The following is a 71,245-nucleotide window of genomic DNA, read 5'->3' as shown; positions in this document are numbered from 1 at the left end:
AGCATGTATCAGTACTTCATTTTCTTTTTATGGCTGTGTATTAGTCAGCGTTCCCAAGAGAAACAGAACCTATAGGGTGTTTTGTGTGTGTGTGTGTGTGTGTGTGTGTGTGTGTGTGTGTTTCATACATATGAAAGGAGATTTATTATGAGGAGTTGGTTCACGTAATTGTTGAGGCTGAGAAGTCCCATGGTTTGCCATTTGCAAACTGGAGATCCAGGAAAGCTGTTGGTGCAATTCAGTCTGAGTGTGAAGGCCTGAGAATCAGAGAAGTTGATGGTGTAAATCTCAGTCTGAGGGCAGAAGATGACTGTGGAAATCAGTATAGAGGTTCCTCAAAAAATTAAAAGTAAAAATACCATAAAATCCAGTAATTCCACTACTGGGTATATACCCAAAGAAAACAAAAACACTAATTTAAAAAGATGTATGCACCCCTATGTTCATTGTAGCATTATTTACAATAGCCAAGATGTGGAAGCAACCTAAATGTCCATCAATAGATGAATGGATAAAAAAGATGTAATGCACACACACACACACACACACACACACACACACACAAGAATATTACTTAGCCATGAAAATAATGAGATCTTGCCATTTGTGACAACATGGATGGACCTAGAGGGTATTACACTAAGTGAAATAAGCCAGACAGAGAAAGATAATACCATATGATTTTACCTATATATGGAAGATAAAAAATAAAACAAATGAATAAACAAATAGAAACAGATTCATAAATACAGAGAGCAAACCGGTGGTTGCTAGAGATCAGGGGTGGGGGGATGGGCAAAATAGATGAAGGGATTTAAGCAGTACAAACTTCCAATTATATAATAAATAAGTCATGGAGATGAAAAAATACAACGTAGGAAATATAGTCAATAATTTTGTAATAATGTTGTATAGTGATGGATGGTAACTACACTTACCATGGCAAGTGTTACGTAATATATAGAATAGTTGAATCACTATTTTTTTAAAGTAGGCTCTATACCCAGTATGAGGCTTGAGCTCACGACCCTGAGATCAAGAGTCATACGCTCTGCTGACTGAGCCAGCCAGGTGCGCCTAGAATTGTTGAATCACTATGTTGTGCAACTAATATAACATTGTATGATGCTATAGTTCAGTAATAAAAATTTTAAAAAGGGGGTAAATTCTTCCTATCTCTGTCTTTTGTTGTATGCCTCAATGGATTAGACGCTGCTCATCCACACTAGGGAGGGTGATCTACTTTACTGAGTTGGCCAACTCAAAGGCTAATCTCATCTGGAAACAGCCTCACAGACACATCTAGAAATAATGTTTTAACTGGACATCTTGTGGCCAGTCAAATTGCCATCAGAGGCTGAATAATATTTCAATGTATGGATATATTTCAATGTATCCACTCATCAGTGAATGCACATTTTATTTATCCACTCATCAGTGAATGCACAATGTTTGATATTATAAATCAGGCTGCTATGGACATTGGTGTTCAGTTTTTGTGTGGACATATGTTTCAATTTCTGCAGTTGGGTGGAGTGTTCACATAATTCAGTTATATCCAATTGGTATATGGTGTTAGGTAAGTATTGACTCCCTTATTAATCTTCTGTCTAGTTGCTCTATCCAATTTGATAGTGGAATATCAAAGTCTCCAACTATTATTCTAGAACTGATACTATGGACTGAATGTGTCCTCCCCTCCATATCAATCTTTTGAAGACTTACCCCCACCCCCCCGCCTCCCCATTATGGCTGTATTTGAAGATGGGCCCTCTAAGAAAGTAATAAAGGTTAAAAGGGTGATAAGGGTAGGGCCCTGATCTGGTAGGATTAGTGTCATTTTAAGAAGACACTGGAGCGCTCCCTCTCTCTCTCTCTCTGGATGCACACAAAGAGGTCATGTGAACGTATAATGAGATGGCAGCTGCCTATGAGCCATGAGAGTAGGCTTCAAAATGAAACCTACTTTGCTGGCATCTTGATTTTGGACTCCCCAGCCTCCATTATTATGAGAAATAAATTTTTGCGGTTTAAGCCACCCAATCTGAAGTATTTTGTTATAGCAGCCTGAGCAGACTAATACAGCTATTTCTCCTTTTAATCCAGTCAGTTTTGCTTGATATATTTGGGGCCCTGTTGTTAGACACATATATGTTTATAATTGCCATACCTTCATGATGGATTGACTCTTATCAAAACGTAAAGTCCTTCTTTGTCCCTTGTAAGTTTTTGTCTTAAAGTCTATTTTGTATAATATTAATATAGCCATCCCAGATGTATTTCCTGAGTTGCTAATTTTAGCCATTCTGATGAGTGTGAGGTGGTATCTCATTGTGGTTTTGATTTGTATTTCCCAGATGATGAGTGATGTTGAGCATCTTTTCATGGGTCTGTTAGCCATCTCGATGTCTTCTTTGGAAAAGTGTCTATTCATGTCTTTTGCCCATTTCTTCACTGGATTGTTTGTGTTTTTGGGGTGTTGAGTTTGACACTTTATAGATTTTGTATACCAACCCTTTATCTGGTATGTCATTTGCAAATATCTTCTCCCATTCCATTGATTGCCTTTTAGTTTTGCTGATTGTTTCCTTTGCTGTGCAGAAGCTTTTTATCTTGATTAGGTCCCCAATAGTTCGTTTTTGTTTTTGTTTCCCTTGCCTCTGGAGACATGTTGAGTAAGAAGTTGCTGCAGCCGAGGTCAAAGAGGTTATTGCCTGTTTTCTCCTCTAGGATTTTGATGGCTTCCTGTCTTACATTTAGGTCTTTCATACATTTTGAGTTTATTTTTGTGTATGGCATAAGAAAGTGGTCTAGACTCTTTCTTCTGCATGTCACTGTCTGGTCCAGTTTTCCCAACACCATTTATGGAAGAGACTGTCTATTTTCCATGGGATATTCTTTCCTGCTTTGTCAAAGATTAGTTGGCCATATGTCCATTTTTGGGTTCTCTATTCTGTTCCATTGATCTATGTGTGTTTTTGTGCCAGTACCGTACTGTCTTGATGATTACAGCTTTGTAATACAACTTGAAGTCCGGAATTGTGATGCCTCCAGCTTTGATTTTCTTTTTTGACATTACTTTGGCTATTTGGGGTCTTTTGTGGTTCAATACAAATTTTAGAATTGTTTATTCGAGCTCTGTGAAGAATGCTGGTGTTATTTTGATAGGGATTGCTATAATGTGTCTTGATGTGGATGCCTTTGATTTTCCTGCTTAGAGTTCAGTAGATTCTAAGGTTTGTAGATTCATATCTTTCATCAAATTTAGAAAGTTTTTCAGCCAGTATTTCTTCAAATATTATCTCTGCTCCTTTCTCTCTCTCTCTCTCTCTCTCTCTCTCTGTCTTTCCCGTGGGACTTCCATTATGCATGTATTGATATGCTTGATGGGGTCCCACAGGTCTTAGACTGTTTGTCTCTCTTGATTCTCTTCTTTTTCTGCTCTTCTGACTGAATAATTTAATTGAACTATCTTCAAGTTCATTAATTCTTTTCTTCTGCCTTTTCAAATCTACTCGTGAATCTCTCTAGTGGGTTCTTCATCTCAATTACTGTATTTTTTCAGCCTCCAAATTTTTATTTGGTTCCTTTTTGTAATTCCTGTCTCTTTATTGGTATTATCTCTTTTGTGATACATCATTCTGGCTTCCTTTTTTTCTTTGCCTATGATTTTTGTTAGCTGTCTGAGCAAGTTTAAGACAATTGACTGAAAGTCTTTTTCTAATGGCTGGATTTTCTCAAGAATAGTTTTCATTAATTTCTTTCCTATGAATGGGGCATAGTTTCTTGTTTCTTTAGCTGTTTCATGGTATTTTTGGTTGAAAACTGGATAGTTTGAAGTGTATAATGTAGCAACTCTGGAAGTCACATTCTCACTCTCGCTGGAGTTTGCTGTTCCTGCTTGTTATGGATGTGGTATCTCATTGTTGTTTTAATTTGCAGTTCCCTAATGACATATGATGCTGAGTATTCTTTTCATATGCTTATTTGCCATCTGTGTATCCTCTGGTGGAGTAGCTGTTTAAATCTTTTGCCTGTTTTTAGGTTGGGTTGTTTGATTTTTATTGTTTTTTTTTAATTGTCTTTCAAAATTTCTTTGTATATTTTGGGGGCACCTGGGTGGTTCAGTTGATTAAGCGTCTGACTTTGGCTCAGGTCATGATCTCACGGTTCATGAGTTCGAGTCTTGCATCAGGCTCTGTGCTGACAGCTCAGAGTCTGGAGCCTAATTTGGATTCTGTGTCTCCCTCTCTCTCTTCCCCTCCCCTGCTTACATTCTGTCTCTCTCTCTCTAAAAAGTAAAGAAACATTAAAAAACATTAAAAAATTCTTTGTATATTTTGGATAGAAGTCTTTTATCAGATGGGTGTTTTGCAAATATTTCCTTCCAGTCTGTGGCTTATCTTTTTAGTTTCTTAACAATCTATTTGGCAGAATAGATTTTAAATTTGAGTGGAGTCCAAATTATCAATTTTTCATTCATGAGTGTGCTTTTGGTGTTCTGGTTTTGGTGAACAGGGATTCCAATCCACATCTGATTATTGAAAAAAACAGGTTTGAAGTGACCTGCTCCGGGTCAGTCAGTGCCTGTGCAAGAGCCAAAGTCCATCCATGTTTTCTCATTCAGGGCATTCTTCACAAAGGAGGTGGCAGGAGTGCTGTGTGTGTGTGTGTGTGTGCACGTGTGTGCACACATTTGATGTTGAGAAGCAAGCGGACTGTTGGATAAAAAGCAATTTGGTTGAACAAGGAGATACAACTTACCACTCAGAACAACAACAACAACAACAACAACAACAAATTAAAAAGCTGACAGTGTAAGACATTTGCCAGAATGGAGAGTAAATGAGATTTTTATACACTACTGGGGGAAAGTAAAATGGTACAGTCACTTTGGAAAATAGTTCGGAAATTTCTTATATAGTTAAACAGACATTTCCCCACATGACCCAGGAACCTCACTGTTAGGTATTTACCCAAGAGGAATTAATAATTACATTCAGACTAAGACCTATGCAAAAATCTTCATAGAAGCTTTATTCATAGGAGGAAAAAATTGGAGACAATCCAAAAATCAATCAAGAGATAAATGGATAAACACAGTGTGGTAGTTTTATACAATGGAATACTACTCAATAAAAATGAAAGAACTGCTTGGTTCATGCAACAACGTGGATAACTCTCAAAAACATTGTACTGAGTGAAAGAAGATAGACATAAAAGGATATGTACCATATGAGTCCATTTATAGGAAATTCCAAAACAGACAGACATAAACTGTGATTATAGGGAGTAGATCATTGGTTGACTGGGAGTGGGTGGGTTGATTGCAAAGAGGCATAAGGGAACTTTCTGGGATAATGGATGTGTTCAGTCTCTTATCAGTGTCAATATTGAACAGCACCTTGACCATATGGTTGTTATATGGGTATATATGTTTGTCAGAACTTAAACTCTTGCACTCAAAAAAACCTGTGCATTTTATCATATGCAATTACACTTCAATAAAGCAGATACAAAAAAGGTTGGCTGAAACAGTATTTCTGGCCTGTTTTTTAAGTATTAATTTTTATGCACCATGGGGTAGACCTGAAACTTTAAAAGTATATTTTAGCTTTTGTCGGTATCTCTTTATGTTCCATCGCCACCTCCAGTCTTTTGGGATTTTAATTTCTAAATAATTTTCCAGCAATTATGCATTTGTCTGACAAAGTTATAACAAATTGTAAAGTTTTTTTCCTTAGGTTCGAGTAAATCAACAGAAAGGAATTCGGTTGGAAATGAATGTTTACAGCCATTAGATCATGTCTTGATAAGGTCGTTGCACCCTGGGGAGATTTTGCAATTTCCATACGCATTTTGAAAGCATTTCTGTCTGCTTTTTAGGTTGTTCCATTAAAAAAATTTATTTTCAGTCATCCATGTCCATTTTACCTATTTAGCTCTGTTTTCACAAATTCCACAGAACATTTCTACTCTCTTAGAGAGGAAGACAGAATTGACAGCTCACGAAACAAAAAGAGCAGACATCATGAACCGAAAAGAGATTAGGACATTAAATTAACAAACACAAATCCAAGGTCTGAAAGAGGGCTATAAAAATGCAAAAATATTGCAACACGAATGCATAAGAAGTGGTTTCACGAAGTTCCCAACTACTGTCACTAGCTTGCTTTGTGACCTTGGGCAAGTTCAACAACCTCTTTCAGCTTCGTTTGCTGGCCCGAAGAGTTGGGCTAACAACGGAATTTACCTCGTGGATTATCACGGGGCTTACAAGAGATCCTTCATGGGAAAGCCTAGAGCCCATGGCCAGGAAGAATAGGCATTTCATCAAAATTTGCAGTTATTATTATTGTTATTACTTCCATGGTATCCAATTACATTGGGAAAAATAAGTGAGTGGACCTAGTGTTAACATTTTTTATTATTCCACCCAGGGTCATGCTGAGCGTGCAGCTGGCTGGCTGGTGGCTTAGAAGGTGACGTTGTTACTGGGCTGGTGGAGGAAAAGGAAAGGCAGCTGCGGCACCGAGCGGGCTCAGAGGCTTAATTCTGAGACTGCCTTACAGCTCACGTCCCCGAGTTCTGAATTTAGTCATTTTAGTCACTCAACAAACCCACTGACTCCTCAGTGTCCCATGAATGTAGGCCTGGCGTCTGGCTCACAGGCCAGCGGGGAGGTGACACCCAGAGTGGGTTGGCCTAAATGGCCTCTAAGCTCATGGCCAGCCTCCAGGTAGAAGAGGAGGTCCCAAAGCTGAAAGTGACTTGAAAGACAGCTGAGCAAAATCAGGTGGGAGCTGCCCCTGGGCCCCAGGCTGACCCACGCCTCCTGTGATCCGGGCAGCCTGTGGCACAAAGTGTTTTTGGGGCAGCTCTAACAGGGGAGCAGACGCTTTCACCTGGGAAGTCGTGGCATTGAGAGCTGGCAGTGACAGATGCGGAGCATTTGGACACCCAGGGAAGAAGGACTCGTAAGGTGGCAGAGTGCAGAGGCCGGAGAACAAGAGACGTATCTGGGAAACATCCGGTGCCGCTTCTTGTATTGCGGGACTTACCCCCTCCAGAAGGGCTTCCTGGAGGAGGAGGAAGTTGAGGGCTGACACCAGGATCTGGGTTCAAGGAAACCACACTTTACCGTCACTGGCACGGCAGGTGTTTCTCTCCTCAGCCCCGTCTTTTCTCCTTGGGCACGCTTACTGGAACCTGGTGCTTCCCATGACGCAAGTAACGAAAGACAGTCTTTAGAAACGTAACTAGAGGTGGGGAGGACGCATATATTCTTGGGGCAGAATTGGATATGAAAATGGGCAAGCACGTGAATTTCCCTGAGGAGAAAGTTCGGAATGATTCGTAGACACCGTGCCCAGAAGCCAGACCACCGTGAAGATCCTACCTTCTTTCCTGTACCCTCATGATGCCAAATTCCGGCCCTCCCTTCCCCATCCCCGTTCCATAGCGACTCAGAAAGAGCCTGAAGGGACCGGCTCTCCAGCAGGGAGGCTGGACACAACTGGACGGGGTCTTGGTGGCGAGGGGAGGGAGGTAAGAGATTAAAAGGCCGCGAAGCTGAGAAGAGAAGGAAGAGAGAGCCAGGGGAGAGCCCAGTGCTGCTCCTTTCTTGGTGACACCGTTCAGTCGTGCATGGACACTCGGGACATGATGAGCAGGCTGCAGGCTGGGACCCTGTTACCATCATGGCACCTGCACCGGGAACACCCAATCCAGTCAGGAAACAGGTCCCGGCTTGCAGGTGCTGGGGACACAGAGCGGAAAGCCCTGGGTGCCCCTGGTCCTCAGGAGCCCCCTTGCCTGCTAGGAGATAAGAATGCGGATTGATGGTTCAAACATAGCAGGAGCAGGGCAAAAATGGGCCGGGAGTGTCGCAGGGCTAACCTAGTTAACCCGGGGCTGGGCACGATGGAGCGGGGCCGTCACACTCTCTCCTCCTCAAGACCCTCCCCTCTTCCTTCACCTACTGTTCTGTGGGGTCCCCGCTCTGGTGCCTGGGAGCTCAGCCAACAGTGGCCTCAGTGTCCCCGCCCCCCGCAGCACCCAGGGCAGCAGAGGAGAGAGAAAGAAAGAGAGAGAGGGACCAAGGAGGAGGGGTGAGGCAAGGTCCTGGAGTGGGGGTGGGGAGCAGAGGGTGGAGGTTGAATTCCTACATTCTGAGGAGGCTTCGCTGGAGGAGCTGGAGAAGCCCAGGCTGCCCATTTTTCAGAGGGGAAAGCGGAGGCCCAGAGAGAGCAAGAGATTGCCCACCGTGTGTAATATGGGTTCCATGGAGGAAAAGGGAGCTTCCTGGGAGTGGGCGGGAGTCCAGGCTGGGACCATTGCCTGTGGGCCTGGTGACTCCACCGTCTCCTGAAGGGTAGGAGGAATGTGGTTTTGAGTCCCCCTGACTTACTCACCAGGCAAATTTGCAGATTTGCTGGCTGGGCCGGGGGTGGGGGTTGGGGGGCGTCGGGTAGGGTGGCGAGGGTTGTGGGGGTATGTGGGTGGGGGTTGGAGAGAGTGGGGAAGGGGGTGGTGGAGGGGGAGGGCAGGCCCTGTGGGAGGTGGGGAGGGGCTGGTCTGGGCTGAGAGGCCCCCAGGCTCCTCTCCAGGTCCTTTAAGTCTTAGAAACAGTCCAGAGGCAGAATGACTTGGCAGACATGTGTGTAAAGCCAGAGCCGGGACCCCCTGCTTTCTATCAGCAGAGCAATGGAAATGATGAACTTGTGAATTAGTGGGAAGGGTCTTCCTGGCTGGGTCATTATCTCACTTGGGGCCATCAATTCTCTGAGGGGTGGGATTTCCCAGATTCTGACACCGGCCCTCCGGAGACAAGAGGGCTCCTCCCAGGGGAGCCCCCTTTTCCAGACTTCGGGAGAAGTAGATATGGTGGGTGGCTGGGTGGGGGGGGGGGCACCCAACTAGGCCTCTGCCGATGGTGCCTCCGAAGGGGCCCTGCGTGAGTATGAGGTGAGGGGCTGGAATTTCTGAAATCCACAGCTGTGACTGTTGGGTGTGGTCATTCATTACCACCCTTCTGGGGTTCAGGACCTAGCAAGGGAGATCACGCAGGGTGAAGTCACAGTTAGAAGAATTTCAACTATGCGGCTTTGGAAAGAGGCAACATGAAAATGCTAAGGCGACGCCTGGGTCGCTCGCTCAGTCAGTTAAGCTTTGGCTCAGGCCACGATCTCACTGCTCCGGGTTCGAGGGTTTCAGCCCCTGCATCGAGCTCTGCGCTGACAGCACGGAGCTTGGTCGGGATTCTCTCTCTCCTTCTCTCTCTCTCTCTGCCCCTCCCCCACTTGCGCTTTCTCTCTCTCCCTCTCAAAAATAAGTAAACTTAAAAAAGTGCTAATAAATGTTTATGCACGAAGCTGGAAATAATGCAAAGCCGCTCAGTTACAACCGAGTGTCAGAATCACACAGTTTCCTGGAGTCGGAGAAGGTAAGTGAGTTGTTACCTGGGAACTGTAAACCAGCCACACGGCAACGTTGCTTTGGTTATTAAATAGAATCTACATGCACGCACTGTTCGCACGCACTCGCGTCTCTTCTAATTTCTGTGGGGGATTCTGGAGACAATTGTGCCGTTTCCCCAACATTCACGGTTATTATAACTTTAAATCTTTTATCTGTATCCTAAAGCCGTGCCAGCCAAGCGTTCTTTAAGCGGCGGTGCTGCTACACGCACCCGAAAATCAATAACGTTGGGAAAGGAAGTGAGATGGGGTAACAGGCTATGAAGAAGGGCCAAACCACCGGCGGGAAATGTGGGGCTGTTAATCTCGCAGAGAGGGCTCCGTGAAGTATTAGAGCTCATGCCAGGAAAATAAAAAGCAGCGTGAAAGCAAAAAGATGCCACGAGGGGGGCAGATTTATGCAACACCTCCTTTCTACTGCGCATTCCTTTCCGCGGTGCAATTAGTCTGGAAATACGCACGTTTTGGATTTTGCAAGGTCTTCAGGAGCACGCGCTTTTGCGCAAGGTAAGACCGCCCTGTTGCTTATCAGTGGGTGGTATAATGGGTGACAGTTACCCTAGGGTTTTCTGAGGCCGGTCGACTTTATCCTGTGGCCCTGGCTTTTGCCTCGGTGACTCCATCTTTGAAATGGAACAGTTGGACTGGTTTATCTGGCTCTATTAGACTTTGTAGAGAGAGGCACCCTCGTTATGTTTGTCCTGAAAGTGTCTCTTCCAAGATGGAGCTGACAATCAACATCATCTTTATGAATTGTGAGGCTGGCTGGAGACAAGATCGCTTTACTTCCACAGACAGGGGCCCCGGTGTCCGGGGGAAGGTTAGAAGGCCCACTGGTGAGCAGGAGAGAGCCAGGTGCGATGGCGACCCATCGCCACCAGAGGGCAGCACCAGCACACGGCTGAGACAGCCTCTCTCCATTGAGGTGCAGGCTCTCTACATTCCACTCTGGGCCGCCCCGCCAGGCCCAGGCTACCCAGAGGGGTGGCCATGCTGGGGGGGCTGGGAGGAGGGTTGGGGAACAGGACACCCCAGGTCCCTGCTCCTATGAGGTTTACATTCTCCTGGAGGAGACAAAATGAACTCTTAAGTCCTTTCTTTTTTTTTCCCCTGAAGATTTAGGTTTTTTTAAGGTAATCTCTACACCCGATGTGGGGCTTGAACCCACAACCCCGAGATCAAGAGTCGCACGCTCCACCGACTGAGCCAGCCAGGTGCCCCTTAAGCACATTAGTAAAGGAGACAGTTTTAAATAATCATACGTGGCAATATTTTGGTGCAGATAAAATAGTGATAGGGTGGGGTGCCATCAGGGGAGGCCTGTGTGGGGAAGTGACAGCTGACCTGAGACCTGGAAGGGTCCTGAGCGGCTCCCTCACAGAAGAGAAAACAGGACAGAGCACTTATTCGGGGTCACGGTACATTTTGTCAGCGTCTGACAAAACCTGAGAATTTACTTTCTATATCGCTGCCTTTCCTTGACCCTTCCTCTCCAACCCACCTCTCCGGGTGACAACAGGTTCTCCGCCACTCCCCATCCCTGACCATCATCTCCGCAGCGGGACCGGGAAGGGGTCATTGGCTATGAGCCGGAACAAGTCATTTCCTCCTCTGGGCCTCGGCTTTCTCAGTTATCAGATGCAGGGTCCCCCAAACCTCTAAGCTCCGAATTCTACAGAATCAGCTCACCAGCGACTCCTGAATTCGAGTTCCTGAGCGCCCTCTTGTGGAAAGCTTTGGAAGCACATGCTCAGTTGGAGAGGATGGTGGGAAAAGGGTCTCGGGCCAATTTCCAAGAGACGCCGCGCGCCCCCCCGCCCCCACCCCCCCACCCCCCCCCCCCCGGCTGAATAAGTTGGAAGAGCATTCTGCTCTTGATCTCGGGGTTATGAGTTCGAGCCCCACGTTGGATGTACAAAAAAAAAAAAAAAAACAAAACACCAGGAGGCTGGTCGATTCTAAGGCATCACTGAGCTTGCACGTGTCTGTGTCTTTCAAAGTGTGCTGTATTTGCATACGCATGCGTGCACGCACCCGCGCGTGTCTGTGTATGCGTGTACATGTTGGTGACGATGTGCATTTCAGCAGCTGGGTCACACAAGGATGATATGAAAAGCTCTCAGGCTTTCTCACAAAGTCCTAACCACTCTCCCCGCAGCCAGCTTCCTCCTCCCCTCTGTGCCCCCTGTACCAGCCGCTGACTTCTCCCCTTTTGGGATCTTGGTCTCCTCCCTCACTTCTCCCCTGCACTGTGTCAGCCGACTTCTTCGACGATTTTTCTCTTTTGTATCACTTGAGGCTCATTTGAATGTCATGAGCCGCATCATGGCTCAAGGAATAATTCCTTTCTGTTCTACCCACTCAGACCATTCGATTTGCACCCCTTGAGTGGGGTCGACCACCCACGGCCCTACTGCAGGGTAGCAGACGCCTGGGGACTTGAGCGCTGCGGAGTCCTGGAGGGTTCAGCAGAAAGCCAGGCACGGGTAGCTAAGGCGCAATGGCATGTTAACAAAACGCTCTGAATTCCCCACGCACGTGTGTGTCATCTTGTTTGACTTACTCGATGATCCTTCAAGCCCAGGCAAGGCGGGACTCGTCCCCATTTTAGAGATGAGGACACTGAGGCCCAGACAAGGAGATAATAAAAGTAGCCCCGGAGTAGCTCTCGAAGCAATAGGCAAGCTCTCTTCCCCAGTTCTCATGACACCCGACGACGCAGTTATTATCAATTCCCTTCTTTAGCTGACAGGGAAACTGAGGCTTTCACATTGGGTGGGTGCCTGACGCTGTACGTACGTGAGGCCCGTCAGAAGCCGAGGCAGGATCTGAACCGTGCCGGGAGGTTAAAGCCTGACGGCTCAAGCACAGTGGCCCCCTGTGAGGACTTCCCCACCGTCACTGGCTCCAACTCTTTCTGGGGCACACCGTCCCCTCCCACGTCTCTGGGGCTCCTTTCCTAAGAACGTTCTCCTCAGGGCCCCAGGTGGGGGCAGCCTCTGTCTGGCATCCTTGCTCCTCCCCGGAGTGCGGGTGGGAGAGGCGCCTTACCTGCACCACTTTCTGAAGCTGCTGGATGGGGGCTGAGCATTAATTATGCAATAACCTCTCTGTGGTGTGCCTAATTGCCTGATAACCATAATTGAATCTTATGGATTACACCAACATTATTGCAGGAGGCAGTTAATGCAGCTAATGGGAAGCTGTACCCGCATTGTGATATTTGCTTCTTATCTCCCTGCTGGCCCTATTGTGAGCCCTTTCGTGGGGGCTTGGGGAGTCCTGGGGGCGAAGAGGGTGAGAACTAACACAGATATCACATCCCCTTACTCCCGGAGGGCACTGTATTCTTTGCGGGGAAATGTCCACATGGCAGGTGAACTTGTCATTTTATAAATGAGAAGACGGTGTAGGAAGGTTGAGATTTTCCCCATTTCATTTTTTTTTTAAATTTTTACCTTTTTTGTTTTTTTGTTTTTTAATTTTTTTAACGTTTATTTATTTTTGAGACAGAGAGAGACAGAGCATGAACAGGGGAGGGTCAGAGAGAGGGAGACACAGAATCCGAAACAGGCTCCAGGCTCTGAGCCATCAGCCCAGAGCCCGACGCGGGGCTCGAACTCACGGACCGCGAGATCATGACCTGAGCCGAAGTCGGCCGCTCAACCGGCTGAGCCACCCAGGCGCCCCACCTTTTTTGTTTTTAACACTTACTAATTTTTGAAAGACAGAGAGAGAGCACGAGCAGGGGAGGGGCAGAGAGAGAGAGGGAGACACAGAATCCGAAGCGGGCTCCAGGCTCCGGGCCGTCAGCACAGAGCCCGACGCGGGGCTCGAACCCACGAACTGTGAGCTCATGACCAGGGCCGAAGTCGGACGTGTAAGCGACAGAGCCACCCAGGCGCCCCCCCAGTTTCATTCTTGGTCATTACTCCGGGGCCTTACCAGCATCACCTGCGACGTTTTGGAAAAGTGGACTCTCAGGCCCCACCCAGGACCTATTGAATCAGGATGTTCATTTTAAGAAGATTCCCAGGTGGCCCATGTGCTTGGCGTAGCTTGAGAACAACGGAGAGCTGGTTTGTTCACTTATTTACTTATTTTGCCTACGGGGGATCCACTGTTTCTCACTGTGGTAGCAGCACCTTGATTTTCCTTTGGGAAACAAGCTTCCCTGCACCATCCCCACCCCCCCACCCCCAACACCAGGCCACAGAAGTTGCTTCAGGGAGGTGCCGTGACCCCACACCAGGCCAGTGAGTCAGTTCCAAGCTTTCTGAGGCACTGTTGAGGGAGATACGTCTGATCAAATTACCTGGTGACCGTCTTTCTTCCCTCCCTGTGCCTGCCACGGCTCGCTGTGGGCCAGTATTCTTCCCACCCAAGGGATGGTGGCCTTGGTCAAAGGCCAAAGGTCAAAGGCCGTGGTCAAAGGAATGTGAGTAGAAGTGACAATGTGCCCCGTTTCCAGCCAGGCCTTAAAGGGGTACCTCATGTTTCCACTTGCCACTCTTGAACTCCTGACCTCCACCATGAGAAAGGCATACCCCGAGATGGCCATGACCTTCATCTGCAGTCCCAGCGTGGAGAGTGTGGAACAAAGGGGATGCAGCCTGAAGACCGGACTCCAGCCTAACCCAGCTGATACTAGCCACCCCCCAGTTAACCTGCAGCACGATGAGTTTGAGATGAATGGTTGCTACCGTAAGCAGCTGAGATTCTCAGTGTGGCCTCTTAGACGGCATCATTGCAGCAGACAGGTGACTGATACAAAGGAGACGCTTTCTTTCCACAGAGTTGCTGAGCTGAATCTGGGCCAGGAGGGCAGGGCCTGACTAACAGTGAAACCAGCACTGAGGGAAACAAAACTAAGCGAGAATGAAGATCCTAATAATGACGACAGCCTTTGTTTTGGGGGATGTGGCCTTACTTGAGTTAGTCGAGACTGCTTAGTCCACTGACCTAAACCAGAGAGGGACTTAGTGGCTCACGTAATGCAAAAGTTCAAAGCTGGGCAGGTTTCAGGTGGGGTTTGATCCAGTAGCCCACTGATGAACCAGTGTCTCTGTCTCTCCGTTCTGTTTCCTGGTGGGTTCGTTTCACCTGGATGCTGGTTCCCCTTCTTACATAGCATGACGGCTTCCTTGTTCAGGTCTAATAGGAGAGGGGGTTCCTGCTGGAAGCGAGGAAGCTTCTTTCCTGGGAGCTGGAAGCAATTGTCTCCTCAAGTCTCACTGCCTCACATTGGGTCACACACCCAGTCCCCGAACCATTCTTCGAGGCTGGGGAGATGGAATGTGCTGTGACCTCACTTCACGAACCACATTTGCAAAGAACCTGTTTCCAAAGTCACATTCTGAGGTTCCAGATGGATATGAATTTTTGGAAGAACACTATTCAGCTTAGTACAGAAAACAATCAGCAAACGCTCACCCAAGATTATAATTCCTTTACACAAAAATAGGATTATAAGATCCATTCTGTTCAATTTTTTTTATTTTGAAATAATTATAGACTTACAGACAAGTTGCAAAAATAGTACAGAGTACCCTTAATATCCTTCACTTCGCCTTCCTTCATGTTAACGTCTTGCATAACCATAATGCAATTATCAAAACTAGGAAAGTAGCATTGGTATAATACTATTAGGTAACCTACACACTTTATTCAGATTTCACTGGTTTTTCTATTAATAACCTTTTTTCTGTTCCGGGACCTAATCCAGGATTCACACTGCACTGAGCTGTCAGGTCACCTTAGACTCCTCTGGTCTGGGCAAGTGTCTTAGTTCTTCTTTGTTGCTCACAACCTTAACACTTTTGAAGAGTACTCATCACTTATTTTCTAGAACATTGTTCCATTTGGTTTTGTCTGCTGGTTTTTTTTTTTTTTTTCATGCCTGGATTGAGATTGTGCCTTTTCGGCAGGAATACTCTGAAGGAATGTGCCTTTCCCAGGGGGTACACGATACCCACGGGTCATATCACAGGTGTCGTTAACCTTGATCGCTTGGTTTGGGTGGTTATCTGCTGGAATTCTGTCCTGTAAACTTACTCTCTTCCCCTTTGAAATGAATAAATATCTTGGCGGTGGGGGTGGGGGGGTGGGGGAGATACTTTGAGACTAGACAACTTATTAGCTGGACTTCTTCTGTCACAAAGAAGTTATGTTTTCTCCCCCATTCACGCTGTGGCTGCAGCTTTCCCCCCTCTTCATACTGACTCTTGGATACCGCCATTTGCCCAGTATTCCATGTGCGACTCAATCATGATTATTGCTTAATTGTTTCTCAATTGCTAGGTATTATTTACTCATTTTCTCTCAATTACAAACCACATTGTAATGAGTGTACTTGTATTTATTGCGACCCCCTCCCTTCTGGAAGTATTTTTTTTTAATGTTTATTTATTTTGAGAGAGAGCACGCGCACACACGTGAAGGGGGGGGGGGGGGGCGGGAGGCAGAGAGAGAGAGTCCCAAACAGGCTCTGTGCTGCCAGCGTAGAGCCTGATGTGGGGATCCATTTTACAAACAGTGAGATCATGACGCGAGCCAAAGTCAAGAGTCAGAGGCTGAACTGAATGAGCCACCCAGGCACCCCTTCTGGGAGTCTCTTTGAAGGCTACAATTCCCAAAACAGAAAGTGTGAGGTCAGGGGTTTGAGTACTTTTAGTTTCTAGTAGATATTGCCACATTGCCCCTCAAAGAGATTGTACCAGGTAACAATACCATCCACAGTGCCTGAAAATCATTCATTCATTCATTCATTCATTCATGCGTTCACTCATTCATTCATTCAGATGGCTTGCCCAGACCCGTAACAATCTTAGCTCCCTCCTCCTGGGGGCTTTATTGCTTCTCCTGTCTCATCTTCTTTAGCACGAATAAATTCCATGTGTACAATGTTTCAGGACCGCATCTTTTTTTGAGATATAATTCATATAAAATTCACTCTTAAAGAGTACAATGTAGTGTTTTTTTATTAAAAAATTCTTTTAACATTTATTCATTATTGAGAGACGGAGCACGAGCAGGGGAGGGGCAGAGAGAGGGGGAGACACAGAATCCAAAGCAGGCTCCAGGCTCTGAGCTGTCAGGACAGAGCCTGACGCGGGGCTCGAACCCACAAACTGTGAGATCATGACCTGAGCCCAAGTCGGACTCCCAACTGACTGAGCCACCCAGGCGCCCTGAATACAATTTAGTGTTTTTTTTATGTATTTACAAGGTTATGCAATCACCACCATTGTTTAGTTCCAGAATAGTTTCACACTCTAGAAAAGAAATCCCATCCCCTTTAGCAGTCACTCTCTATGGCCTCCTGCCTCTAGCCCATGGCAAACACTAATATATTTTCTGCCTCTATGAATTTGTCTGTGCTGGACATGTAAATGGAGTCACACAATATGTGGCCTTTGATGACTGGCTTCTTTTCATTTAGCATAATATTTGCAAGGTTCATTCATATCATCGCCTGAATCAAGATTTCATTCCTTTGGGGCGCCTGGGTGGCGCAGTCGGTTAAGCGTCCGACTTCAGCCAGGTCACGATCTCGCGGTCCGTGAGTTCGAGCCCCGCGTCAGGCTCTGGGCTGATGGCTCAGAGCCTGGAGCCTGTTTCTGATTCTGTGTCTCCCTCTCTCTCTGCCCCTCCCCCGTTCGTGCTTTGTTTCTCTCTGTCCCCCAAATCAATAAACGTTGAAAGATTTCATTCCTTTTTACGACTGCATAATATTCTCATGCATGGCGATACCACATTTTGTGTATTTATCAGCTGATGGACATTGGATTGTTTACACCTTTGGCTATTGTGAATAATGCTGCTATGAACATTCGTGTACAAGTTTTCGTGTAGACATGTATTTTAATTCCTCATGGGTATATATATATACCTAGGAGAAAAAGTACTGGGTCATATGGTAATTTTGTTTAACTTTTTGAGGAACGGCCTGTTTCCAAAGTGGCTGTGCCATCTTACCTTCCCACCAGCAATGTATGAGTTCTGGTTTCCCCACATCCTTGTCAACACCTGTTATTGTTTGTTTTTTTGATCGTAAGCATCCTAGTGGGTGTGAAGTCATAGCTCATTGCGGTTTTGATATGCATTTCTCTAATGACTAACGATGTCGAGCATCTTTTCATGTGCTTGCTGGCCATTTGCATGTCTTCTCTGGAGAAATGCCTGTTCGAGACCTTTGCCCATTTTTAAATTGGGCTGTCATTTTATTGTTGAGTTGTAACAGTTCTTTATATATTCTGGAATCTAGACTGTTGTCAGATGCATGATTTGCAAACATTTTCTCCTGTTCTGTGGTTTGCCTTTTCACTTTCTTAATAATGCCCTTCGAGACGCAAGAGTTTAAAATTTTGTTGAAGTCCAATTTATCTATTTTGTCTTTTGTTGCTTGTGCTTTCAGCGTCATAGCTAAGAAAACATTGCCTAATTCAAGGTCATGAAGATTTACAACTATATTTAGAGCAGTGCACTTTTTCAAAAAAAGTTTTCATTTGAATTCCAGTGAGTTAACATACTGTGTAATATTAGTTTCGGGTGTCCAATGCAATGATTCAACACTTCCATACATCGCCTGGTGCTCATCATGACAAGTGCACTCCTTAATCCTCATCCCCTAGTTCCCCCATCCCCTCGCCCACTCCCCTCTGGTAACCACCAGTGTGTTCTGTATAGTTCAGAGTCTGTTTTTCGGTTTGTCTCTTAGAACAGTGTACTTAAAAGAAATTTTTTTAATGTTTATTTTTGAGAGAGAGAATGGGAGAGAGAGCATGAGCAGGGGAGGGGCAGAGAGAGGGGGAGACACAGAATCCAAAGCAGACTCCAGGCTCTGAGCTGTCCGCACAGAGCCCGATGGGGGGCTCAAACCCACGGACCGTGAGATCATGACCTGAGCAGAAGTTGGATGCTTAACGCACTGAGCCACCCAGGAGCCCTGAAACCTATGCATACTTTTTTTTTTTTCAACGTTTTTTTTTTTTATTTTTTTTATTTTTGGGACAGAGAGAGACAGAGCATGAACGGGGGAGGGGCAGAGAGAGAGGGAGACACAGAATCGGAAACAGGCTCCAGGCTCTGAGCCATCAGCCCAGAGCCCGACGCGGGGCTCGAACTCACGGACCGCGAGATCGTGACCTGGCTGAAGTCGGACGCTTAACCGACTGCGCCACCCAGGCGCCCCTATGCGTACTTTTTAATACAACTTTTTTAACCACTACTCATGGGAAGAAAACAGCATGTATTGCGACCCAGAATTCCCATAAGTGCATATATTCTCATACACACATATATATTTCATGTTTCATAAAAATTTCATAAAACAATATTCTTTCTATTCCATTCTATTTTGTTAAAAATAATGCTGGTCAGGACCCACTAAATTGATCTTGCATCCCATTTATTGGCTGAGACCTGCAGTTTGAAAAACTACTGTTCAAGGGTTTACAAAGTGCTCTTGTGTATCTGACTTCATTTTCTCCTCAAGGCAAGTGTGTGGGGCAGGCGATAGTGTCTGTTTTGCAGATGAGGAAACTGAGGCTCAGAGAGGGTAAGTCTCTTCCAGTCACATTGCTGACCCCGACAGAGCCGGAATACAAACGCGTGCTTGCACTTAATCTCATCTTTGCACTTAAGATGCATCTTTGCACTTAATCTCCCTGTGATGGTTCCCACATGTTAGTGTGCTTAAGAATTCCCTGGGTGGCTTGTTAAAAATGCAGATTTCCAACCTTTACACACAGAGATTCTGACTGCATTTCTACAAGCATCTCCCGGAATAGAAGACAATGAGAATAACTGGGAGCTTGTGGAAGGGGCACTGAACTAGGGCTCAGGACACCTGGTACTCCACTTGATTGGCACTGGTGTGATTGGCACTGGTGTGATTGGCACTGGTATGGACGTCCATGGATGTTCCCTACAACTGATTGAGCACTTACTGTGCTGCGTGGGGAGGCAGCAGGGGACAAGAATGCAGCCAGTCCTGGAGCTCAGTGAGCACATTTATGAAGTGATGGGATTGGATTTTTAGAGGTTGCTGACTGTGGTCAGTGGGCTAGAGCCAAGAAGCTCTAGCTTGCCTGAGCAATGTTTGTTCGTTCTCTTGAACATTGAGCCAACATATACAAATAGGAAGATTTCGTGTGATAACTTGACTTCTGGGATTTCTTGAAAAGGCGAATGACCTGGTGAGCTGGGGCTGTGTTCTGCATGCCCAAGGTGAGCTGGGGTTGGGTTGGGTCTGCCCCTGCCCCGTAATCACGGTCTCCACCACTCCCTATTTTCTTCTACCCCATCAACTCATTCACAGGCTGCCTCACTCCTGTGGGCATGTACGAGCGTGGCCCCTGAACTCCACGGTGCCTGAAACCCTCCCGGCTCTCGCTCTGAGACAGTAGATTTTCTCCAGCTGCCCTTGACCCACAGTTGGGTACCTCTCAGCTTTCCCTCTGTCCTCTTCCCCATGCTCTCTCTTTGTTCCCATTCCCTTGGCCATGTGCTTTTCTCAAAAAGATGACTGCAGTGATACAGAGGGCCCACAGGCTCTGGAGTTAGCCCTGGGTTTCAGGGCCAACCCCATTGCTTCCTTACCAGTCGATCTTGGGCGAGCTATGTAACCTTTCTGGTAGGTAACCCCTGTTTTCACATCTGTAAAATGGGGAAATACTTCTTACCCACTCCTAATGTTTCCCCGCCTATAGAGGAAGCATCCATTAGAGTAACATTCTGGGCTTCTCTTATCCCACCCACCCCAGTCTCCCCCAGGGAGGAGGGGTAACATACAACCAGTGCAGAGGGGACCAAGTTCCTGCTGCATGGGGCTCCTGCCTTTCTCTTTGGGGGTCTGCCCATCTGTAGAGAGCATGGGTCTTCTGCATGCTCCTCCTTCTCCTCCTCCTCCTCTTCTTCTCCTGTTCTTCTTCTTTTTCTTCTTCTTCTTCTTCTTCTATTTATTTATTTTGAGAGAGAGAGAGAGAGAGAGAGCGAGTGGGAAAGAGGAAGAGAGAGAAGGAGAGAGAAAGTCCCAAGCAGGCTCTGAGCTGTCAGTGCAGTGTCCGATGTGAGGCTTGATCTCACGAACCCTGAGATCATGACCTGAGCCGAAATCAAGAGTTGGTGGCTTAACTGACTGAGCCACTCAGCTGCCCCCACCGCATGTTCTTCTGTGCCTCAAGTTTTCCAGGGGCCAGCCCTGTCTTCACCAGGGGAGGCTGAGTGATGGGGTGTCCACAGTCTGGGAATGAGTGTGTTCAGAATTAGGAAACTACAGACCTAAGACATATTACCCCCAAATGAGCTTTACCTGTAGTGAAGAGGCCATTCATCTGCCTGTGTCACTCTTTTTGTTGGTTCTGAGCAGGGGCTGGGAAGAGGGGTTCTCTCTCTCTCTCTTTCTTTTTTTAAAAAACATTTATTTATTTATTTATTTATTTATTTATTTATTTATTTATTTTTACTGTTTATTTTTGAGACAGAGAGAGACAGAGTGGGAGCCAGGGAGGGGAAGAGAGAGAGGGAGACTCAGAATCTGAAGCAGGCTCCAGGCTCTGAGCTGTCAGCACAGAGCTTGACGTGGGGCTCGAACTCATGGACCGCAAGATCATGACCGGAGCCAAAGTCGGACGCTGAACCGACTGAGCCACCCAGGAGCCCCTAGAGGGTTTCTCTTTACGGAGTCCCTTCAGGCCCCCTCGGACAGCAATTCCTTGGAAGTTATTGTGAGGGGCAGGGCCTAGTACATTGTAGGTGCTCAATAAATGGCAATTGTTATTTAAAAAAATATTATTCATCCTGCTTTGGTTCCCACATCCAGAAATAGGAAGGCAGGGCCGGTGCCTGGGGGTGGGCTCAAAAGAACAGGAAGAAACAGAGAGATAAGGAGGGAAAGGCAGTTTTGATAATCCTTCACTTGAAAATTGCCTTCCAGGTCCTTATAAGTGTATGCAAATGGCATGCAAATCTCACGCATATTTATTAGCAGCCAGCCCTCTGCGGGAAGTCTGCCTGGATGGGGCCCTGGGGAAAATTTGGGTGGAGGTCACTGAATTCCAGGGAGTTTGTGGTCCGAATCAGGGGAGCAGTTGCCTGGGAACAGCGTGGACCGAGGGCAGAGGGGAAAGGTGGCGGCGGGCAGAAATAGTGGGGGTGAGTAGGGTGGGGGCTGGGATCTCCGTGGGGGAGTGGAGGTGGCGGTGGGTGGTGGGGGCATGGGAGGAGGCCACTCAGGGTGGAGACAGAATCCTGTGGGAGGAAGGAGACCTGAGGGAAGGCACCAGCCGCCGCCGTGGCCGTGGCCGGGGGTGGCTCGCAGTCCCCTGCCCCCTCCATCAGCCAGCAGCGGTGGGGCTACTCCTGGGTCCCAGGCCACCCCTTCGCCATTCCTGAAGCTTAGAAAGACAGTGTGGGATGCTGGAACGGGCCCTGGGGCTTGGCCTCAGAAAAATCTCCTTTGCCTCCAGCTGTGTATCACCTCCAGCCGGGTGACTGTGGGCCAGTTACTTAGCCTCAGTTTCCTCTTCTATAAAATGGGTTAATAACACTCTCATGAGGATTGCATAAGACAAGGAGCAGTGAGGCCTGGGAGGGAAGATAGGCAGCAAGCGTGACTTGTGATAGCTTCTCCAGAACCTTCACAGCCCAGCTTGGAAACCCATGCTCCACATGCCCTCTCTCCATTCCTGCTTCCTGCGTGGACACACCCCAGTGCTCCCATTTTCCAGATGATGCTGGAGTCCGGTGAGGCCGAGAGCAAGGGCGGAGTCAGCTTTGCGCCTGGGGCTGTGCTTTGCCTCGCCTTGCTCTACTGTCCCCTCCCCGGAGACAGGAAACCTCTTCCTTTTATAAACGAAATGAAGCCCAGAGTGGTTGGGGGACTTACCTGAGGTCATTCAGCCTGTCAGAGGCACAGCCAGAGCTGGACTCCGGTGTCTGGACTGTGGTCGTGTTTTCTTGCTTGCACATCATTCAAGACCCACCTTCTTAGGCGGCCCAGCCTGACAACTTTGGGGGGCTCCGGTTCCCCTTCTCTGAGCACAGGAGGCCTGTGTCACTAATTGCATGGCGTGGATGCTTGGTGCCCCTGGCACCACAGTCTTGTCTCGCCAGGGGGGGATTTCAGGTCCTAATGGCCTCAGATGGAGGCCGGCTGGGAGCTTTTGAGGGCTTCTCTCTCACCTCCTCTTCCTCTCCCCCTTGGTCTCTCTGCCCCCGCTCATCAGCTGTCCCTTCCCCTTTCCCAGTCCAAGGCTGTCAGTGTTTGGGGGAGATTATGCAGTGTTGACATTGGAATATGAATTAGGCGGGAGCAGCAGCCAAATATTGGAATTAGGCAAAGCAGGAGCCCAGGCTGGGATCCAACAGCGGCTGGAACATCTGTTGGCTGTTCCAGATGCCTGACCCCTCCGCCCACCTAAAAACGACTGGTCCCAGAGCCACAGACAAGCTTTGCTGCAGCCAAGGTTTGGCCCTCCGTTTGCCAGCCAGGAGTCCCACGGACCTTGGCCTCATCAGCATTCTCTGTTCTGAGGCTGGGGAGGAGGCAGATGCTTCTGTTGTGATTTGAGGAACAGTCGGAAACCTGCCCAAGAAACTATCCTTCGTTTGAGTGTCCCTAATCCCACCTTTTTAGTGCTGTTTCTATTGGTCAGAGCAGTATTTGCCAAAATGCGTTTCATGGACCCCGAGTTCTGCAGACTGTCAGTAAGTTTTCTGCGAAGGGGCGCTTCATGGCCACGTTCACGAAATGCTGTGTGAAACGGAATGACTGCAGGACTTCTCAGAGCCTTTGATAGTTTAAGAAGCAAATTATGTGATTTTGCAAAAGGGAGACAGAGTTTGTAGTATTTCCCAAATTTGTTTGATGAGTAACCTTTCCTCGTGCAGAAATGTCCGGGCCAGTGTTAACAGATCTTACTTTAGCCTAGCAGCTGCTGGTACCACTGTCCAGGGCCTGGGAGGAGGTAGACACTCAATGCATATGGGTTGAATCCCAATCTTTTTGAACCGGTTTCTTGCATCTATAAAATGGAATAGCTGCACCTGCCCTGGGTATTTATTTTTTAGATCAAGTGAGAGGACATCATGTGTAGAAGCACATCTTGAACTGCACACTTGCACACATTTCAGGGATGATAACGATCAGCACGGTTTCTTCTTTTAGCTAATCTAATAACAGTAGACACTTTGGCAGCTTGGCGATGATGCTCCCCCGGGGGCTTTTCCACTTCCGTCTCCAGGAAGAGGGCCATGTTTAACGCAGCATTTCTCCATGTGAGTTCTGAGCCTTCAGTAGCCTTCTTACATGGGGTCGTTCCGTGATGAGCTCAGGGCCAGCTTACTGAATGGCAGGACAGGAAGGCACTAGATTCCGGGGCTTGACTCCTGAGTCCAGAGCTCTGTCTGGGCCACCGTGATGCCCGTCTGCTGGCATGGGGCAGGGCAGCAGAGAGCCAGTGACAGAGGCGCCTCCTGGACCAGCTCTCGGGGCCACCATGGCCACCAACCAGTCATCCTTCCCAGTGCCCAGCACTGCCCTAGCCTCCTGCAGACCAACCATGTTTGAGTCTGTTTTCTCGAACACTCCCCATAAGGAGGCCCAGATCTCTGAGTGAGACCTTTGCTGCCCAGACATCAAAGGGGTTATCCTCTCCCTCCCACTCTTCTTCCCTATCCCCCCTCAATGGGTATCGTCTGAATTAGAAGCTAAATAAGGCCACATTCTAGAAGGACAGAGACACCTCCTCCAAGAGGCCCAGAGAAAACTCAGTCATAAAACCAGTGGCCTGGAATCCCTCATTTCTCCTATCCAGGCCTCAGTTTCCCCACTTGTAAGTTGAGGAGTCCCATCTAGCTCTGGCAAAATATAAGTCTATGGATTGATAGACATCATAATCTTCTTATTTATGAAATATCTCCTTAATTCCCTTTCCTACCGTCTGCCCTACAATGGGGTCCTCATCGTATCTCCTCTGTGGGATTCTAGCAGCTTCCTGAGGTGTCTCCCTGCCTCTGGTACTTGTCTACCCACCACGTTGGAGCCAGAGAGATCTGCCTGGGTTCTGTTCTCCTCTTCTCCGTCTCCTGCTTTCAATATTGGGATGGCTTCCTATTGCCCCGGGGGAAAGTCAGTGGCTGCAGCCCATTTCTGCCACCTCTGCACCATTTGGCATTACTCTAAGCCACCTGAATTCCCATGCTTCCTGTGCTGTCCCTTGGGCCCAAGATGCCTTCTTCTTTCTCCTTATGATGAAATTGTGGGCGACCTTCAAGACCCCACTTCTTCCCACCCTCTTTTCCTTTCTTCACCTCCCTAGTGCTCCTGTTATAAATGCCTCTCCGGTGTGGTCACACTGCATTCTGAACAGACGTCTACACACTTTTTGCCTCCATAAAGCTCATTATAGTGTCAGCCATCCTACACAGTCCCCGGTATTTAGTGTTTTCTTTAAATTATAAAAATAATACATGCTCTTGCAACATATCCTAATGGTTCAGAAGTGAAAGTGGAATTCCCCCCTTTCTGTTCCTACTGTCAATTTTGCTACTACTACTACTATTTCTTGTGGTTATTCCCCATGTATTCATCTGTATAGTCAGCATCTACGGATGCCCCCAAATCTGTTTAACTGGCTTCCACTCTTTCCCATTCCTCACTGCTACAAATATCACTGCAATGACCATTTCAGATGCAAATATTTCTGAAGGTAAAGTCTTAAAAGTGGGATCACTGGATCACAGAGTACGCACACTCAAAATTGTAATGGCTACTGCCAAACTGTCTTCGGGAAACGTTGAACTATTTACCCCTCCCGGCAACAGTCTTGCACTGATGTTTCAATGTCTGTCTCCTTCACTTGAGAACAAAGCCGGAGTCTTATTTATTATAGTGTCCCTGGCCCATAGTAAGCCCGGTAAATGTTTCTTGAGTCGGTCAATGGGTTGCCAAGCCCTGGACCTCTTTTCAAAGAAAAGTGGATGCCCCTTTGTCTCTAAAAAGTCTGTGAAGTCAACTGTGGGACCAGGAGAACTTGACCATTCTATTCGGCTCTCTGGATTGCAAAAAGAATCTAAGGAGTCCTGGGTACTTCTTTGATAGCGTGGAGTGTGTGGTTTTTGTCTTCATAGCTGGCCTCAAGGATCTTGGTTGTCATGGCAACTCTTGAGTAAGGCCCCCTTTTCTCTTCCCTCCATCTTGGGAGCCCTGGTTGCCATAACAACCACTGGTTCACTCCTCTTCCCTCAACTCTGCCACAGGGGCTCCATCTTCCCTGTGGGGGTGCCACTGTTCTCAGGTCTGGAACAACCTCAATACCACTTGACCCACGCACACTGAGGTCCTCTTGAGAGGAGATCTGAGGTGGATCACTCCTGGGGAGGGGTGGTAGCAGAAAGCAGCATGGTCACTGTGAAGGGGAGAGGGAGGGCCCAGGTGAGGGAAGACGGAAGGACTTGCTCCTTCCAAGTCCAGCAGAGTCACTGTTGCCTGGTGACTAGAAGATGGGGCTCAGGGGTGGTTTGGGAGGTCAACAAGTTCCTGGGGCTGTGTAGCCGAGCATGCTTCCTCAACATTCCCATTTTAGGTGACAGAGCAGACAGAGTGGACACCACTGTCTTGGGCCCACGAGGGGTCCTCAGCCTTGGAGGGGGCAGGAGGCCTGGACCATGAGGCCACTCACAGGCCCTGCCAAGAGCACCTTGGAGTTTATTGAGGTCCCCATTAGAATGCTTGGAATAGAGAGGCCTGAGGAAGTGAAACATGGTGCATTTATTAACATGATGGAATACTTTGCATCCAAATTAAAGGGCTTTGGAGGATTCTGTTGACACTTGGAAAGTACTGCTAAGAGAAAAAAGCAGGACCCAAATTGCTATGTGGATATTGACTGCAACTACATAATGCCAGTATGGACTTCTCAGAGACTGGAATTTGGAGGAATGCAATATAAATGCAAATATAGTTTCTCCGCACTCGCCTCTCCTCCAGCGTTCCCCCCTCTCTGTGAACAGTCTTGACACCTGCTCTGTTGCCCAAACTAGAAACTTGGGATTCAAACTAGGCTCCTCCCACTGCCCTCATGCCCAATTCCTATTAGTTACAAGTCCTGGTGATTCTGTCTTTGAGTAGTTTTCATGTTTATTCCCCCTTACATGGTGACGGCCTTGAGTTTATCTCTTTGCCATTTCTCGCGTGGAAACCACTGTCCTATTCCCCAGTGAGTTTCCCTCCTCTCAGGTGTGTCGGCCCCACTTCCTCACCACATCCGCTATGCTGCTCCCTGAGTGGCAAACCTGGTCATGTGACTCCTCTGCCTCATGCTCCCCATTTGCTCCCAGATCAAAGACAAAATTCTTGGCATACTCGAGTCCTTCACTTCCTCAGCGCGCCCACCCAGCCTCTTCTCCCCTGAACCTTGCTTCCAGCCATGCAACATTTTAGCAGTTTTCTTTATTCTTCTTGCCTATGAACACGCAGTTCTCTCTGCCAGGAATACTCTTCTTCCCTGCCTTACCTGTCTGGTCAGCTTCTGTCCACTTTTGAGATTTAGCTCAAGACTTTTCAAGATGTGGAACAAAGAGGTTTCCACTCCATCTTCCTCCTAAAATCTATACAGAAACCACCAGGAGAAGAGGAACAAAAGGCTAAATTCTGTCTTTGAGGGAACTGTACTCCCAAATCTTAATACATGCAAGGGAAAGCTGCTAGTGGAAGGATAAATGACTTAGCAGAGAGGTGGAAGATCAAAGCTCTGGATTTATGGTCAGGGAAAGGAAGCTGATTTCTTGCACAGTAGCCCAAAGAGGGTTATGAATTAGAGGTACCAAGTGCCACAGAAAGTGGGATAGAGATAGGAGCTGACAACAAGGGGTTAGTTTTGAAAGTCTGTTAAATCTTATAAAAAAAAGATTTATAAGGGGGAAGGGGTGAGTAGTCCTACCAAAACCAGGGGGATTGGGTCTACAGAAAAACTGAGAGACTCCTCGTCCTATCCCCCACCCAACTACAGAGCGCCAGAATCAGGCTTATATTTGTACTCCATCCCCTCCCCCCGCTAAGCAGAGAGAAGAATATTTTCTTGGAGGCACTAAACAGCCCCAAAGAAATGACCAATAGATGCTTATATTTAGGGGTCTACAGCAGATAAGCTTGTGGGAGCAATCGAATGTCCTAGGATAGAGCTTATCCCACCACCATGTCAAATTCAAGCGCTTAAATTCTCGGATTGGCCTTTTGGTGTTATACTTTTAAATGTGAACACACAGCCAAAGATCACTGATATGAGGGAAGCTTTCCCTCATTTTTCCCCGAGGAAACATGAACCAAAAAGAAATGGAGATTATGTAGTGAGCAGGACATAAGGTCAAAGAAACCATAATTAATATCTTTAGGGAGATAAAAGAACATGCTGCATCCATGGAAAATTAATGGAATGGAATTAAAAGGAAGGATCAGAGAGCAAGAAAGAACTCTCTTAGAAGTCAAAACTCTCTGGGGTGCCTGGGTGGCTCAGTCAGTTGAGCCTCCGACTTCAGCTCAGGTCGTGATCTCACAGTTCATGGGCTCTAGCCCCAAGTCGGGCTCTGTGCTGACAACTCAGAGCCTGGAGTCTGCTTTGGATTCTGTGTCTCCCTCTGTCTCTGCCCTTCCCCCGCTTGTGCTCTGCCTCTCAAAAATGAATAAATGTAAAAAAAAAAAAAAACGTCAAAACTCTGATAGCAAAATTTAAAAAAATATCAAGAGTTGGAAGATGAAGTCAAAAAACTTTCTCTGGAAATATATAGAGATGGGCTAGAGAGGAAGCATAAGAACTTGGAGGATCAATCCTGGGGGCTAACATTCAGCTAACAGGAGTTCTAGAAATAGAGAAAGGAGGGAATGAAATTGTCGAAGAAATAATATAAGAAAAATTTCCAGAATCAAAGGACACGAGTTTCCAGATGGTAAGGTCCACTGAGTATCCAACTTAACTGAATGAAAAAAAAAAATGCCACATCCAAGCTCCTTATATTCCAAATGCAGAGATCAAGAGTGGTTATTCAAAGGTTCTGGAGAGGAAACGGGATTAGAATGAAGTATGTGAGCTGCTTGCCTTGTGTGCAAATTTTAAAAGGGCACCAAAAATAGTAATCAAGACTAAAAAAATTAATGCACTCCTTAAAAAAAAATACAGAATAATTAATGATGAACAAAATAGCAAAATTTAAAATAAAGTCAAGATCCAGCAGGATTGGGATTTGGGTGAGGCAAGCGAGGTTTCTGTGTTTATTTAAGACTGATATTTTGTTCATCAGGATTTTTTTGCATTGTTTGATTTTTAAAAATATACACTAAATATACCTTGATCATCACATTTTTGGTGCTCCTGAAATTTGATGCTCCCTTAAATTTTCCTCTGGAAGCCAGTGCTTCACTCACCTCACCCTGGTCCCTGCCCTGCACAGGAAGGATTGGGAACAACAATGCTTTCAAACTTCTCAATAGCAACGTTGAAAGTTCAAAGACGGTGGGACCAGTGCCTTGAAAAATTCTGACTGGAAGTGTTTGTCTTCCTAGCATTTTATACAACTCAGACTATCAGTTAGATATGGGGGTGAAATAAAGACCTTTCTGGACATAGAGTGTCTGAAAATAACTTACCCTCCTGTGTACCTTCTCTTACAAAGCTACTGAAGGATGTACTCAATTAAAACCAGGGAGCAAATAAAGAAGGTGTGGGGTGCAGAAATGGAGACCTCAGCACAGGAGACAGGAAGAAAGGGAATTCCTTGGGTAATGGCTAAAGGAATATTGGGAGGACAGCTTTGCCAGAGAGCAACCAGACCCGATCAGCAGGAAGTCAGAAGGCTCTAGGCGGGGAGGGAGTTTGTCCCCGGGGAAAATAAATGGGACTGACAAATTATCCAACAGGTTTGGTCGTGTGGAAAATTGTACTGAGGGCATGGAAAGTTTTAGTCAATTGTTTTTAAAAAAACAAACCTAAGTTGATGAAAACTGAGGTAGTGATTAACAGGAAAAACAAAAAAGAAAAGAAGCAGGGTCATAGTCGACTACTTGACCGAGGAATAAAATCTAGATTCATGGTCATAATTGTGGAAATGTAGAATAAGAATTGAAAAAAAAAAAAAAAGAGGATTGGGGGAGGGGAGGAGGGAACGGAAGAAAAACTTCTTGTCTACCACATTAAGACGTCAATGGATGTTTAAGATGATGACTCAAGCTATCTAAGAATAGTGTTATTTACAAATGGAGTGGTAAAGAAGAAACAGCTTTCAAGAGAAGAAGGTGAGGAAGATGGGGTGGGGGGGGCTGCTAATTTACTTGTAAGTCTTTCTTACACTTATTTGGCTTTTCCAAAGATTTATAAGTAGTACTTTGATTGAAACAAAACAATGTGGAAAAACAGGTTTGGTTCCTGTTATTTCTGTTATTCGTCTGTAAATCTTTTTAGCCTCTTCCCTCTGGGAGCCGCTTGAGCATTAGAGCTTATGTCTCCAGCACTGACATATAGCAGTGGCTTGGAAAGGATTCTTGAAGAGTAAGTGAATTAATTCTTTCAAATACATTGGTTAAGTTCAGAAGAATTAAAAAAAAAAAAGAAAAACGTTTGAAGAGGGTAAACTAGGGAAGCCACACTAACAGTGAGAAAGGTTTGTCTTTCATTGGCTGTCTCAGATGGTAATGACACATTTTTTTTTCTTTCACTTCTGGGGGTGGGGTGGGGTTGGTCAAGGTCACAGGCTGGATGGGAACTGATTGGGATTTAGACACAGACCCATCGAGGTGCCTGTTTGGCTCAGTCAGTAGAATGCACGGCTCTTCAACTCAGGGTCATGAGTTGGAGCCCCACGTTGGATGTAGAGATTGCTTAAAAGTAAAAACAGTAGGGGGAGGGGGAATAGAGATAGATACATCTGGGCCCCAACACTATCTCCACCATTCGCTAGCTGTGAGTTTGAGGCAAGTTACTTCACCTCCCTGAACCTTGGTTTTCCCATCTGAACAGTGGGGAGAATAATGGAGACAAAAAAAATACTTGTTCTTAAGGATTAGGAAATATAGGCAAAGTGCCTAGCGCACAGTAGGTGCTGGCTGAATGGTGGTTGGTTTTCATAAGCTGCAGGATATTCAGGGACAGTGGCTTTTTCCTTGACCCCACTTCCTGAATTCCTGTCCTTACAGAACCTCCAGGAAACTCCAGCCATTGCGTTACATGCCCTGGACACTGGGCTGGGTGGACAGACCATGTATCAGCAGAGCAGTTCAGAGTATCTACGCGCTTTCAGGGACATCTGAGTCATTCCATTTTGGGAGCTGTGCTGAGACGGATTCAGTGGTTTTGTCTGATTTCTAAACAGAAATTATTTAGGTGGGAACAGATTCAAGTTGAGGTTTCCATGATTTTCACATGACCTTTAAATACCCTGGATTTGAAGTTTCGCTCTTTCCCTAATGAAATTCTGGATCATCTGGGAAGAAAGAAACTTAATTCGATGCTGTTGCCCTGCATGTGTCCTAGCTTCCCTCTTCGTTTCCTTGGCTCCAACAGTCTCTGGCCTCCCTCTTGGCTCCACCCACCCACTCAGCAGGCAGTGGGCCTCCATCCATCCCTCCCTTCCCTCCGTGGGAACTGCTGGCTCAGAAACCCCCAAGCTCCTCCCACTGGCCACAGTGAGAGAGCTTCCGCACTTCCTTCTATGTTTAACCCCCCCTTCTCCAAACATTCTCCTACCTGGGCTAGGAACAAGGAAGGAGTCCCCTTATTTACTTAGTAAGATATCTTTATCGTTACTCTTGATTCAGTGATCATTCCCTAACATCCAGTCTTGTTACTCTATGGCCTTTATTCTCGGGACTAATGATCACCTGTATGTATGTGGGTTGTTCCCTTAGCTCTCCCCTTTCCATTCCAGTCCCTCCCTGGAGTTCTACTCTTGAATCTCCAGTGCCCTCCTGGACATTTTCCCTGGGATGTCACCTCTAAGACAGACCCTCCCATCTGTCCCACCTTCTCACTTCCTTGTCTGAGTCAGAGGCTCTTGAAATCCCAGTGTCATTCTCTGCTTCTCTCTTCTTCATTCCCCCCTGCCAACTGCCCCCTTCAGCCTTACTTCTTAAGCCAGCCCTCTGATCTAATCAGGGAGGCCTCCACACTGTCCCCAAACATGTGGTCACTCCTCTGTAATGCGTATAATAATGCCTATAATAACATCTGGGAGGGCACACCAACACAGCTGCTTTTTTCTACAAGTCTTAATGGGCCAATTACATATTCCCTCGGAGCCCAAGGATGTCGCAAAGCATCTTGTCCCAATGATGAAGTTTACCAGTCCCCCAAACCGAGTCACAGACAGTGTGTGGCCTCATCGCTGTACAGAGGCTCTGTCCCTGAGGGACAAGCTCGTGGCCTCTTCTTGGCATTTACTGGAATAGAGATGTGTGCGTGTATGTGTGTGTGTGTGGGAAGTGGTTCTGTGAGGTTTGATGTTCAGAGTTCAGCTCTGTCCTTAGTCCTGGCTCCACCCTGCAGGGGAGGTGTTAGATCCTTAAGAATTTAAATTCTCCAAATTCTTAGAGCATGTCTAAGACAAATCAGTTATTCTCTCACTTTCTCTGATGCATTATTATGCTAACAAAGTCCCTGCCTTTTTACTTAATCTTGCCAAGGAGACTGTCTCCTCAAGAATGGGGAGGGGATGCATATCCTTCCCTGCCTCTCATCTCACATTCATCCCTACCCTACCTTCTTTTATGTGGGTCATCTCCTTGGGACGTCTATCTACTTCTGTTCCATTTACGTAGGTACAATCTACCTATTCTCCATGGTAGGGAGGAGGTCCCAGTCACTTTTGTGTCATGGACCCCTTGGCGATCTGATGTAAACTATAGACTCCTTCTCAAAAAATATGATTTTAAATACATAAAAAGGATTATGAAGGAAACGGATTGTGACGTGGTTATTAAAATATTAAAGCAACAAATTGCGATATAGCAATACTCTGATTCTTTGCTAACACATTAAATAACCACTATAATTTCAAAGCAGTGATGAACATAAGTGATACTTTGAGATGTCTGCAATAGTAGATATGATAGGAAAATATCTGTTACATCTATTTCTGTGTTGTGTAGCCCATGTTTATAATGGAAGGCAATGCTAAGTTTCACTTAGAGATTAGTAAACACAGAGATGTAATTTTTCCTTAACCAGGTTCCCAGGTCCCCAGAATTCTGACTGTGGATTCCATGAGTTCTTACTGTGAGCTCTTATTGTGGGCCCCAGCTGAGAACCTCAACTCCTTCTTCCCGTATGATCGTCCCTCTGACTATCACACTTCTATTCGAGTTTTCCCTCATGCTGAACTCTTACAACATTCATTCATTTTTTTAGAGTTTATTTATTTTGAAAGAGACAGAGAGCAGGGAGGAGCAGAAGGAGAGAGAGAGAGAGTGAGAGAGAGAGAACCCTAAGCAGGCTCTGCAATGTCAGCACAGAGCCCGACTCCGGGTTCCATCCCACGAACCATGAGATCATGATCTGAGCTGAAATCAAGAGCAGACACTTAACCGACTGAGCCACCCAGGCGCCCCCAACCTGTAAACATTCATTCATTTAACATTTTCCAAGATTCCTTATATTCATGTAAGTCATGGTACCTGGTGTTGGAGGCCCATAGAACAATAAGCAAGACCCAGCTTTATAATCAGTGGGCACAATGGACGTATTCCCATCCAACTATAACCCCAAATGTAACATGAAAAGCATCACGAGAGAGCTTTAAACAAAAGTCTGCAGTATCCCAGCGGAGGCAGAGCTTAATAGTTCAGCTTGGCAAGGAGATGGGGAAGGAAATGTTACGAAAGGAAGGTGGCATTTGAGCTTGGCCCTGTAGAGAGAATAAGATATAAGCGATTTCCACATGGTTTAAGCAGATCTTGCTGGTATTTTTATTTTGTCTTTCCAGAAATAAATATGAGTCTCCAAGCAGGTAGGAACCATGTCTTATGTGTGTTTTTTTTTTTTTTTTTTTTGTATATCCCAGAACCTACGACAAGAACTGAGCATGGCTACTCAATATAAGCTTGTTGATTAATTAATGGTGTTTCTTTTTAGTTTCCATATCAGTTAGTGACTGCTGTGTAACAAATTGCTCCAAACCCAATGGCTTTAAACAACAGTCTGTTCTTTCTTGTGGGTGTACGGGCCGTTCTGCTAATCTGGGCCAGGACCAGCATGATTTTCAAGTTGTGCTTGCAACAAGTTTGCTGCTGTTTCATTAGCCAAAGCACATCTTAGGGCCAGAGTCGATGTGGAGGACACTACCCAGGGGTAAGGATACAGGGAGGCGTAGAAAATCTTGGCCATTAACATAATCAATCTACCATAGTTTTCACAATTAAACAATCAGTGTCAAATTCTTTGTGGACTGGGACAGATCTAAATCAATATATAAATGCATAAATAAATTAAAGTGTAGAGTGGCAGTTTATAAATTCAACTGGTGATGTGGTCTCTCCCATGGCTACATCCTAAGTGTTTGAAGAATGTTATCCACAGAGACTGGCTGGGCCGTCCTTTTATTATTATTATTTTTTAACTGGGATGCAAACCCACTGAGTTGTCTTTTCATGTTGGATGTTCCATCAGTTAAGCATCCCACACAATTTTTCACAGAGATGTTTTCTTTCCCCCTGAGGACATCTGCAACAATCCAGAACACTCTTTCCTTGGTACTTGACTCTGAGTTGCTATAAATATCAGACGTTCTGTCAGCAGCTCAGGGTCACAGCTCAGGTTTCCTGAACCAATATCACTTGCCCCTCTGCCTTGAGTTGTGTTTGTAGAGGCAGAGACCAGGTAGGCAAACTGAAATGGAAAATACAGATCAGAAAACTGAAGTGGAAAATACAGATCAGAAAACGTGCTCTCTGAATAACTGAGGCAAAAGTGTGCGTGTGTGTATGTGTGTGTGTGTGTGTGTGTGTGTGTGTGCAGGTTTATGCATACAATTGCTTTTAATTCTCCAGGCTTCAATGCAGGTGACAGCCCAATTTGAAAAAATACAAGGGCAGTGTGGAACATGGTGTGTGTGTGGGGGTCGGGGGGTTGGGGTGTTGCACATACCTGAGTGTGAATCATCTCACCATTTATGGGCTATGAAGCCTCTGGCAGGTGGGTTCGGTCTCTGGGCTCCAAATTTCCCTTATCTGTAAAATGGAATCCTTCATATTCTAACCTCTAAGTCTGGGGTGAAGATGACACGAGCCGCCATGCTTGTGAGCATTCAATGAAATGTCGATGTCGTTTCTTACAGATTAAAAAAACCCTGAACTCGGTTACCAATAGCAGGAATATGGTTCTTGGTTAGTTTGGGAGAGAGCACGTTGGAGGGCTGCATTCGAATCCCAGCCTCGTCACCAACCAGAGGGCCACACAAGCCTTGGTCTCCTCATTCGTTGAACAGAGCAATTAATACCATCCCGCACGGGATCCACAGCCTTGTTTTAGCAAGAAAATGGCATATTGTACGGGGAGCTCTTTTGCAAAAGTAATTTGAAATCTCCTTGAATACATCTGAAGAGATGATGCAGTTATGGGTCCCTCCCACATGGGATTTTATGGAGCGCCTACTCTGTGCCCAGCACTCGGCATTGCCCCTGTCGTTAGTGGTGATGCAGAGGAGAAATTAAAATTACAAGCGTGTTTCCTTCCAGATGTTGTTGCTACAGGCTCAAGGTGCTCTTTTAACTGGGACATCAGGCTTTCTTGAAATAGACAAGAATTCTAGAAACATGACATTGTGCCTGATTCATCGCTTAAACTTGTCGCTGACTCATTCTCTCCTTGATAGTTTCTTCAACAGTAACTTTAATTACATCATTTACTTATTGTTTTCTTTTTTTCCCTTGATTTATTCCCTTCTTCACAATTCTTGTTTGTTGTCTCAGTGATTGGGCTGTCTCACCTCGGAGACTTGTGTAAACCCTTTGGATCCTGGAAATAGAAACCGAGTTTTTCACGTACCTCTCATAATGTGTACATGCACCCCCAGGCATCATCAGGAGAATGAATACTTTTGACTTTGTTAGTATTTCATAGAAATTATCTTACTGAATGCTCTGAGCCATCCCACAAAGTGGATATAACCCCATTAAAAAACTGCAGGAACAGGGGTGCCTGGGTGGCTCAATCAGTTGAGCGTCCGACTCGATTTCGGGGTTGTGAGCTCAAGCCCCATGTTAGGTGTAGAGATTACTTAAAAATAAAATATTGGGGTGCGTGGGTGGCTCAGTTGGCTAAGTGTCCGACTCTTGATTTTGGCACAGGTCATGATCCCACAGTTCTCAAGTTCAAGCCCTGTGTCGGGCTCTGTGCTGACAAGTGAGGAGCCTGCTTGGGATTCTCTGTCTCCCTCTCTCTCTGCCCCTCTCCTGCTCTCTGTCTCTCTCAAAATAAATAAATAAACATTTAAAAAAGTGCAGGAACAGAGGCTCTAAGAGGGGGCTCTAACTTGCCCAAGGTTAGTGGATAGATTGCAGAAGTGGTCACAAATCTTTATCTTTCCCTGCACCCCACACCCCACCTTTTGCCATGTCATCTGCAATGTTCATCTTCTCTGACTCTGGGCTTGGCAATGTACCTTGCTCAGGCCCATGGGATAAAGGCAAATGTGATGTAAGAAAAAGCTTGAAAATTACTTGTGCCATCAGTCTGGTTTGCTTTCTTTCTTGTACTCTGCCACTGCCATGGGGACATGCCTGGGCTGGCCTAATGGAGAATGAGCGACATGTGGAGTGGAGCTGAGTGGCCCCGACTGTCCCAGCTGAGACAGCCTCCATCACTCAAAGGCCAACCAAAGTGTAGGCATGTTAGTGAGCCTTGCCATAATCAGCAGAACCACTTAGCTAACCATCCCAGATGGGTACGCAATAGGTGCTTATTGTTGTATACCGCTGAGGTTTCGTGATTGTTTCACGATGTTATTGTAGCAATATATAACTGATCGAATCGGCATACAGGAAAGAGCAGATCCTAGGAATTGGGCAGGCCTAGGTTTGAATTGCAGCTCTGCAATTTGGCATGCATTTCTTTTTGAGACTAAATTTTCTGATCCTTAAAATGAGGTATTAGTCCTGCCCTCATAGGGTTACTGGAAGATTAAACACAAGATTAAACACAAGATTAAACTGGAAGATTAAACACAAGATTAAAATAAATAAAGCCCTTGGGACACTGTGGATCGCAGTTGGTGTCCAAAAAATGGTGGCTTCTCACAGTGATGCTCCCAATCACCTCTGGGGCTCTGGTGCTCAGATCAAGGACTGTCCAAATGTGAAGCCGGAAATTTCACATCAACTCAAAGGTACAACGAAGGCCAGATGGCTTGGTGCTTTGCTGACAATGACGTGCATCTTCCCTGAATCCTCCATTGCAGTATATTGAGCAGCACAAGATGTAAAAAAAAAAAAAAAAAAAAAAATTACTTAAATTGAGGGCACTGAAAATGAAAGGCCAATCTAACATTATCCTTTGGGCTTGTGGGTTAGCCAAACAGAGGGTAGTGAGATGGGAATGGGGTGTTGCTTTTGCCCCGGGGATGGGTTTGGTTCAGATCAACTCAAAGCACTAGTGGGTGCAGAGGCCCACCTGGTAAAGTTTGCCCTGATGCTCGCTCGTGCCCTCCCACCTGTGCACGCAGTTTTGATGACAGATCATTCAAGAAATGTGAATATTTCCCTAGGAGGTTTTGCTTTGTCGCTTGGCCTTCTTTTCTGAGCCCTTTCCCTTCCTTTGAAGCCATTGTCTAACCGACATGACAAATGTACTCAGCTAAGCTCATGGCTAATTATCTCAAGGGGGAAAGAAAAATAAAACCAACCCAAGGTTGAAATTCAGGGCCATTAACTCTGTAAACTCTTAGAAGTTGTGAGATGCTCATTGAAAATTAAAAAAAAAAAAAAATCATACACATTCAAGGAATAATTTTTTTGCTAAACAGAATTAACTTGGGACATTTTCTATAAAATCGAGCTCTTTTCCTCTCTCCCTCTTCACTCCTGCCCTGGATAGCTCACTTCTCTTTATCTTCTCTGGTGGTGGCGATAGGGTGGCCACAGTTAAACGCACCGGGCTCTGCCTCATTGTGCGACCTTGGATACATCACATGGAATCTCTGAGCTCTAGTAAAATGACAGTTCTGTAGGCTTTATTTACAAATATATTTTTAGAAGCATAAAATAAGAATTTGTTGTTATTTCTTACAGTTCCACGGGTTGACTGGGCTCATCTGGGAGATTCTTTCTTGGGATTTCTCAAGTGGTTGCATCAGGTCGTGGTTAGAGCTGGAGTCACCTGCAGGCTCCATGGGGCTGGATGTCCAAGATGGCGCACTCTCAGGGCTCGCAGTTGATGCCATGAGCTGGGAACTCGGCTGGCCCTGGCAAATGGAGTACCTCGACCTGGCTTCTCCACATGGTTTGGGCTTCTCATGGTGTGATGTCTGAGTTCTGAGAGGGAACATTCCAAGATCAGGTGTTCCAAGACACCCCACATGGAAGCTGCAAGGCTCCTTAGGATTTAGACTTGGAAGTACCAAGATATCACTTTTGCTGCATGATTTTGTCTTTTTATGCTAGAATTTGATGATTTCATGACCTGGATCCTCTGTCCTCTGCTACTGAATCAGATAGTAGTTCATGATGCCGAGCAGAGAGCCAGCTGGGCCTGGGCACAGAGGGGGCTGTGTCTCATGCTAAAGGTGTACGAATATAATGACTGCATCGTTCCAATTATCTGGGAAGGGAGCTCAGGGTAGATTGTCATCTACCAGCCCCTGCTGCATTCTTTCTGTGCCCACCCCCCGGTTCTGAATCTCTGCCCCTCACTCCACCTTGCCACTCCCCTCCCCTCCCCCACCCCGCTAGGTACAATTACAATGTTAGGCATGTGATAGGCACATAAGGGTGAGAAAGAGAAGATACAGTTCCTGCTTGTTATCTAGATGAGAAGACAAACTACGGAGGGAAAAGATTGCTAAGCAGACAGAGAGTGCTGGAAGCCAAATCAGTGTCAAAGTTAGCAAGTGCTAACGGTGTGTGGGGGAAGGAGAAATGGGGGATGAAGGAGGGAAGGCTTCCTGGAGACAGGAACACAGCAGCTCAGGAAGATAAAGGAACTTTACTAAGGGTGCACAGCTTGCTAGTGACCCAGTCAGGATTTGAACCCAGGACTACCTGCTTTCTCAGCCCAGTCCCTTTTCCACCACAGCAACTGTGAGCTAACTTCAGCTGCTTCCGCTGGGTTTCCCAGTGCCCTCCCCTGCTTCTCTGAGGCTCCTGGCAGACTAAGGGTGTTGCTTTTCTGCACCATTTATTGTAATGACTTCAATTAAACCATCTTGTGCTGGATCAGTGAGCAGCTCTAGGGAATCGATGAGCAAGGCTGGCTACCAGAAAAGCACAGTCTCCTCCCCTTGTCCCTGCCAATCCCAGGGCTGTGCTCCTGTCCCCACACCTGGGGAGGACTCAAGAGAGGAAAACGGGGGCCAGGGGGCAGGCACAAAGAGACAAGGAAGCAGGTGTCTATTACCTTCTGGACATGGAGGGTGCATGGCCGGCCCTTGGGTGCTCATCCTCCCTGGTGCTGCCTGCTGCCTTCCTCTGGTTAATTTGGATTTGCGGCAGCAGCTCCAGGATGATGGGCTGTCCTCACTTGGCTGTCTTCAGTGCAGGCCCAGTCGGCAACGAACCCAGACCCCACAGGAGAGGGGCCTTTTCCTCACTTGCTACCTGACCTTGGCCAAGTTGCCTCCTCTCTCTGTTCCTGTGGGAAGAACAGTAGGGTGGAAACTGAGACCGATCAGGCTGTTATTCTCTGTTTGTCCCTTCTGATGTAGGGTCTCCCCTTCTTTGACCTGCTCTGTGCCTCAGGAGGCTGACCCCTGTGAAACAAATCAATGGGCGCCCTTGCCAGTTGGCTCCAGTCTGGTCTGGCCACTGGCAGAGCGGATTGGAGGGTGGGAGGGGAGAGGGGAGCTGTTTGCAGCCTCAGGAGTCTCTAGCACCCCTTCCTGGGTTCTTTCATCCTGCCCATCTCTCTGTAAGTAGTCCCTCCTCACTAAAGTCTCTTCAGGTGACCCATTTGAGTTAGGATCTGTTTCCTGCAGGGACACTGACACAGCCTCTCAAGGCCCCATCCAACTCCAAAATCTGATGGGCTCGTGAGGGGGAAGATGCTAGGATCTGGCTGACTCTCAGGGCCCCTCAACGTGGGTTCTCCTGTGATGGGGGTGGGGGGGGGGCGCCCAGGCTGAGGCATCCCAGCTCCTCCAAAGCTTTTCCTTCTCTTCCTCCAGCCTCAGCAACCAGGGCCTCAGCTCAGATCCCCTTCATATGCTTCTCATCTTCATGCAGCTTCATTGCAGTGTAAGCTACGTGCACTGCCCTGCACCCACTGGGGGCAGTTAGATGGGTGCCCATCCTTGTGGCTCAGGTCTGTCTCCAGCTGGCCTCCAGCCTTCATTCTCAGGCCTGTGAAATCACAATCCTCGGGTCACATATGTCACTCACGGCTCATGAACCTTGACTGGCACTTCTGTGCCTTGAGGCCAAGCCCAACCTCCTTTGAGTAACATACGAGGCCTTCATGACCTGGACTGGAATGCTCCAGGCTCGGCCACCACCACTGCCCATGGATGTTCTGGCCACAGGGAACTTCTTGAGTCACTCTTGCCAAGCTCTCTGCTTTTGCACGAGCTGTTCCCAGACCCGAAGCACCCTGCATCCTTACATTGTTGGTCCTCAGTGTCCCTCTGTGCCTCACAAATCCTCTTTGCTCTCAAGCATCCAACTGAAGCATGGTCGTCCCCCCTCTCCCCGGAGGTCTTCTCTGATGGCCAGTGTGAGCAGGGCCCCATCCCTGTGCTTCTAGCCCATTGAGGGTGTTTCTGCTATTACACTTATCCTGAACCATAAATGGTGTCTGTCTCTCTTATTAGAGTGTGATCAGAGTCTGCCCGTCATCTCTGCACCCCCAGCTACTAATTCCCTATGTGGTACATCATCCATCATTCATTCATCCATTCAACAAATGTTGAGTGCCTGCTATAAGCCAAGCACTCCTCTGGCATGGGGGTTAGGGAGTGTACAAGACAGGTGTTCTAGTCATTGAGCTATTGCCTCCAGCTCCAAATCTACCTGTTACACTCTGCTGTGTGACACTGGGTGGGGACCCTACGAACCGTTTCTCCGTTGTCGCGGGGCTTCCTTTTTCTGCCAGCAGTGGCACTAGAGGGAGGCGGAAGGCAGGAGGCCGAAGTAGGGACCTGCCCCATCCTCGTTTGGCAGCTGGATCCCATCAGAATTGCCCTCGAATTGGCCCTTTGTCCTGGTGGCAGCAGCTGGTCGGTGCCTCGCTAGAGGGGCGGGGCCTCAACTCTGCAGGCTCCTCCTCCGAGCTCCTGGAATCCCGTAATCCCACCGTTTCTTGTGGTTGCTACCTCCTCAGGGCTCCCTTTACATTTTGTCTCCTTCTTATAGGTCTTTAACTGATGTCTTTCGGTGAATTATCGCCATTGAAGTATCTAGCACAATTCCTGTTTTCTTAACTGGACCCTGATTGATGCAGTGGGGAAGATCCCTGGTCTGTAGGCCCCAAACCAAGTTGGGGAAGGCAGAGAACAAACCGGTGAAAGGGCAAATGGTAAAAGGTATTGTGATGAAAAAGAAGGCAGGGCAATGCAGGGAGCCTGGGCTGTTTTCGATTGGGTAGCCAGGGAAGGGCTCTCCAAGGTGACACATAAACAGAGAGAGAAAGGCTAAGTTTCCCACCCACGCAAACAGCCGGGGAGGAACGTTTCAGGGAAAGGTACCAGCCAGTGCAAAGGCCTTGTGGAGGGAGGGAGGGGTGCTGTAGACCATGAGGTCAAGGCAGGGGCTAGAGTGTGTGGACCTTCTTAGCCATCGGACTTTTTGTTTTTGTTTTTGATTCTGAATGTGTCGGGGGTGCCTGGATGGCTCAGGTGGTTGAGCTTCCGACTTCGGCTCAGGTCATGATCTTGCCCTTTGTGAGTTTGAGCCCCACATCAGGCTCTGTGTTGTCAGTGCAGAGCCCCCTTCAGATCCATTGTCTCCCTGTCTGCCCCTCCCCTGCTTGCATGTGCCCCTCCCCCCCCCCAAATAAACATTAAAAAAAAGTAAATTCTGAATGTGTTGGAAAGCCTTTGGAAGGAAAACATGGGAAATGACAAGATCTGACTTACATTTTTCAAAAAATGTTTATTTTGGGAGAGAGAGAGAGAGAGAGCACATGAGTGGGGGGAGGGGAAGAGAGAGAGAGAGAGAGAGAGAGAATCCCAAGCAGGCTCTGCACTGTCAGCACAGAGCTGGATGGGGGGCTTGATCTCACAAACCATGAGATCATGACCTGAACTAGAATCAAGAGGTGGACGCTTAGCCGACTGAGCCACCCAGGTGCCCCAGATCTGACTTACATTTTAAAAAGGTCTCTATGTCTGTTGAAGAGGGGACAGTCTGCAGGGTGCAAGCACAGAAGCTCTTGTTCTTCCAGAGCAGGAGACAGGTGCCTCCCAAGGACGAGGGCACTGATACCCAGAGAGCTCACAAGACTTTTCCTCAGTCGCAAGTTTTCGCACTTTGGGCTCCTAGATAGTTTTCCTTTGTGGCTACCCATTCTCTAAGTAAGGTGGACTGATGGAGCTCCAGGAAGAGCATCTCAGCCTCACCTGGGAAGAGGGCAACACTTCCTGGGGAGCCAAACACATGCTCTTAACCGTGTTCCTGCTTTGTGGAAAACCCCGTGGCACCGCCTCGTGGATCATCCAGGCTGTGCTTTCCTGGTCAGTTGTAATAAGGGATGGGAGCGCCTAAAAAGAGAACAAGGCTCCGGAAGGACTTCTGTAGACGCAGGCATGAGTGAGGAAGTCCTAAGGGTTACATTCTTCTCCTTTCTTCTCCCGGTCTGTGCAACAGGTCCTTTTGACTCTCCCTCAAACCATTTCCTGACTCTGGTCACTTTTCTCCAGGGCCACCAGGAAGCACACCTTCAGGAAACACCATTTCTGTTCTAGTCCAAAGGGCACCATCCACCTGGACCAGAATGTGAGATGCCCTTTGGAGTTGCACAGAGGTCCTGCCTCTTTCCACCTGCACTGCTGTCACCCTGGCCCGGCCGCCACCCTCTCACTGTATTTCTGCAGCTGAGACCTAGGTCTTATGCAAGGGAAGGCCCAGGCCAGGAGGGGCCTCACAGCAAGAGTGAAGGATGCCGGTGAGGTTTGGGGATTTACCTTAAACAGGCAGTAGGGGCATTCGGGGTAGAAGGCGGGGGGGAGGTCCCTTTCTAAGTAGGGGTGGGAGTAAGAGAAAAAGATTTCTATATGCTTCAGGCCAATAGGTCTGTGCTTTATTGAAACAATCCTTCCTCCTGTGAATAATATAATCTGACATTTAGGGGGATGGGAGGAAATGGCTGGATGGGTCCCCGGAGCGCCGCTGACGTGATTTCAGCCGTTAGCATTTTTTCTCCACAGCTTGGACAAAAGAGGAGGGTGGAAGACTGGATGCCACTGAGAAGCCCTTCCATGCCCAGGAGCTGGTGCGGCATGAACTTTGGGAGTCCCCAGAGCCTCTGACCTCCCCTTGTAAACCAGCACCGTATTCTGATTGGCTGTCTCTGCCTGCCTCGGTTTATTCTTCTTACTGATCGACCACCTCCTTCCGCCGTGTCAGATCTCTGTTCCTACTGGGCCAGTCCCCCCACCTGCCACAGGGTCACATGGGATGGCCTGGGTTCTGCAAGGCCTCGACGGCTTGCCTCTTGCCACCATCAGATTCTTCCTCATTAAACAAATGAATCACAATCCTAATTAATTTGAGCAACAGAATTTATGTAACTACTCCCAGCAGGATGTCTGCTCTCAGTCGGTAGCAAGATTAATTCCTCTCTCTGGGAAATTCCAGCCGTGCTGGTCAATAAAGCTTTAATGGTGACTGAAATCTCCCATCTGTCTCTGCTCAGGGCAGGTAACCCCTGCTAACCAGACACCCAGTGGGCTTGAGGCAGTACCCCAGACACCGAGAAGACAAGGACAAGAACTGCCCGGCCTAGATGGGTCCTGAGCCATGTAGAGCTCACAGTAGGTGTTCAGTTAAGGATGGGGGACTGCCCATTCCAGGGATGTTCTGAATCTCTTAAAGCCCACAGGAGGTGTTCGATTCGATTTATGGAATGAACGAAAGAGACTGTGTGTTGCTCAGGTCCTTCGTGAAACAGCCTCAAGCTCCTGAACTGCAACCAAGCCCCTCTCTGGCTCTTTCCACCATGTACTCCCATTACTCCCCATGACCATACCCACGTCAGTCTTTTTCACTATTTCGAACTTTCTGGACTCAGAGACTTGGCTCTTGATGCTCCCTGCCCTTGAACTGTGCCAACCCTTTCTCTCCAAAACAGGCCCCACGCTGGCTGCATGGGAGGGAAGCGTAGTGAAGTGGAAAGTCTTCCGGAATTAGTTCTAATTCTGGCTCTGCCACTTACTCCTTGTACTTCACCTCTCTGTTCTTAACCTCTCCCTCCTTTGTGAACCACATGAGGTACTTAGGAAGATTAAGTAAGAAAACAGTGCAAATGTATCGCCTGGTACTTGGCTCATTTAATGTCAGGCAATGGTGACACAGCAGCACTCAAGACAAGATTCCTGCTCCCAAGGAATTTAATTTCTTGGAGACAATAAGCAATAAAGCAAATATGTAAGTTTAATTAGGTGCTCAGAGAAAATAAAAGAGAAAAAGTGTTATGGAAAGTGACTGAGGGGACCTCTCTGAGGGGATGCCATTTTTGTGGAGACCCAAAAGCCAGCAGGAAACAAAACATGAGGATCTGGGGGCACGGTGTTCCAGAAACAGGGAAAAGCAATGGCAAAGGCTCTGGAGATACAAGTGACCTTTGTTTGATTAATGGGCTGAGGTTCTGGAGGATTGAAGAGCTTGCCCAGTTACCCAGCTGGGAGGTGCCAGGGTTGGGATCTGAACCCGTGTCTTTGGGCTTTAAGCATGGAGTGTTTATTACTGCGGCACAGAGAAAGGGTAAGAGAAAGGAAGAGTGAAGGGGGATGAGATAAGGTAGAATGCCTCTTGTCTTGTCCTCCATCAGATCTAAATCTGTGTCTTCCTGTGAACCTGCAGGATTGTAGGATCCTGGCTCCCATTAGGAACTTCTGCCCCCACTGGCCCAAGGTGTCATGGCGGGGACCACCAGCCTTATCGGCTTCCTCAATGGCTCAGTGCCAATCCTTTCTTCATTTACGACCGAGCAGAGCCAACTACTTTTGCATTTTTTTTTCCTGATTATAATACATGTTCATTGTAGAAAACAAGAAAGTTGTAACAAAGTAAAAATCAGCCATAACTTCCACCTTTTCAGGAATTTTTGGTATTTATCCTTGTGATCAGTTCTACGCACACAGATGCTTTATATAAGATTATGAACATAGTGCACATACAGTTTCAGAATTCCCTTTTTCCTCTTGTCATGAAAAAATGTTTTCTTTTTTTGTTTGTTTATTTTCTTTTTTTTTTTCAACGTTTATTTATTTTTGGGACAGAGAGAGACAGAGCATGAACGGGGGAGGGGCAGAGAGAGAGGGAGACACAGAATCGGAAACAGGCTCCAGGCTCTGAGCCATCAGCCCAGAGCCCGACGCGGGGCTCGAACTCACGGACCGCGAGATCGTGACCTGGCTGAAGTCGGACGCTTAACCGACTGCGCCACCCAGGCGCCCCGTGTTTGTTTATTTTTGAAAAAGAGACAGCATGAGCAGGAAGCAGGGGCAGAGAGAGAGAGGGGGACAGAGGATCAGAAGCAGACTCTGCACTGACAGCAGAGCTTGAACTCACAAACTGTGAGATCATGACCTGAGAAGAAGTTGGACACTCAACTGACTGAACCACCCAGGCACTCTGAAAAAAATGTTTTCAAATGCGCTTTTAACAGCTGCTTAATAGTTGACTATAAGGACCAACTGACATGTAACTATGTTAGGGTTTTTACTATTACAAGTAACACAATGATCCTTCTTACCTGTAAATCTTTGTTACATGATGTCCTACAAAGCAGGGGATATGTCCTCCTACCCGAGTGCTGTGTCCTGTGCTCAGCGAAACCGTCTTCTGTTAGGGGAGCAGGGGCCTCTGCCCATGAGCGTGTAGCACACTTCATGGTTGCTCTCTACTGAGAAATTGACACAGTCATGCTTTCCCCAACTTTCCCTTCACTCTCGACCTGTCCCTATCATTTTGGTCCCAGGAAGGATATGATGGGGGAAGAGGAAGAGAAGGAGGGGAAAATGCAATTTAATGGTATATTTTGAAACAATAAATACTGAAATGGTATTTAGACACAAGAATTCTATTTAACAATATTTTTATGGAGTAACCAACTGGCAGGAAGGTGAGGCCGACAGGGTCAGGGCCTGGCCTCAGTATGCCAGAGTCTAAAGGTGACTATGTTTTGCTTCTGTATGGGCCTGCCACGCGGTGGGCACGGGAGAAAGGAGTTCAGGGTTCTAATCCTTGGGGATATTGGGTTAGAATGTGGGACATCCATCTGTGGTAGGTCTGGAGGACACATCTGAAACCAAGGTGGTGCCTAAGAGAGCATCTGAGGACCCAGGTTGCGGGGCAACATTCACTCCCACTAGGGTAGGGGGGTCTGCCTCCTAAGACAGGTGCTCAGGTTAAGGCTCCTTCTTTGGATTACCACCATCCCCACATCTTCTCCAGGTTCCTGTTTAGCCTCAGAAAACAAAAGGGGAAAAAAAGATCAAACCAGAAAGAAAGACACAAGAGAAGAGACAGTAAGGATAACAGTAAAAACAAGAAAAATGAGACAGAGGGAAAATGAGACACCCTCTGTGGGGAGACCGATGGTTTGACAAGTAGAAATCTTTTTGGTAGAAGCTTAAGCAGCAAGAGTTACTGTGGGTCTGGACAAACTTATTACACCTCCATAGCTAACAATTTCTAACTCACAAGGGCCAATGTCAAGTACTCACACCCTGTGGGGCAGAGAAATGGCTTTGCCAACTGTACTCACTAGAGACTATCACCCTAAACTGACTGGGGTGCCCGCCCTCTTGCTGAAAAGCAATTTCTCAAACTTTCTGGAAGCCAACTGCTTCTCAGTGGAGCAGACAGTGGAGAGCCCATGCCAGGGAACAGCGCTTCCTGAAACATGCCTTAAGACCTCCTGAGTTTCTAGGGGAGGGAGTGAAAGGTGGAAAGCGGAGTGGATTAGAGTCAGCAGGTGGGAGGAGGGAAAGGCTGGACAGAAGGATCTGGGGACAAGAAGAGGAGTGAGGAGGCTGGCTGAAGGAGGAGTTCCACTTTCCTTACCCACACTCACCTCCTGCTGCCAGTTATTCTGCCTTCCCCCCCAGGCTGCAAGAAATGGGTTCCGGCATCCACTGGAAAAGCCCAACAGTCATTGTCAGCTTCTGTAGGTGGTGTTAGTTGAGACAAGATGGCAAATACAGGGAACTCACTCTTACTCTGGGTACAGATGCTTGTTCGATATGGCCAGTGGGAAGTTTTCAAAAGGACCGATTATGGGAACTGCAGGAAAGAAACAAAACAACCCATACACGGGGTCGGGGTTAGGGGAGATTCTTCAATCTCCTTTAGATTCACCCCCAACCCTGCTTGAGTAGATGCTAGACAAAAATACGTCCTTTCTTTTGAGTCCACACTCAGAGAATCTTGTAGTAAGCAACTGCCACGGACCCTGATTCACCACCCACCCCCCGCCACTTCCTGTGCCAGGGCCGAAAAGTATCCCTAGCCTGGAGGGCATCCCTCCTTCATTCCTTTTGAGTAGTCCCTTGGCTCTGGATCATGGAAGTGCTTCTTCACCTCTGACCCACTGTCTTCCCTCATGTTCAATTAACTGGACTGTGGTTAGGACAGGCTCTCCCTTTCTTGAGGCAATTTGCCTTCCAACACATAAAAAAGAAAAAAGGATTTGAGAGATCATGGAGAACCAACCAACTCTTTGTGAAAAAGCAGCTGAGGACCAGGACCACGGGGAGACTGACCCTAGGTCACACCGTGAGGCAATGCCAGGGGTGGGGTAGAATCTAGCCAGTGCAGCCTCTCTAATACTATCACTATTACTAAACCCCAGCATTCAGTTGAGGCTAAGCTTGTTTCCCTTCTTCTTCCAAGGCCCCGAACCTGCATGTAGGTCTAGGCAGACTTGACTGCCCCCTCCCCACTGCCTGCTTGCTCATGTTCCACAGCTCCCAGCAGCCAGGGCAGCACGTGAAAGGAACAGGGTGATCTCCATAGGCTCTAACAGCCAGGGAAACCACTCGCCTGCCCGCCAATCTGTTTCCTGTGAGGCAGTGCTGCTCATTGGCCCAGCAGAAGTGATTGACAGATCAGTAATCCAATGAATGATGAGTCTGGGTAGGGCCGGTGGCAGTTACCCGCCAGTTCCCTCATCTGGAGACTGTAGGGGAACGGTTGCTGCAATATCGGTTAAGCCATTTTTCATGCTCAAAATCCAGCGTCGTTTTAGTAGAGTGAGAGGCAATTTTCTCCCTCAAAAGAAGGAATGTATTTGGGGGTCTAAAAATCCAAAATGAATCTTCCAAAAGAATGTGGTTTTGCCATAGCGAATGAGTCACTTTAGTAAAGGGGGACTTGATTAGTTACCAAATTGGTGGGAAAATGAGCGGGTCAGAGGGAGTAAAGGTGGCTGGGAGTGAGGACACTGGTAGCCCTCAGAAAGCCAGGGTTTAAGGTATCTTTTGCAGCTTTTGTAGAATGTGAAAAGCTGAGGCTATTCCTGTGGCCTGAATAGGTTCTGGGACCTAGGTGAAATGATGGGGTCACTGCTGGGGACCCTAAAGGCCCAGGGGATAGGGACCAGGCTGGCAGGCACATGAGGCTGTACTGTTACTGCACATGGAAATGGTCTCTCTGCAAAGGCTTGGAAGTAAGAGTTGGCTTGGATGGTAAAATGGAGGCCTGGACTGTGAAATGACTCCTTAGAGTATGTAGGGTTGGTTGGAGCTCAGGATGGAATGGCCCATCCTCTAAAGGTACAACCACAGAAGATATGGCCTCTGGAAGAGTGGCAGTGGGTCACCACGTAGCTTTTTAGAAGAGGGGGAGTCAGAGGTGAAGAGAGAGACAGGGAGTTAAAAGAGATGGAAAATGTGGCAAAATAAAAGAGAGTCTGTGGAAGGGATTTATAGCTGGCATCCCAGAAACGCCGAGCAAATACATGCTTGCCATATAGTTGTCCCTCAGTAAGTGCTAGCTATTATTATTGCCCCTCTTGGAAGGCCGAGCGAGAGGCTGCTTGAGTCCAGTCGTTCACATGGAATCAGAACTGAGAGAAGGAAAAGGGAGCCAGGAAAATAGGCCATTCCAGCTACTTTCTCTGGCTCCCCTGTAATTATGAGAATTGCACAAGCTACCCCTCCACTGGGGGATGAGAAGGGAGGATTAAACTAAAGAATAAGGGTGTTGGTAAGTGCTGGAGCTAGGAGCCCAAAGAATGGGCTGTAGGAGTGAGGAGAGATTATCCTTCCCCAATCGATCTTAAATAAGGCCTGATAGAAGTGAGGTCTGAGAGAGGGACATGCAGGTGAGAAGGAGAATGGGAAGTAGTGTGGGCAGGCACTGGGTGAGATGACAGCTCATTGCATTACAGCTGTTGTGGTTGCTGGGGGCAGGGCTGGGGGAGCAACGCACCTAGTCATCTCTCCTGGGCAAAGGGAATGGTGGTAAGATTCAAGACTCCATTAGAAATTCCCATCCATCATTATCACAAGGGCCCACTTTCTCAAGGACCCCTGGTCTTTGAGGGCTGAGGGGGTGAGGCTCCCCAAAGAGGTCCTGAGACAAGAAAACCATTTTCTATTTGACAGGAAGGGTGCCCATCAATGGAGGCTGCTGAATACTCTGGAGAGTACATGGTGCCATTCCTAAAGGTTCTGAACAGAGAAAAGGAAGCACTCCATTTCTTTTGGTCTTTTCCTAGCCGTACAAGTTTCTGTGTTCCCCTTTATCAAGCCATTGAATCAGAGGCATTAGCTGGGGGCAGGGGGAGGTGCAGAGTGGGCAGCGCTGAGGTAGCTAAGAGAAAGTGATGTTGGAAGAAGAGTGAAGGATGCTTTTGAGTCCCCAAATTACCTCTAGTGTGCTGAAGGGTGGGGGAACCTGCTGGCTCACAACTCAAGTACCAAGACACCTGGACTACCCACCCCAGTGAAGGGCTCTGGTCCATAGTGTCTGGGGAGAAAAAAGGGTAGGAGAGATATAGGAGGAGGTACGAGGAGCTACAGAGAAGAAGACAAAAAGGCAACGATGAGAAGGACTGAGGCAAAATGGAGACCCAGTGGCAATAGGTACTGAGCCAGGACTGAGTGAGCTAAGAGAGACAGCCCTGAAAAGAGCTTAGCTAACTTAGCTGCCAAGTCTTCAAAGTCTTTTTTAGCTCTATTTCCACTGACTATGGTTCTACTAATTTACAAAGAAAATTTATAGAGTTCTCAGTGTCTCCCTCAAGATTCCAGAAAGCACTGCATTTACGAACTTATACCCATTTAGTATAAATGCTTCAGAATCTTACTGATGCTCACAGGCCACTCCTGATGATCTTATCATGGTGTTCAAATCTGGGCAAATGAGATAGGCGATGGGGTACTTGTAAGGGCCAGATCCAGGAAATCAAACTTCTGGAAGCTGCTTTCATTTTTCACCTCCGTGGATCCAGAGCTAAACGTTAAATGGTGGAATGGTGGAGTGGAATGAGCTGCTTTGGGGCAGTGATGTTTATCATGCTGGGGTGTGACAAGGTAGTGGCATCGCAGTGGGGGCACTAAGTGATTTAGTGCCCATCATGAGAGGGTTCTTGGCCCAGGAGTGGAGTGGAGGTGGATAAGCATTAGACTGGCCCTCACTGAAGGCTTGTTTCTGATGATCTTGGGTGGTTTGCCCATAGTCAGTGACTAGAAATGCTCCTGATGAACTGAGTTGGGACCCAGGCAAGACGTTGGGCCAGAAGCAAGTCCTGGGCAAGAGGGACACAGCTACTAAACAGGGCCCTGAAGCCAGCTGCTGCCGGTAGGGGAAGGTGCTCTCCCCTCCCCTCAGAGGGAAACCAAATAGGCCAGAGAGGGTCAGGAACAATTCAGAGATGGAGAAGAGGAAATCAACAGAGGGGCAAAAGGCAAACCAATGTGCTAGAAAATGCCAAGAGGGGCAGGACCCCATCAAGCTGCTGCTTCTCTGGGGGTATCTAAGGTCTCTTTTTGCTCCTTGCTCTCAGATGGTGCTAATACAACCCTGCGGATGTTTAGAATGGGCCCAGGGTCTTCTGGGCTTCAGAAAATGACCTTCATCCTCTGTAGTATGCGCTTCGGCTAAACCCTCTCAGTGTGGGGGAAGTCTGTACACATCGGAAACTGGGTTTTTGGTGGGGAGGGCGAGCACTGTCCCTGAGCAGTGGCCTCGTGCACTCCCAAATGCGGGAAGTGTCCAAGAGGAGGGGGGCTGGTTGGCTGGCCAGGAGGAGCTAATTATCCCCAATCTCACATATCTTAGCCAAGTATTCCCTCCTACCACAGGAAGTAGTGATGGGGTCTGATGGTGGTGAGGAGGTTGTGAGGAACTGAAGGGGAAGTCAGGTAGGCAGAGAGGACTTATTTTGAAGGAGAGACACAGTCTATGGACTGGTAGGCAGACAGGCACACAAATCCCCTCCCTTCCCTGTCCTTGCCAGGCCATGTCCTGCTGCTGGCCTATCTGTGACTCTTGACTTCCCATCCTTCTCGGCCTCTTTGCTGGCTACCTATCATGCATCTTACAGTACGTCTTACAGTAAAATGAGGAGCAGGGAGGGAGGGTGGGGAGGAAAGGACAGGAGAGACAGGGCTGGGAAGAGACTGAGCCATGATGACATCACACACAGAGATGGGAAGACAGAGACCACTGAAATAGTAACAGACCCTCTGCATCTCCGCTAGTGCTTTCCATCATGCTGGTTATGCTTGTTCTCAAGAGATATTTACCTCTTCGATCAGGACTTCAGAGCCCTGTGCTCTGACCATAATACTTACTGAGCTAAGTTTGCAGGGGGGGCGGGAGGCCTCTACATGTTAAATAATGGTTGCTCGGCTTAACGAGGAGTTGAAGTGATTCAGAGACTGTGGCTGGTACTAGTTTCCTAACAATGAAGAGCATTTCTGGGGGACAAATCATGCCAACCGCCACCTTTCCCTTCCACATGGGCAAATATGGGGAAAGATAGGATGGGGGGTAAAAGGTGGAGTAAGGGGCAGGAAGGAGCTGTGAGACCTTCCCCCTAAATCTGTTGGAATAATCTGGTTGGGAGAGAGGAGAGGAGAGGAGAGGAGAGGAGAGGAGAGGAGGGGAGGGGAGGGGAGGGAAGGGGAGGAAAGGGGAGAGGAGAGGAAAGGAGAGGAGGGGTGGACGGGAGCAGATAGAAGGGGTGATGAAAATCAAATTGGAATGTGGACAGGGTAAGGGCAAAGGGCTGTCACGTGTCACTTTGCTCTTTCGGTGGTTGTGTTATGAAATCTCCCCCAAGGCCACAGATACAGAGCTGGGTACTGGATGCTTTTAGCATCCAGGAGTGCTGTTTTGGGTGAATTGTTTTCCTATTTGAGGATGAGAGGAATACCATTTAATATGTTGTAAGTCTCAAAGGAAATGAAAACTCCCTGTCCTTGGGAGGCATTTGCTTACTATTGTCCTTCTCTGTCCAGCTCTTTCCTCCCCCAAAGCCTCTCTTCTGAGAAGTGCACAGCAGGCAGGAGAGGGAGTGCAGGACTTCTACAATGCCAAGTTGGCTGCAGTGTGATTGCTGCCACGGGAGTGAGTAGAACTCTTTCACCATAGCAGCCTTTGAAAAGACTGGAATTTTTCAGCAGGAACTTTTTCAGGGAAATAAAAAGTAAAACAGACAAACAAAAACCAACGCAAGTAGAAAAACGTGAAAGATGGAAGACGAGATCTTTTTGATCTTTTGCAACCCACCGTGATCTTACGCCGTTTGGCTCTATTGGATTCCAAACCTGTGCTCAGGAAATGGATTCTTCCCAGACCCTGGGGGCTTGTCTCTGCCACTGTAGTGTCTCCTTTGCCCTTCTTGGGTGGGGCCAGCCTTCCCTCGTCTGCCCAGAAAGCTGATCTTTATATAGTTTTTTACTTCCTGTCTCCTTGACCTGGTTCTCGATGGCCCCTCTGGTTTTTGGGATCTTGGGCTCTAGCCTAGACTTCTCTTTGCCAACTGGTTGGGGGTGCAAAGCCCTGTTATCCTTCAGTTCTAACCTGTGGAGGGGCTGTTTTGGCAGGGGGACGGGAGTTAGGCTGTCAGTGTGACAGGCAGAGCACAGACGGCAGGTCAAAGCAAATGCTGTCCAAAGTTCACATTTCCATCTTTCTTCTCTTTTTGAAGACCGCTAAAACCCTTTGCCTCCAATGCACGTTCCCATTCCCCCCCAGTGCTTGCAGAAGCTAGTTTTCACAGTTTTCCAAAATTAACACTGAAAATACAAGTACTGTCGAACGAATTCTTCTCAAAGGAAAAGAAGGGTCATTTCTTCCCAGGAAAGATGGGCTCGGAGTCTAACAATACAAATCAAATCTCAAAGAAAATGTGAAAATATACCATATTTAATCTAGAAGTACACATGATTTACGTTAATAGTATCTATAAATAAAAGAATGAATTTGTGCAAGTGCGAACATGGCAGGCAAGCAGGTGGTAGGAGAAGGGTGGGGCAGAGCAGGGGCTGCATTCAGCAAGCTCTGGAGTCTAGTTGTCTGTTCAGGAGTCATCTTGAACTTTGGCAGGCTTATGGGCAGGTGGCCAGGGCCTCAGGGTGTCCTTCCAGGACAGTGGGTGAGGGCTCTGGGACTCCAGGGTAGCTAACATACTCTGTGACTGATGAGGGTCAGTCTGCCCGAGGGAGGCTTCGGTGAAAAGACCGAGAACTGAGTGTCTGTGGGTGTGAGCACTTCACAATGTGCTTCAAAGAAAACTTCCTGGAAGTGGAGAGGAGAAAGGTGGAGAATGGCATACCTCTTGAAGTAGCTTGAGTGTGTCCTGGGCTGGTGGCAGAGGTACCAGGGGGAACCTGGGAACGCCCCCCCCCCCCACCCCAGAAGACCAAGCGTCCCACTGTTAACAGCACTGTGGGGCAGAAACTTCTAGGCCAACACAGTTTATTGTCAAGTCACTGCGTCTTGATAGAATGAGCCTTGATGGTGGTTCGGGGTAATTTACTGAAGAAATAAATAGATCATGTTCCCAGATACAAGTTACCTTTTTAGGGAGGTTGAGCAAGCAAGAGGGACTAGCATCTTTGTTCCTCGGCATGCTTGAGGAAGTAAGTGGACACTTTCTGCTTCTCATCTTCTTGATTTGATTTCTCTAGTCTCCAGAGAGTTTCCAACTCTTCCCTTCCATCCTTTGGCTCTTCCCTGATTATTGGGTCAGGTGAGGTCAAGTAGCCAGCAAGGGAGATAGTGAGGAAAGAGACAGCTTCACTGACAGACACTAAACCTTCCTGTCCAGAACTTTAAATGGAACCACTGAGAACATCGACAGGCTAGATGACCCTTAGTAAGGTAGCGGGAAGGGCAGGGTCATGGTGGCCCTCAGCAGGCTGGAGTCTAAGATGCCTATGTTTGGCTGCTATAATGGACCTGGTAGGCCTCTAGAGTTTGCTAGAAGAGTGTTGGAAGGGGCTTACCAGGGTGGGCCTGAACTGTGCATGGACACCTGAGGCTAAGGGACTGGTGAAGCTCTTCTGAATCCCCACTGCCATCCACACTTCCTTGGCTATCCCAGCTCTCTTGAGGGGGGAAAAATGCCAGATGGGGGGCGGGGTGGGATGAAAACAGTGAGACCAGAGGAGAGAGAAAGAACCATGGAACGAAGTTAATTTAGATAAAGAGAGACAGACAGTCTAGGAAAAAGTGTCCACCAAGTTTTTGTGTTCCATCAAAAATAGTTCAGCTAACTGGCAGAGCATGGGGAGAGCTTTCCCAGATCACTGCGAACCTCAGGAAGAACTGTTGATTTGCACTGTGCATCTCAGATAAATCTTTCCAACTCAGAGGTGTTCACTTTCACAGAAGCAGGCCTGAAACCTGGTCAGGATTCATTACTTCTGGTTTCCAGTCTGCTCGGGGAGATGGGGGGGACAGGAAAGGGGCGATTGAGAGTGTGGGGAGGGAGAGCTCCCTCCTGCTAGCCGCCTCCTCCTTTGCCTCTCTTCCTGGAGTCTAACATAACAAAGACAGCCCCTGCACTTTTGTGGGGAGCCCAGAAAAGAAGGTCGTGAAGGACAGAGGGCTTGAGTGTGGGAAAGGCTGGGTCAGGAGTTGAGTGTGAGTGTGGAGAGGAAGGAAGGGAACAGTTGTACCCCTCTGAGTCAGCCCTAGTCTGATCACCAGTGTGGGGGAGGATGTCAGGGACCAGAGTGGGCGGGGGGGGGGGTGGTGGGCAGGGGAGAGGGACAAGGAATGGGAGGTTAGCAGAGGAGGGAGAGAGTTAGGCTCTTCCCACGTCACTTATAATTCATTCTTATATGAGTTGTCTTCACTGTGCCTTGATCCTGGTGGGAACGTCCCACTGCAGTGTCTGGGGACATGGTGGACCTAATCACAAGGGAGTTGCCCAGGAATGGTGTTCAGGTATAGTGTCCCCCGCCTTTTTGTAGTTCTGAGAGAAGGTAGGCACAACCATCTCTCCTTTGCTAGCTCCTTCCTGATCTCTTTGCCATCCCAGCTCTGTTTTTCTCTCGTTAGCCCTCTCTTCAGATGAGTGGTGTTAGAAGAATGGTGGGTTTGGCAAAACCAATGCAGATGGTAGCAAAAGACAGAGGTGGCTTTTGTGGGGTGAGGAGAGCTTTGGGGGTATGAATCTTCCAATTCGACTTAGTTGGTGTCTAATAACTCCCTGGTGAAAAATTAATAAATATGGCAGAGGGCGGCTGGAGGAAGAATGGTAAATGCTCTCCTTTGACAGGTCAGAATCTAAGGTGAGTGTACGAGGGCATGGTAGGTCCTTGGGTGAGTTAAGTGAGGTCATGGGTGAGGACATTATGCAGATTGGGTGACATGGATGGGCCTGGGTCATTCTCCAGAGATGCTACATGGAAAGTTTCTGATGAATCGGAAAAACCTCTTCTGAAAGGTGTGGATTCAGAAGCAGGGTCTCCAGGTGAAGCATAATATGGTCAGGGTGGCTCTCCTCCTCTCTCAAGTCTTCCCTCATCGGTGGGTGGTGGCAGGTTGCTTGTGCTTTTTGGAGCTTCCCAAGGTTCATTTCCATCTTGAGGCGGCAAAAGAATCGGATGAGTTGAAGGAGAGACACAGAAAGAGAAAACCAAATAGTGACTGAAAGGCAGAAATCCAGAAAAGACTATATCTACCCAGCTGTCAAGTCTTCCAAGTTACCCCTCCTATACCAGCTGCCCTTCAAAAGGATTCTGCTGATCCAAAGTTATATTTACCATGTCAGAAAGGGGGAAAAACAACTAGAACTATACAAAGCCGCTTTTACTAAACTTTCTAAGCTTGCAAGAGGCACCATCTTGGTGAAAATCTATTACTCAACCCATCAATTACCCATGGGACTCAGGTTGGTGTGTGAGAAGAGGGGTAGAAAATGGAGAGAATTGGAGTCACAGCCAGGTAGAAGACTTCTTCTTCCCTTGGTTCCCTGACTCCCTCATGGCAGAGAGCAGGCTCTTTTTATCTCTGTGTCCTGAATGTCTAGCATATTGCAAGAGCTCAATAAATAGGTATTTACAGAATTGAAATGAATCATTTGTTGAATTTCCATGTGGGTAAATACACAAAATGAGCTCCTGCCGTGGAACAAGGGACCATAGAGGTAGAGGGTAGAGCATGAGATGGTCTGAATTTGGAAATCCAAAAGAGAGAAGCAGAGTATATCCCAAATGACCACTAATCAGAATTGGATAGAATGGATATTGAAAAAGGGAGAGAGGAAAAGGAGGCGCAGAGGAGAGAAGAAAAGGGAAGGGCATAGCTGAGGTAGCCTAGTGCAAGGGCTTTGTTGCTTTGGGACCTGTGTATACTTCTTCCTCACAAAGTCCTTAAGTCTTGAGTCTTTCCTGTCAGTTGTAGTTCTGGCAAGTAGGATGCCTGGACCCAACTAGAGAACACAGCATAGCCAGAGACTACCATTCCCTAGCACTTGGGAGGGAGAGAGAGGGGAGGAGGATAACTCCCCAGGGCAGGGGGACAGTTGAAGTTGGGGCTGTAATGGTGGACCCAGGAAGAGTTAAAACAGGGGTGCAAGCGAGAATTCCTACTTAAATGAAAGATAACTAGTATTGCCAGCAGCATATGAGATTCGCCATCTGTAAAATCTCTTCAGATTGACCCCTATGCTCAGAGCTGATTTGTTACATGTCGTAAGTGTCATGAAGAGGCCTCTCGAGTTCATCAGGGACCCAACAGCCTCAATGTTACTCCACAGCAATCTGTCATCTGGGACATACCATGGGTTCCTGGGAGGAGGTTTGGTCATGACTGCAGAAAAAGGGGAGTTGGCCAGGAAACCCTGCCTCTGACCCACAGAAAAGAGGGAACTAGGAGTCTGGAATGCAGGTCCCGGTTCTTGGAAACATATGTGTTGGAAAGTACCTCGAAAGCCTTCTCTCCTGGCAGTTCCCAGGCCTGGATTCACAAATAGCAAAATTTCCCCTGCAAAATTTGGGGGGCTAGCAGTTTGTTAGGATGGTGAAAATCTAAACATGATCTACAGTTTTTCATTTTACAAAAGAAAGGCTCTTTTAACTCCACAAAAAATAGGAAGGATATAATCTCAGAACAAACACTGGTTCCCAGATGCGTTTCTGGAAACAGACTGGCCACCACTGGGGCTGAGAAATCTTGAGCCAATTTATTTCTCCACTGTGCTGCCTTCCCGCCGACAACAGGGTGGGCCAACTTAAATGGCTCGTACCTGGGACAAAACAGACTCCTGGAGGGAGGCTGGGCAGTTGATAGAGATGCCAGCCACAGCCACCATTGCTTCTAATCACTCTGGACTAGTTAGTCCTCACTTCCTGTGTATGCTGGGGAGTTTCGTGCCTCTCGCTGTTTTTTATGCTCTGTCATCAGTAGGGAATCGTTACCTTCCTCTCCTTCCCATTTTCCAAGTGGCAAAATCCTACTCCTCCTTCACAACCAGCTCAAGTGTCATATCTCTACTGCCACATCAGGAAGGGATTTTTGACTACTTCTCTGTATTTCAGTAGTTCCATACATTCTAAGTTTTCATTCATATGCTCTATTCATGGCATGGATGGTGTGCTAAGACGATGATTTCCTTGCTAGACTGGGGGCTCTTTGGGGGCAAGGGGCATTTATTTTTTGTATCCTCAGTGCCTGACATATAGCAGGTGACTTAAAGTCCAAGTCTTCAGGAGCTGATGGCAGGGAGTTCTTTTAGTTGCTCTCAAATTGATGGCCAGGCCTGGTAACAGGTCTCTTGGCAGTAGATAAAGCATTCATCCAGACCAGCAGCTATTTGATTGATGCCTTGAGGGTTTGACAGCCATTCCCTTGAGAGTGGTCTTGGAGACCTACCTATAGACGTTGGGGTTCAGACATAAGATTCCAGCTTAAGAAATAGTGGACAGAATGGGAAAAACAAGATACCAGCTTGCTCTTGAGGACCAAAAGGCAAAACAGTGACTTCAGCTATTGAGGAAATGACATGTTCATCATGAGTAGTGTCAAAGGCCCAGATGCTAGAACCCAGATTCCTGGGTCAGAGCAAGACCACCAGCAATTTGACTTGATCCAACACCACTGGAGGATTCTTAATAGTTTTGTTATGAAACTGCCCTTGGTCTCTGAGTTGGAGATGGGGGACTGGTGTACTTCTTGGCAGGTAGTAACAGTACTGGGGAACTCTCAGCTTCATAGGGTAGTTTATTTTGATGCAGGATAATTGCAATTATTTTTAAAGTTATTTTTGTTGACCTGAAATCTGCCTTCCATATAACTAGGACCCACTGGTTCTACTTCAGCCTTTAGTATCCTGTGAAAGTCCAAAATCTCTTGTCTACATAAATATCTGAAGAAAGCAAACGATGTCTCCACTGTTTATTATAAACCTTATTGGCTACTTCAATCATTCCTTTTCTTCCCCCCTGCCTCCCTATAATTCTTCATACAATATATTTTTAAGTCCTCCTCACCCTTCTCAGTCCCTCTTTTTTCTTTTAAATGGGATTTTTCTTTTTTAATTTTTTTAATGTTTATTTATTTTTTTTGAAAGAGAGACAGAGCGTGAGTAGGGGAGGGGCAGAGAGAGAAGGAGACACAGAATTTGAAGCATGTTCCAGTCTCTGAGCTGGCAGCACAGAGCCCAATGCAAGGCTCAAACTCATGAACTGTGAGATCATGACCTGAGCTGAAGTTGGACACTTAACTGACTGAGCTACTCAGGTGCCCCAACGTCCATCTTAAGTGTGGTACTGCAGCTGGTACATAGCTGGGCACAGAACGTAGAGTTAAATCATTCCCTGGATATTGTAATTCTATTAATACAGCTGGAGGAGGTTGCAGATGATAAAAGTCCTGATCTCTGTTATCTTCCCCATTTTTCTTAAAATTTGAACCACTGTTAAGCCAGGTTCTCCATTTTACACTCAGCGCAACTGATTTAAGTGCAGGATCTACCAACTATCCTTGGTAAATTTCTTTTTTTTGGATGAATGTCCTATCTGTTGAGATAGTTCTGAGTCTTAGTTCAGTCAAGCGATATTAGCTATACCTCTCTATTCTGTGATACTGGCATATATTGGCATATTTATGTCTTTTGTTTCCATAATTTTAAAACATGTTGAGCAGATAATGGAGCCATGCAGAGTACGACTATGGTGAATCAGACAGTGATGGGTTCACCTACTTGTCCTGTCATCCTGTACACATATCTCCTGCCTGGCTGATGTAGATATTATGAGACACTTTGTCAGACACTTTACTGGCCAAGGTGTATAATGTTTCTGTCATTTCCTCCTGTTCTTAATCTTAGTCACCCTATCAAAAATGGGAAATTTGATTAGTGTAGCATGACTTGGTATCAGTGAGCCTGTGATAGTTTTACACTGACAGTTGTCCTGGACTAGAGAGGGAGAATGCCAGTCTCTCTATATATTTGACACTAATATCCTTTGAGCAAGACACTGTTTTCTCCTTTCTATTTCGGTGTTTACCAGTAATATTCTACTGTGATCTTTTCATTGTGCTGCCTTTCCAAGAAGGACATGTCCCACGTAGAGACCTCAGGCTGGCAAATTGACTATTGCAAAACGATTAAGTAGTCATTAAAAATCTGTTTCTTAGGAACTTGATGAGTGTGAATCTGTTCACTGGAGCGTGACTGAGGAAATGATAAAATCAAGTTTGTAATACATATTCTGCAAATCCTGAGACTCAGTGGTTCCATCAAAGGGTGGCTGTCCAGGGAAGTTCAGCCTAAACAAGCCAACCAGAATTTATTTTTATTCTATTTTATTTTTTGCCAACCAGAATTTAGATGACAGAAATCGCTTGTAGGTTATATGGTAGGGATTAGGGAAAGCTACCTGGAAGGGTGAGAAAAGAGAAGTCTGCTGTCCTTTGGTGTTCTTTATTATTTATCCCTTAACCCTCCTAGATTCTAAGAAGGGTTAAAAGGGAAGTCCCCCTCACTCCATCCCCCACCCCGGCCCCAATCCTGCCACAGTCAATTTGTCAGTTTGCTGTATTGTAGGTGGCCATGAGGCTTTTAGTGGAGTTATGTAGGTTTATAAAGTCCAGTAAGAATGTTGTCTATTCAGGATATGCTACTAACTAGTTTCTTAGGTCAGGTGGTAATAGCTTATGTTTGAGACTTTACTTTTGAAATTCAACCTCAGTCATTCTTGCAGTTCCCTACTATCGCATGGTTCTAAGGGCTTAGCAGGTCAAGGCATTGTGACTCGTCAGTCGCAAATTTTTCCAGGTTAGGACCACTGGCCATTCTTCTATCTCATGCTTGGGAAGGAAAGGGAATAAGATTTCTTGTTCCTTTCTTGGCTTTTGCCCCTTTCTTAGTGACTTGCTGGGGAGCAGGGTCTGATCCCTATTTGCTTGAGAGAACATCAGACCTTGCCCCTGTCTAGACATGGAAAATGTCCTTTGTCACTTTCTTGCTTCTCACAGGCGTCCCTCCTCCTTCCATTACTATTGACTGGGTGGATGGGGGTTTTCACCAAAACCAAAGAGTTCATTTAAGTTTGCTTCGGCTTTCTGCCACGACAACGTCCCTGCAGCAAGGATTTAAAAGCCGAAGGTTACCAGGTTGAAACTGGAGGGAGAGGCAGGAATACAAAAAGCCACAACACAAAAATTAATAACATCTGAAAGAAATCCTGGTACGAGTTCGCTCCTAATGCCACATATGGTCCTCATGCCCTCCTACTTTTTCTTCTCTGCTCTCCTGTTCCCTGTAGAGGCTCCCTCAGTCCTTCTACCCTCCCCGGCTCTTGATTTAGTACTGCTTTGTCTATCTGGTTAACAAATCCAACAGGGCTACAATAGGGACAGCACCACTTACAAGCATTCCACCCCCCTTGCTTTTGGTTGATCAAATAACTACCTCACCACGGTGAGATGCTACTTTTAGATTCAGAGAACCCCAGAAAGCCCTAGCCCTCCACGTGTACCTAATCTCGCACGAGCTTTTTCACGTAAGCTGCTTTGCCAGAGGCGGTGTTAAGTGTGCAACATCGGGTCATTTCTTTAGACCTTGAGGGTTCCTTGTGTTGCGATGACTGGTGGGGCTTCTGCAGGAGCTCTGGGGCAGAGGATCAGGAGAGGCAGGGTGAAGGGGGTGGTTGGCTGAAGGGTGATGATCTCTAAACTATATTAGAAATACGTCCACAACTTACTGCACAAATTCCACCCCACCCCGTTACCTTTATGAAGAAAATTCAGTAGTGACCGCCTGAATCCAATCCCAGTGAGCCTCAAGGATTGCTCCTTTGAGACTACCACCAGTCTGAAAGGATTTACCCTGCACACTTGTGTTAAGGGATAAAGGGAAATATCAGGTATGATCCTCTTCTTTCTCTTCTGTCAACACTCAGAGTGTTTTGCTGGGGACACTAAATGCCATTGGGCAGCTGGCAGTCTGTCTCTTGCAAGTCTTATGTGCCAGACTTGAAGCCTCTTAGAAGTCGAATAGAATACAAGTTCAGTAACCCTTAGGTTGTGTCGCAGCCTATGTTTAAAGATCTGCTGATCTGCACATGAAACAGAAGGGTTCCAACTATTGTGTTTAGCTTTAACTTTGTCAGTTGATCTGTGTTCTGCTTTTTTTTTTTTTTTCCTTTCCATACTCTTCTAATCTCAGCCAGACTCGTGATTTTGGATTATATGCCAACGACTCCCCAAGTTTATATCTCATGAGGTCCAGATTGAACTTTAAACTGTTTGGGTATCTAGCAGGAGTTCCATACACATCATGTCTGAAACAAAACCCTTGATTTTCTTTCCCAATCCCACCCTCAAATTGCTCTTACCACATCTCCTCTGTAGTAATAATGGGACCTGTGTTTGTTCAGAGGGCTAAGACTGGATTTATGGTTGATTTGTCTGCTTTCTTTATACCTCCACGTCCAAGTCATTATCAAGTCCTGTTAATGCTTCCTCTAAAATAATGTTCCCAGCTTGCCTGCTTCTTCATTAGCTCCACTGTGACCACCCTCAGGCAAGGCCACCATCATTGCCGGCCTAGATGATTGGTCAGGACAGCCTCCTAACTGCTTTTGCTCTGCTCCTAGTTCTGCTCTGTGTACAACAGCGGAGTGATCATTTACAAACGTAAATCACTTCTGCCTTACTTAAAAAACCTTCCTCTGGTTGTCCTTTGCGCCTGGAATAAAATCCAACCTCCTTGCCGTTGCCTGCAAGATGCAGAGTTCACTCACCCCAGCCTACCTCTTGGGCCTCACCATCTGCCTCTATCTCTGCTCCTTGCATTCTAGCCTCTAAAAACTCCAAATGTATCATTGGTCTGTCAGAATCTTTGCCTAACTGTTGCTTCTGTCTGGAACGGTCTTTCCTCTGATCTTCGGTAGGTCTTAGTTCCAATGTTGCCTCTTCAGAGAAGTTTCCCTGGGTCATGTACCTAATACTGCCTCTGCTGCAGGACTCTCTGTCGTGGCCCTCCACCTTGTTTTCATAGCACACATCACTATCTGAAATTATCTTACTTACTTCCTTGATTACTGTCCGCGTTCCCCACTGACAAGCAGGTTACCTGAAAGCAGGAACATGGTCTTTCAAATATTCCATTGTATCCCCAGCATCTGGCACCTGGTAATTGCTCAGTCAGTAGCTGGATGAATTCGCTGAATTGTTGAGTGTTGGATGAGTGAATGTTGAATGCATTGGCGATGCCTCTGCAAACAGTGCCTTTGTAGAGGTCCAACTGTCTTCTTTCACAACCCATGGTCATGTAACATCTACATTTTCTCAGTAACAAAGTCTCAATCAAGGTGACCACCATCTCTCCTTTCCGGGTGGAATTAACTTACCCTCACTAAATAAAAAGGCCAGCTATGAATTGACCCACGCTCATGAGCTGAACCTGCTAAGTGGTTAATAGCCTCCCAGGAGTTTTACTTCTTACTCCAATGCCTTTAACGATTTTTACATGTTAACCATATCATAACAGTCTCAGGAGGCAGAAAAGCTAAAAATTAAGCATCCTTTAGAGTTTGTTTTTGGGTCTGGCTTGGTAGGAGGTGAAAAATGTGCAGAAAGATATGCAAATCAATGTCCTCAGTGTTGTTATAAAGATCATAGGGCTTAAAATGTGCTAATAACATATAAATGAAACTGACTGGGACTGCACGTTTATTAGGCCATTTACCCCACTTGTGGCTCCTGTCTCCATTCAAACCGTTTCACTTCAGGTCAGACTTAACTTGGAGAACCTAAATTTTCCCGTCAGCTATGGCGTCTTCCTCACTCATGCATGTCACTTTACCCAAGTGTGTCCTTACTTGTATCCTTACCTTTCCAGGCGACCCTCTGCCCCCAGACATACCTGCACTTGGCACAGATGGGAAAGATCTTAAATCTCCACAGAAAACTTTATTTAAATTGTGTTTTGTGTGTTCTGTAAGAAGAAGAGGAAGGATTTATCAAGTACCCTTTGTATATTAAGCAATGTTTTCACACGATGTTATCTCACGTAAGGGATCTAGAACCGTTAATAAAATAATTCTGAAAAAAAAATCTTTCTCTCCCCTATGTCTGATGGCATTGCTGGTAGTAACAGGCCACCAGAGAAGGGGACCGGCACTGCACACAGATAGCATTGCCTCTTTAGTCCTAACTAAAGAAATTGCATAGCAGATAAAAAAGGGGCTGGCTGTATTAGTCAATGAAGAAGGCTTCTTATCAGAAATCTGATCCCAATTACAGGGGGATATGAGATCCTAGAGAAGCACTGACATGGAGGTTGAGGGTGATGAATCATCTTAGGAAATCCCTATCTGGAGACCTTATTTGTGAAACACAGAGTTACTGAGAGCCCACTCTGAAGGAGGCTCTCTGCTAGTGGCTGGAGATGTCTGTGAATAAGATGCAAGGGTCCTTGTCCTCACGAGGTTCATTCCCAGTGAAGATCCTTCTTTGGGGGATGCTCAATGTTGATTATGGGACACCTGAAAAAGATAAAGGGCTGATACTGTTAACATTGAGCCTGCAGAGCATATCTGAATTTCCTCCAGGGTAGACTTAGGTCTTACCCTTAAGGAACCTGTAGTCTGGAAGGAAGGACAGACGATAGCTACTTGTACTGCAAGACAAAAGTGCTAACAGGCTCTGCTAATGCCACAGTAATTCAGGGAAGAGAGGTTCTTCAGACTTGGGGTGGAGGCAGTGGGAAGATCCGGGAAGACATTTTGGACAAGGTGGCATTCAGTTAAGCTCAGTCTTGCACTAGGGGTGACATTTCAGGGTGTGGAGATTTGTGGAGTGGGAAGGCCCTGCCTGGCACAGGCCAAGACTAAGTCAGGAGAGACATCATCTCCAGACAGCTAAATAGAGATAGCCTCACAGATGAACCTTCATGGTTGGAGGGTCAGGTACAGACTTCTCCACACTCCTGCTGTCTCCTGTTCTGAGAGGGGAAAGAATTCAGGAGTTCTGGAAATCTGAAGGTTTAAGGACACATTAAGACTTTCCCTCTAATTGACTAACTGACAGCCTCAGCATGGGGGACTAAATAGTTGGGGACAGAGAGGGGTCACTGAGAGAGGAGCAGCTCGGAGGAGGAGCAGGGGTGGGTGGGGTGGGTGGCTTTATGAAGGTCAGGATCAAGACAATGGCATCATCAGCTTCTGCCTCCAAACAAAAATTCAGGGTGAGCTGATGAAGAGTTTAGGATTCTTGAGAACGGTACTGAATTTTGTAACCTAGGCATTTAAATGCGTAAAACATATGTTTATATAGTTTTAAAAATAAGGGTTATGTGATGTCTACCCTTGCATTTAAGTATTTTGATAAGAACATATCTTTTTAACAAGAAGTGGGACATTCCTGGATACATGAGAAGGGCTAAAGAAGAGAGGAACCAACATCTGGAACAGAAGGGGAAAAGCCACCACACTGGGTCACATAGCTGTGGAGTTTTTCCTTACAGGTGTCAGAGTATCTAAATGTCAGAGCTGGTATGGTTGCCTTGTTCAAAAGATAACGGAAAAAAGAAAAAAGCTTAATGGAGTAAGTTACGCGATGGCTCACATCTCCCGAGTCTCATCTGTGAAATGGTGAGATGGTGACAAAAGTTGTCACCCTGACAAGGACAATGTGAAGATTAGATGAGATAATATCTGTAAAACACCTAGCACCCAGGGGCGCCTGGGTGGCTCAGTTGGTTAAGCACCAACTTTAACTCAGGTCATGATCTCACAGTTTGTGGGTTCAAGCCCTGCATCAGGCTCTGTGCTGAAATTTCAGAGTCTGGAGCCTGTTTCATGTTCTGTGTCTCTGTTTCTCTCTACCCCTCCCCAATTTGTGCTCTCTCTCTCTCTCTCAAAAATAAATGAACTTTAAAAAAAAATTAAAAAAAAACCACACCTAGCACCCAGCATACAGCAGGTGCTTAAGAAATGTTGTTGCCCGTCTTTTCCTGTCTGCCTTTATGCATGCAATCAGGAACTCAGCTACCTTTCAGTTCTGATACCCATTGGAATTTTTCCTCTTACGGTCCCTTTTTCCTTCAGGCTTCCCCATCTGCTAAAACTGTTGTCAATCGATGCCAACCTTTCCCCCTTCCCTTCCTTCTTCCTTGTCAAGTTCCACCTTGAGACCCTCCTTATTACTACTACTCCCTAGCTGTCCCACTGAGGTGGACACTCCAGATCATGGTGACCATCTTTTAGGATTACTGGAGTCAACTATTCCCATTCATTGAAACCTAGAATCCGGGATTGTAATGCTTCTGGTTTTGGAAATGGCCAAGCCGGAGTATCTTGAGCATTTCATCCTGGGCTGGAAAGGAGTGCCTGATGGGCTTACAGAATGTGCCTGCAGGGACATGGCCAGGTGGAAGCCATTGGCTTTTGGGGCCTGAGCGTTAGCTTGTCTGCTGCCCTTCCTCTCTCCACCTGCTTTTCTGAACTGCCATCCCCACAATCAACATGGGAAGCCCACAGATATCCTTTCTTTCCTAGTTAGAGCCTCATTAACATTCAAGTAGACACATAAATATTCTTGCTCAATTTCATGCTTAGTGAGCTTGTTGAGGGCCCACTGGTTGCCTATTGTAAGGTGGATTGTGGATTTCTCATTAATAGCCATTCAGTGCTTCCTCCTTACCTTTAGGGATGAGGCAGCAGCAAAGGGGGAATTATTATTAACTACCATTTATGCCAAGCACTTTACATAAGTTATTTAACATAATCCTTACAAATTGGCAATAACCCTATGAGTGAGGTATCTTGTCCCAATTTACATACAAGGAGACAGAGACTCAGAGAAGTCAAAAAGGTAAGAAAGGGCCAGAGCTAAGACTTTAAGTCTTTGTCTTCAGAGCTTATGCTCTTTCAAGTCCTACCGCTTATTCTTCCGGTAGTATTGAGGGGTGGGCTGGCCCTGTTTGCATATAACCCCACCAGTGTCAAAGAATGCAGTCTGGAACACCACTTCCCCATGCTGGCCCTCTGCTCTAAGGCACAGCCACTACCCTATCCATTTTCAGAAGGAATACCACCCGGCAGGATTGGAGGGGCACCACATGGTCTTGCCTGAGCTCAAATATGGCCTCTATTGATTTATATATCCTACTGCTTTCCTCCTTCCCATCTTCCTCTCCCAACATCCAAAGCATTTTTGTATCTTAAGATCTCACTGGATCCTCAAAATAACCCTGTAAGGTAGGCAGGGCTGAGATTATTATTTTGAGTGTAGGGATGAGGAATTTAAGGCTCAGTCGACCTAAATGAGCTGCCCCATTTTACACACAGCAGCATTTTGGGTATAGTGTCTCTTTCTGGTTGCTAAGCCAAGTCATTCATTCTCCAAGGGGGCTGACTGGCTTGGGGTTTTCAGTTGGGAGCCAGCTTTTTACAGGAAAGGTTCTTTTGTACTTAATTGACTCAACAGGTCCTGGGGAGGGGGTTCCTGACTATTTGGGAGGACTTCTAGACCAGTTAACCCTTTGGCCCTCCCTCTCTTGGTCACACTCCCTCTATTGGCTTCTTTTCTTTGTGTGTGTGTGTGTGTGTGTGTGTGTGTGTGTGTGTTGGGGGTGGAGTTTGTACATATGTGATTTCATTCTGTCTTGTGTCACTGGCTAGGTGACGATGTTCCTCTCCATTGCCGGGGTAATGAATAGTGTTAATTCTTAAGAGAAAATCGTAGACAGGAGAACAAGCCAGGATCCCTTGTGGGAGCACCAGTGTAAGAGGAGGTCAGTACCTTGCTGGGACTCATTGTATAGCTCATCTTGGGCCTGGAACAGAGGCTGCTGTAGGAGCACATGGAGTCATTCTTTTCTTTGTAGCTGAAGGTGCAGCTGGGAGTGGCAGGTGGGGAGGTGGTTCTCAGGGACAGCTCCAGATCGGTCTGGTTGGAAGAACAGAGTGGATCTGAGAAAACAGACTTTCATGAGTCTTGGAGGGGAAGATGGGGGAAGGATGGACTTGGGTCCAAAATGGGCTGGACCCAAAGGCTGAGAGGCATGCAGAATGCAGAGACTTAACACAAAACAAAGCATACTGAAAGGCAATGTTTTGGCATGTGGGAGTAACTCAAGAAAAGCTAATCTCCTTTTTGGTGGGGCAAAACCATAGCCAATCCAAAATCAACCATGCACTTTTCATTCACAATAGAGTTTGTGCTGTCGTTGCTCCTTACATCCCGACTAAGGTAGACAGGACCAGACAAGGGCATCCGGTGTCAGAACTTGGGGAGTCAGTCAGATTGGGGTTTGAGCCCTTTGTGCTGCTATGTGACCCCTGGACAGAGTCATTTCACTTCTCTGAGCTTGCTTCTTCATTTGGAAAATGGGGATCATACTTTTCTTTCAGGGTTAGAGCTATGTATCTGTGAAATAAGGTCTTAGATGCTCACTAATGGAATGATACAGTAGTTAAGCTGCACTCAAATGTACTGGCCTAAGTTGCTGTTGAGACTGGGGGCAGACTAGTTTATGAACCGCCCTAACTCTGACCCAGGCTGCATCTCAGGCTGGGTATCCTGGGGTGGCAATCCCATGGCGGCTTAGTGTCAGGAATCCTCATAATCAAGTCTGGCATACGACCTTAAGGGGTTGACATCCGCCACGAGGAAGATTTCTGAGTCCTTTGTCCTGAGTCCCTGGGGATATAATGAGCCTCCAAGCTGGGAGGAAGCTGTTTGGACCCGTAGAGTTTTGGCTGCTAAGACATCAGAATCTTCTGATGTAGTGGCCACGCCGATGTTATGACGTCAGGCTTCTGGGGCATCTGCCCCATCAACCCATAGTCCTTATTAGGCCCTGATGCTACCCTCCAGGTTTGTCACACACTTCCCCGAGTCCAGGTGCCCGAAGCCAGCTTGCTGGATTATGCTTCTTAACTCGGCCACGACTGGGATTAAGGGAATCGAAAAACTGCATTCTCCCCCGGAAGGCGATTGTGCTGGCCCTTGCGGAAGCAACTCTCCTGTGGGTACTTTTCTGAGACAAAGCAGCAGGGGTGAGGACTCTGGACATTTGGGAGCTTTCTGATTTGTTTTCTGGGGCTTTCTGCTGCTGATTCTCCTTCCAGATTCTTACCCAGATCCTTTCCTCCCCAGGAAGGACCCAGGCATCCTCTCTGTAATCGGGGTCAGGGGTCTCTGCGTGGGTCTTCCTCCTACCTTTGTCTCATCTGCCTGCGGAAATATTCCTCAGGGGTGCTCCTTCCGCCAGTCCGTCTGCTGCGATGCATTCTCCACGTTGCTGCCCGAATTTGTTTATTCCAGCAAATACCCATCATCAAATAACCATTGAGTGCACACCGAGTCGGCCAGCTTTGGTCTCCTGGAGCTTACAGGCTAATTAACGACCTTCTCTTGATTCTGATTCCGCTTTTCTTCTTGCCCTCAGGTGCAATATCCCCAACCGTCGCTCCTGTGGTCAGGAGCCTCGTGGGTGCCCTTGAGCCTCCGGAGGCAGGAGTATTGGAGGCAAAACCACTGCCATGTCTGCGGCCACTTCAGACCCGAGTGTCTTGGCATGTCGCCCCCCCCCCCGCCCCCCCACTCATGCTCTTGGACTTGTCTTCATCTTTCCTGATCCCCAGACATTTGCCCCTGGGGCTCACCTCCTGGGGCTGCGTGGGAATATGATCATCTCACTGCCTGTTCCCCCTTTCACACTGTTTGCTCTCTGGCCACTTTCTCTTGTGTCTTTGAGCTGCTTCTGGAATGCCTTTGCCCCTGCTTGCTCACCTTGCAAATGGCTGCCGCTCCTTCCAGGCCCAGCTCAAATGTTACCTCCTCCGGAAGCCCTCGTTGGCTCTCTCGGGCAGAGCTCCGCACTCCTTCTCCTGGGCTCCCTGCCTTGGTAGCTCACATTTACTCCCATTGCTGCAACTGCCTGAGCTTTGCGGCTTTCACTAGACTGTAGGCTCCCTGGGCACAGGAGCTGTGGTGACGCTCGTCTCCCTGCGACCTAACTCAGAGCCCAGAACGCACTTAGGGAATGCGTTCTCCTGTTTAGCTGAATTCTTCCTCTTCTCCACCTGGGTCTGAGGCACCGGGAGGGAGCAGGAGACGTGGGAGGTGGGCTGGGGGAGCAGAGCGTACAATGAAAATAAATAGCTAATTCCTCCTAATAATGCCTGATTTCCTGATTTGATATTCTGCATTAATTATAATTACTTGCTAGGAGATAGGGTATTAATCACCGTGTGTGGCACTTCTGCAGAGTTGCAATACGGCGCCCGGCTGCCCTGGCGGCTGGTATGCCCAAAACACACCGATGAAGACGGAGAAGGGGTCAGTCAAAATTCCCCAGCGGTCCCCTTACGCCCGGGCTAGGCGCCGTGAGAGAGTACCAAGACCAGTAGGAAGTGGACTTCTGCCCCAGAGAGCCTCCCTGGGGGAGCTGGCTTGTACGTATTCTGAACAATAAGGTCAAGTCTGGTGATAAAGCCCTTGACCAGGAGTCAAGAGGACAGGTTCTTGTTCTGACTTCACTACTAACCGGTGGTGTCACTTCAGCAAGCCCTTCTGTGGGCTTCGGTTTCCTTTCCTGTGAACACCAGGGCAGGGGATGGAGCTAGACTCCCAAAACACGAAAGGTGGAAGCTCTCTGCTTGGAAATCTCTCCTTCTCCCATCTGTGGCTGTCAAAATACCAGCCATGCTTGAAGGTCAATCTCCATGCCTTGGTCTCCGGGAACCTTTCATTGTTTTGCCCGGTAGATAGAGGTGCTCCTTCTGAACTAATTCCATTAGGAGTTGGTGTGTGCTTCCCTTAACCTGAATATGCTACTGCCCCAGGGCCTTTGTATTCACTGTTCCCCCTGCTCCCACCACCCCATGGAGTGCTTCTCTCCCAGGTAGCCACACAACTGGCCACTTCACTTCTTCAGATGCCTATAGATGTCTCAGTGGAGTGTGATGCCTTCCCTAACCATTCTACGTAAACCAGCCATTCTCTCTCTCCACGCTGTGCTTTATTTTATTTATTTATTTTTTTTAATGTTTATTTATTTCTGAGAGAGAGAGAGAGGCAGAGCACAAGTTGGGGAGGGGCAGAGAGAGAGGGAGGCACAGAATCCGAAACAGGCTCCAGGCTCTGAGCTATCAGCCCAGAGCCCGACCCGTGAGCTTGAACTCACGAACCGTTGAGATCATGACTTGAGCTGAAATAGGATGCTTAACCAACTGAGGCACCCAGGAGCCTCTATTATTATTATTATTATTATTATTATTATTAATTATTTTAATAGCACTTATCCCTGCTTAGTGTTTCCACCTGTTTGTTGTCTCTCCTCTGCTCCCCTCTGCAGTGAGAATGAAAGCAGTTACCTCCTTTTGTTCACCGTTATTCCATGTCATGACACGTAGGGGGCACTCAGGAATAATTGTTGAATAAACGGACTGAGTGAGTGAACTGTCCTCATAACCCCTTTGTCTGTAAG

General features: G+C 47.1%; 2 long non-coding RNA genes across 7 annotated transcripts; one reads left to right on the top strand and one right to left on the bottom strand.

The window, feature by feature from the left end:
- Nucleotides 1–36,673: 36,673 nt before the first annotated feature.
- On the bottom strand, nucleotides 36,674–47,818 carry LOC125177200 (uncharacterized). 5 transcript variants are annotated; one of them, XR_007156528.1, is made up of 6 exons: nucleotides 47,734–47,818; nucleotides 46,907–47,115; nucleotides 45,584–45,733; nucleotides 39,074–39,307; nucleotides 37,748–37,992; nucleotides 36,674–36,909 (listed from the first exon to the last, which is right to left on the bottom strand). It is a non-coding gene; the product is annotated as an uncharacterized LOC125177200 (long non-coding RNA). The 5 variants fall into 5 exon arrangements; XR_007156527.1 differs by having other exon boundaries at nucleotides 45,584–45,730; XR_007156530.1 differs by having other exon boundaries at nucleotides 36,674–36,902; nucleotides 45,584–45,730.
- Nucleotides 40,730–44,568, top strand: LOC125177201 (uncharacterized). 2 transcript variants are annotated; one of them, XR_007156533.1, is made up of 3 exons: nucleotides 40,730–41,192; nucleotides 42,528–42,772; nucleotides 43,035–44,568. It is a non-coding gene; the product is annotated as an uncharacterized LOC125177201 (long non-coding RNA). The 2 variants fall into 2 exon arrangements; XR_007156532.1 differs by lacking the exon at nucleotides 40,730–41,192 and adding an exon at nucleotides 41,205–41,350.
- Nucleotides 47,819–71,245: the final 23,427 nt, after the last annotated feature.

Source organism: Prionailurus viverrinus, chromosome D1 (genome assembly GCF_022837055.1).
Source record: "Prionailurus viverrinus isolate Anna chromosome D1, UM_Priviv_1.0, whole genome shotgun sequence".
Taxonomy (NCBI): domain Eukaryota; kingdom Metazoa; phylum Chordata; class Mammalia; order Carnivora; family Felidae; genus Prionailurus; species Prionailurus viverrinus.
The sequence above is the reverse complement of the archived record's forward strand: the minus strand, read 5'-3'. Positions and strand labels throughout refer to the sequence as shown.